The sequence below is a fragment of the Quercus lobata genome, chromosome 3 (assembly GCF_001633185.2).
Source record: "Quercus lobata isolate SW786 chromosome 3, ValleyOak3.0 Primary Assembly, whole genome shotgun sequence".
NCBI lineage: Eukaryota > Viridiplantae > Streptophyta > Magnoliopsida > Fagales > Fagaceae > Quercus > Quercus lobata.
The window spans coordinates 73,718,469-73,783,261 of record NC_044906.1 but is presented as its reverse complement, the minus strand read 5'-3'; the positions used below and the strand labels follow the sequence as shown (position 1 = coordinate 73,783,261).

Sequence of the window (64,793 nt, the reverse complement as noted above, 5' to 3'; positions counted from 1 at the left end):
AAAGTCAGGATTGTCATTAGCAAAGATTTTGAATTTGAGGTAGTACCCTTAATAGACTCAGGCACTGATCTCAATTGCATTCAAGAAGGAATCATTCCCTCTAAGTACTTCAGAAAAACCAAAGAAAGGTTGACTTCTACAAGTGGAGGAAAAATGCAGATTGAATTCAAAATCCCAAAAGGACATGTTTGCCAAGACAATACGTGTTTCAAAACCACATTTGTCCTTGTCAAAAACATGACAGATAGAGTAATCTTACGAAACCCTTTCATGTGTTTGTTATACCCTTTCATCACGGATAGTGAAGGAATCACTACCCATCATTTTGGCCAACTAGTTAAGTTTAAGTTTCTTAGGAGCCCAGAACCTAGAGAGATTAGCAGTCTCTAGGAAGTTTCTGTCTCTAAGACCCTTAACCTCATCAATGCCAAAACCCAACATCTTAAGTACCTTAGCAATGACCTAAGTTACAAAAGAATTGATGAACAACTAGCTTGCAAAAGCTACCAAGCTGAGATCAGAAAATTTGAAGAAAAAATTAAGCAAGAAGTCTGCTCTGATCTTCTGACGGCTTTTTGGCATAGAAAGAGACACGAAGTAGCTCTCCCTTATGTCAAAGATTTCCATGAAAAGAACATCCCTACCAAAGCCTGACCTATCCAGATGAGTCAAGAACTTATGGATACTTGTAAAGTTGAAATAGAGGATCTTCTTAGGAAAGGAATCATCAGAAACTACTAGGTCACCATGGTCCTGTCCAGCCTTTTATGTTCAGAAAAATGCTGAGATTGAGAGAGGTGTCGCTAGACTTGTCATTAACTATAAGCCTCTTAACAAAGTCTTAGAATGGATTAGGTACCCTATTCCCAACAAAAGAGACTCAGTCAATAGGCTTAGCAAAGCAGTGGTTTTCAGCAAGTTTGACATGAAGAGTGGTTTTTGGCAGATACAAAATAGGTACAAAACAGCTTTTACCACACCCTTTGGCCATTACGAATGGAATGTAATGCCCTTTGGACTAAAAAATGCACCTTCTAAATTCCAAAACATCATGAATGAGATTTTCAATCCATTCTCCAGTCATGCTATTGTGTACATAGATGATGTACTCATCTTTTCAGAATCCCTAACACAACATTGGAAACACCTTCGAGCTTTCCTCCATACCATCAAGCTCAGTGGTCTTGTTGTTTCAGCTCCAAAAATCAAACTGTTCCAAACTAGTGTCCGATTCTTAGGTTTTGATATAAGACATGGTGTCATCAAACCCATAAACAGAGTCATTCAGTTTGCAGACAAGTTCCCAGATGAAATCCTAGATAAAACCCAACTTCAGAGATTTCTAGGATCTCTTAATTACATTGCCGATTTCTATCAAAATCTCAGACAAAAGTGCAAATCTCTCTTTGATAGACTTCGAACCAATCCTCCTCCTTGGACCCCTGATCATACCTTTGTTGTCCAAGAAATAAAAAAATATGTCAAGACATTACCTTGTTTAGGAATCCCCTCAGAAAATTCCTTCAAGATTGTCCAGATTAGGCCTGTCCACTGGTCGGTCCGGGTCGGGTTTGTGCTCAACTCGAAACCGACCCGACTAGATCGGTTGGTGAGAAATTCAACCCGTTGCCGACCGGCATGGTTGATCGGATCGGGTGGATTGGACCTTCAACGGACGGCGGTCGGTTCGGTCGGAGTTGGAGATCTGAAAATCGGCCAAAATCTGGCGATTTAATGGCGAAATCAGTGAAATTTCGGTGATATTTTTGCCGGATTTTCTTCAAATTAGTCGAAATCTCATCAGATTCAGCGAGATCTCGCCAAATCCAGTGAAGATTCCATGGATCTAGCTGAGATCTCGCTGGAAATGGCTGAGATCTCGCCAGATGTAAATAACTTCGCCGGGAAATGGTAAGATCTCGGTTCGGTCGAGTTTCTTCGGGTTTTGGAGAGAAAACCCGCCAGCCGACCCGCCGTTTTCGAGTTCTGGAGGCCGAGACCCGCCGCCGACCGCCGGAATAGTCGGGTCGGTCGGTTTCGGATCAGTCGCCGGTCGGATCCTCTGGGTGGGTCGGGTCTCGGATGGGTCTGGACAGGCCTAGTCCAGATAGACACCTCTAACATTGGTTATGGTGGCATTCTCCTTCAGCATGTTAGTCCCACTTCCCCTGAACAGATTGTTTATTTTCATTCCGAAATTTGGACTCCCACTCAACTAAATTATAGTATTATTAAATTTTTTTTTATTATCTATAGTACTATGCATCTCAAAGTTTCAAAGTGATCTTTTAAATCAAAATTTTTTAATAAAGATTGATTGTAAATTTGCAAAACATGTTTTAGAAAAAGATGTTCAAAATATTGCATCAAAACAGATTTTTGCACGATGGCAAGCCATCATTTCAATTTTTGATTTTGACTTAGAATTCATAAAAGGAACTCAAAACAGTATCCCTAACTTCCTAACCCGTGAATTTTTGCAAAATCCAATCCAAGATGTCCAGGAAAAGACCCGTACAACCCCAACCTCCAAAGTTGCCTAAACAGCAAACCACTAGTAATACTAATTAGGCAAAGAACCCTGACCCTTTAGTACCCTTTTCTTCCAATCCAACAAAGGCCTTACCTATGTCACCATCCATTGTTGCCAACCGATATTTGGTGTCTACCATTCCAAAACCAAATTATGAAAGGCCCTATGGTTAACACAGTTATAGCTCTGCCCTAGCTACTCCACCTCCCAAGACAATCACCCCATATACAGTCGAAGAACCTTTTGGCCCGATAGTACCCCAAAAGCCTTCCTCCTTTCCTCCCAGAATAGGAAGATCTCCTTATGTTAGAAAGCCTTTTGTCTAGCATATCTCTTATATTGAGCCACATTTGGTTCATATAACAGATCCTTTAGCATTAGCAATAGAAGTTTTGCCCTTAGAATGGCATTTCCTCCCCAAGCATCCAGAAAAGAACATCAGGTTCTATAAGAGCATTCTCATCCAAGAAAAGTCTGCTCGTATAGAAAATGTCATGAACAGGACAAAGCCTTCAGAAGTCCTTTACCATAAATTCATCATTACAGGTTTTGTAAGTTGCAAAGATTGAGGACGTCCTTCCTCACTCAAGACTCTTACAACACTTAAGGAATCAGAACCCCAATACAATTATTATGATTATATGGACGCCTTTGAAAATGTTCTATTTTATCAAAACAAGAACTTTGACCACTCCTGGTTCTTGATGTTTGACAAGAAATTCTCCAGCCCAATACCTTCATGGTTATATATATATATATATATATATATAAGAGCATACCATCCTCGAACATGATCGATGAGTGTTTTTCTTTTCAACTTGTTCTTCTCAGTCATTCCAACATTGAACTAACCTGTTGGGATTCACCATTGACTCGTTAAACATTCATTATTAAATCCACTCTCTAACAAATCTATTGTTGTGGGCTTGTTGGGCCTCAGTCCATAGCCTTTGGGATTTTGGGTCAATTCTGGTCCTTATAATAATAATAAGTAGTTTTTAGTTAGATCAATTGATAAAATGTCTGATGGTTGAATAAAATGTCATATTTTGTAATAATAAAAATATGGTAAAATTTGTTGTGACCTCTAGAAAAATTTTATAAAGTTTTTAATGGTTGAATAAGAGATCATGTTTTATAATTATAAAAATATGGTAAAATTTGTTGTGAACTTTAGATAAATTTTATATTTTTCCTAAAAATCCCTTATAATTACAGATTAAATTTTATAAGGATGTAGTGTAAAACTCATGTTTTACCCCTTTAATCCTAACATACCACATCATCTTATCATATATCTAATAATAAATACAACCACACCCAGTCAATTTTAATACCCATATATAAATCTAACTAAATTGAGAGTTTACTGAAATGTTATTAGATGTGTTATGATGTATTGAACTTTAAGTAAAATAGTGATGTGACAATTTTTTATTAAATGGTGTAAAATATGAATTTTATACCTCATTTTTACCAAATTCAGACACTTATAGTTATCTATAACTGAAAATTTTATTTATATAAAAAAAAAGAATTGAAAAAGTTATCTAATTTTGTTTTATATGGCAATTCTAACTCAAAAAAAATTATATGCATTTATGGCCTTCATTTTTTTTAGTCTTCTTTTTCAATCTCAGATGTTTTAGTAGAGGATCTAGGATTGAGGGATTTTCTCATCATTATCCGTAAAACAAGAAGTTTTTTATTTATGTAGTCTTTCTTTATAAAATTTTATCCGTTTACTTTGACAAGAGAGAGAGAGTTTTGTTTGTGTGTGTAAACTGTGTGTGTGTGTGTGTGCGCGCATGTGTGTTTTGTCACGATCATTGGATGCACGTGGAAGCCTAGTAGGTAAAAAACCACAGAGAAATAGAATTCTTCTCAAGCATGTTGTTAAGGTTTTTGTTATAATCTCAGAGTTAAATTAATGGGGTAACACAATAATGTTTTTTTTTTTTTTTTTGTATTTGTATTTGTATTTGTATATGTGTGTTTTTATATATAATAAATTTTCTTGTCCAAACCAATCTTCAACCTTTCATCAGCTTCTTTACTTCTCTCTCTCTCTCTCTCTCTCTCTCTCTGCCACCATACTCTTCTCCTTCTCTGTTATTTGTAAGCATTTCTCTCCCTCTTATTACTTGTTCTTATTGATAAATATTGTAACTTTTACTTTTTTGGTGTAATGGGGTTAAGAATTGGGAATGTTTTATGATCTGGGTATGTCTGTATTTGTTGTGAAATTTTTGGGTTGACTTGATTTGGTTTCATTTGGCTTGATCTCTGGAGTATAATTATCGAACCCTTTTGCTGGATTGCCTTATTGTTGTCAATTTTGACTCCATGCATCATTATTTGTTTCAGTCATTTCTAATTGTTGTTTGTATAAATTCATTCGAGTCATGGACTTTGTGGAATTTAAATGATCTAGATTTTTATGTCTCCTTGATATATAATTCAATGCTTATGAGCTGCAAGGAGGGTTGCTATTTCATGCTGTGGTTCACTTTCTTTAAAGCAATTATATAGTTTTGTTTTTGTTTTTCAGTTTTGATTGGATTTATGTCATATTGCTTCTGATTAGTGTTTCTCTTCAAGCCCGGAAACTGAAGGTGATATTGTATTCTAGGAAAACGAACCAATCTGAATTATTGTTGTTGTGCTGTTTCTGTTTCTGGGACTGAGCTGTAAAAACTTGGTGAAAGAATGTCTCTGTCTGGGGCTCATAATGATAGAGGGGAGGTGAAGGTTCGTGATAGTTTGGATGACCTTAGCACTGAGTTGGCAGACTATATTGCGGAATTATCAGAGGCATCAGTGAAGGAGAGGGGTGTCTTTGCCATTGCTTTGTCTGGTGGTTCTCTTGTTAGCTTAATGGGGTATTAGTTTCTTCCTTTTGTTGCCTGCTTTTGTTGGTTTTATGATTTTGGAGCTTTTGTTTAAATGTATGATGGAAAACAGGAAACTCTGTGAAGCTCCTTACAACAAGACTGTAGACTGGTCCAAATGGTATATATTTTGGGCTGATGAGCGTGTTGTGGCGAAAAACCATACTGACAGCAATTATAAGCTTGCTAAGGATGGCCTATTGTCCAAGGTTTGAAGCTGGACTTCATATATTCTTCTGTGTCTTTTCAATGTTAACACTCCATATGTAGGCTGTGTTCGGTTCTCATAAAGAAATTTTTTTAAATTAAAAAAATTGGCATTCACACACTTTCACAGTTGGTTTTGTACTCATAGTCTCACCATCCACCTTGCTCTTATAAGGGGAAGAGGTGTCATTTGAGCTGGAGGTTATTGGCAGTTTGGTTCTCAGAAAGGCTGAAGGAGGAAGAAAGAAAATCCTTTATTTTGTGCTAATTTTCCCTGCTGGATAGGCAGATTCAGGTGTCTGTTGCAGGTTTGGCTGTGCCAGTTCAAATCCATCTCAAAATTGGTCTAGATCCCACCCAATTATGGGAACTTTTACTTTAGAATAGCTTATTTGACAAATTATTCGACACCTAATATCTTCTTAACCCCTGTAGACAGTCATTGCTTTCTTCATGTAGAGTAATTACCAAAATACACAAGATCTAGATTTTCCCTTCCATAAGAAAATATTGAATTCTTCAAAACTTCAACTGTGATCTGGAACTAAAATTTCTGAAGTAATAGGCAATTATCATATTTTTTTAGTCAAGTTGCTACTAACTTGTAGTTTCCTTAATATCTCTAGGCGCTTTTTGCAGCCCCTTTATATTTATTACAGCTTTATTGTGTGGAATTCATGTTTGTTGAATTGGCAGCTAGGAAGTGGTTTCTTATTGAATTTAGTCTCAAATAGAGGGAATTATTATTACCAAATATTATTCTGGTTGTTATGTAGCTGTATGCCATGCTCATCTTCTTTTTAGAACTATGATAACAAACAATTTGGTTAAATTGGTACCCCTTCCCTCTAAAGAAAGGTGTTGCCTAGACATATAGACATAAAACACTTCATTCAACTAAACTCAATGTAGCCTTGAATGTCAACTACATGGGGTTGGCCATATATATCATCTTTCACCTTTCTATTCTATCTAGGACTATGATAAGCAACAATACCCCAAGGGGTTGCACAATAGGCTGGTGGAGGTTACTACTTTGAATCCCCTTTTCCCCCTTCCCTTGTTGCCAGAACTTAATATTAATTATGTAGGTTTAGCAACAAGTCAATGAACTTTAGCTCAAATGGCACTTCTTCTTCCCACAAGAGTGGATGGAAGGTTTTGATGAGATCTGGTGCATAGAAGCGTGGATAGAAGGTGAGGTCAATATCTTCCCTCACCACCTGCATCCATGCATCATTTGGCCTTTCTCATGCTTAACACAACTTCAAATTGAGGAACATAACTATTGCATTGGCGTTCCTCATGTCTTTAATAATAAAGGAGTTTTATTGGATTTCTACATGTTATTTTAGACTTCTAGTAGAACTCTGTGATACAGCTTTTATGGAAAGCTGATTCCTTGCCTTTTCCCACCAAAGAAAGAAAAACATCAAAAGTTAATTAGGAACAAAGACATTTGTTTTTTAGTCTATATTATTTGATAAGCTCATTTTTAAAATGCTATTTGATAAATTATCTTAATTATTATATTTTCATCATTTTTTTTTTCTCTGTTGAATTTGTTGTATAGGCTGGTACTCAAAACTACCAGTTTGAGAAAGTTGTCCTGGAGAGTAGAGATCCTGAAATTCAACGTCATCTCACAGTTATCTTTAGAATGACTAATTAGTTTGTTTGAATGTGCTCAAGCATCTCTTTAGTTACACATTCCCTTGTGATCAGAGAACTGATCCTTATTATAAAATCAAGAAAAGATATTCTGCTGTTACTATCTTTTGGTTCATATGCTAAATGGGGTAGTTATATTTATTTCTTTAGAGAATGCCTAGCAGAAGAATTCCAGTTCAGATCTCTGTCCTATTTTGGGCAGGAATTCTCGTCCTTGTTAACCTAATGTATTTAATATTTTATAAGTTAAACCACAGTCTATTCTTTTGTTGCATCTTGGTGTCCTCAGCAAACTCAGGACACATCGTAGGTGATTTAGATTTGAAGAAGTGTGTCAAGTAGCTTAACTAATGATGCCTCTTGGCATCGAACAAGAGGCCCGGAATAGAAACCTACTTGCAGCAAAGGATTGGAGATGGCTGCCTTCCATTGAGTAGCCTAATGTTCTCATAGCCTTCAATGGATCCCAAAATAAAAAAGATTGAGATTCAAAGACCATTTAGACCATAATAATTATTGTTGGTTGCTAAATTGAATATGCTAGTTTGTTCATATAATTTTAGAGGGTGGTATATGCATGCATGTATGATGTTTGTACTGTGTGTGTAATACATGCATGTATGTTTGAATTATGTATCTACTGTATATTCTTTGGCACTCAACGAGAAAGCCAATATCAGAAAACACGCCTCCTTGGGGGACTGCCAGGGTGCCCGTTTTTTTGGGGGGGGGGGGGGGGTAGGGAATGTGGAAGCAAAGAATTTAATTGAATAATGGTAGGATACAGACTTTGCCCAACCTTTAAAACTAACCAAAGGTTTTGTGCATATAGTGAAGATGGAATTTAATGGATGTTGAATAGGTTCTTGAAGCTTTTCTTTGCAAGATAAGTTACTTGGTAGTATTGCTTTCATATCTTTGAGGTAGTTGGTTGGCCAAATGCTTCAACAATGTCAAATCTACAAAGAAACTCAATAAGGATGATAATTAAGATGTTTGTATGGAAAACTAGAACAACCATGATTACATATGGGTATATTATACATTAGCCTCAGGTTAGTATCATTCCTATTTTCTTATGTAGCAGGCATGTATTTCTTCTACTACCAAATGTATTAGATGCATCTTAACCTTTTAACTATGTATGCGTCCTTTCTTGAGATTGAACAGTCTTCCAAATAGAAAGCAGGAAATCGGAAAATGAACTATGCATTCTCTTGAATATCATAGAAGTCTTAATGATTTTGTTTTAGTGGGTTCCTTAGAAGTTTCAGATGCACTCTTCTGTAGTTGCACTTTCTATGAAATTGTGAAATTGTTGAATTTAGCCATTTTACCTTTTCTGGAAAGCTTTTAGTCAAGAATAGGTGGTTGCTTCATTGCAGATTTTAGCATTGTTTTAACTTTGGTCATTTTATGTTTGCAGGTGCCTATAGTTCCCAGTCACGTGCATTCTATCAACGATTCAGTGTCAGCAGAGGAGGCTGCTGATGAGTACGAGTTTGCCATTCGACAATTAGTGAAAACTCGTGTGGTCAGTGTGTCTGACAATAGTGATTGTCCCAAGTTTGATCTCATCCTCCTTGGAATGGGCCCGGATGGCCATGTTGCCTCATTATTCCCTAACCATTCCGTGCTCAACGAGAAAGATGAATGGGTAACTTTTATTACTGATTCCCCCAAACCCCCACCTGAGAGGATCACATTCACTTTGCCTGTCATCAACTCAGCTTCAAATGTAGCCGTGGTCGTGACTGGTGACAGCAAGGCTGAGGCGGTACACTTGGCAATCGACGATGTTGGACCTGACTGCCCATCACTGCCTGCAAGGATGGTCCAGCCAAATGGGAAGTTGGTGTGGTTTTTGGACAAGCCAGCTGCCTCAAAACTTGACCATCCTCACCAGGGTTGAGCTGTTCTTGCCAATGTGTATGCTTGTATTTAGTGGTCGATCATTTTCTCTTCCATTAGTTCCAGTCTTTTGGTGGGGTTTTTTTTTTTTTCCTTTTCTTTTCTTTATTTCTTTCTTTCTTCTTCTTCTTCTTCTTCTTCTTCTTCTTCTTTTGGCCTTCATGTTAAATTCTCCATTTTGTCTTTTCTTGATCTCTTCTGTAGGAAGGGTTGGAGAAGTGTGATTATCCTTTTTGTAAGAAGCGGGTTAATAAAGTTGGGGTCTTAGTTCTAAAGCTTCTGTTCTGGTTCCTTATAGGTTAAACTTTAGTTTGATGAGTTAAAGCCATTCAGATTTGGAATAGCAGGACAATATGTTCAACTGGATTTTTTTTTTTTTTTTTTTTGGGGTATCTTTTTCCTCCTCCCCTCTCATATTTATAATTTATATATGTTATTCTCATTATATTAGTTTGCTTAGTAGTCTAATGCCTGCAAAATAGAAAAATGATAAATTTAGAATTGAAACAGTAGTTTTATAATTTTAAAAAGAAAAAGAAAATTAGCCACTCTCTCTTTCTGGTTCTCGAGTAAGGATTATGGCGTTTGCAATATCACTAATTATATATCAACTAGATTCGAAGAGTGAACCTACACATGGTAATGAAGTAATTATAAATGGTTTTATAAGTAGGCCTCATAACAAAAGCTGGGGAAAAAGAGTTTTAATTACTAAAATATTCTTGATATTACTTATATTACAAATAGAATAGGTTTTCTATACACTTTACTACTGTTTCATTCACTCTCTCTCATCTTTAACCAAAGTATTACAAAAATCAATATAATTTGAGATAATTGGTGATTGATAAAATTCATCAAAAGTGATTAATTGGTATTCTTGAAGTTTATAATTGGAGATAATTGGTGATCGATAAAATTCTTCAAAAATGATTAATTAGTATTCTTGAAGTTTTATTAGGATTAAATATTGTGGTCTTAGGATATTTATTAATGCTTATGGTTCAATGGTATTTTAGAACTCAACATTGAACAATTTTACGTTTATCTAACTTAAACAAAATAAAATAAAATAAATGGACAGGTTTAGGAGAGATTTAAATTTCACAAATATATAAAGTGGGATGGGTTTCAGAGAAGATAAAAAGTTCTACTTATCAAAAAAGAAAAGAATAAGTTTTACCCGATTTGGCTTTAGGAAGACTTGTGTTATCCCAAACCCCATTAATATTTCTAAAAAAATCTCAGTATTACCATAAAGGCATAAAGTACTTTTGCCCACTTCTAGCAGATAAACAAATGCTAACATAAACAAATAAGTGGGGACCAAAAAAAATGAAAACCCTAATCCAAGGGCACTTGTAGCAAGAACTCTACCAAATTCAGAGATTAGTTTCTTCACCCACCCTCAATTATCCTACATTTTAATATTTTGAAGTAATTGACACTACCCTACAAAGATAGGGACTGTAATAATGCGTGTGGTTTTCAAATTCTACAGGGATAAGATAAGATTGACACCTCTCCTATTGTATTTATTTATTTTATTATGCCTGTCTAATATATCAAAATGATCCCATGGTAGCACAATGTTGCAACTGGGACCTGGTGAATATACTAAATTAGTGCATTGATAGCCATCCAGTGTGGTATTAACCAAGTTAAAGCTATATGTCTATTTCCATTGAAAGCCAATCAAAAGAGGAAGATATTAGGGAGAGAGGGAACATTAATTTAAAAGGAATAGATCTAATAAAATTTGGCTTTAGTTTTGTAGCTATTGTAGGTTTCATGATTTATTTTAATTTTGTTTCGAATACAAGCTGAATTATCAATGAACTAAATCATTTGTTTATAAGTTACTTGATTAATTTATTTTTTTTCCCATATGTAGTAAATACCATGACTTTAATTTATATCACTTCACAAGTCTAGGCTAATAATTAATAAATAAATATAATTGAAATTTTACTCTCTCTTTTTTGAGAAGAAGAAGAAATTTTACTATTTGAGTTACTTAAATAGAATTATTTTCATTTATAAAATTATAAAAAAATTAAATTTACCAACCTTGTATTGTTAAAATTATATATAATTTTAGTATGAAATGGACTATTTATATTCTCAATAAATCACAAATACTAATTTGATATTTTAGAAACTTATTTACAAATTTACACAATTCAATATTAAGTCCATATAGGTATATTTTTATATATGTACACATATAAACATATAATATTATATATTTTTTAAATTGAGCCTCGTACTCACAAGATTGTTCACAAATTATTATATTTGAGCTTGACTTATTTAATAATCAGGCATAAATTTAGGCTTAAGCTTGGCTTGTTTGCTAAAGATACGAGCATAAAAAAACTTTTTCTTTTTTTCTTGAGTTGAGGATGAGTCGTTCATAAATGACTTAGTTCTTTAACTACCTTGGGGGAAGAGAGGAAGAAGGGAAAGGGATCTATTCACCAAGTTAGAGACCGAGGATCTTTGTTTGCTAAAGGGACTTTGAATTTCAATTCTCAAGATTTTATCATAGAAGCTATCCGTACAATACAAAATTGGTGTGATACAAGTAGAGCAATGTCCAGAATCCCCATCACTGGTATAAAGGAAATAGTCAATCAGAGCTCTATAAAGGGGAAGAAAATTTCTTGAACTATCTAAGGCTTGTAACAGAATGAACTACACAAATTAGTACAACCACCTAAATCTAACTTACAGGCTTCATGGTGCGGTATTCGGTTTGTGATATTGACCTAATGCCATTTTGATCAGGGACAACTTCTTCTTCCATATCTTCTTTAGGAGGATGGCCACGCGTTTGCCCAAGCAACCATTGGTCTATGACTCCACATTGAATTGCATACTTGACTGTCTGCTCTAGGTATCCTTTATCAGTAATTAGATGTGGCTGAACCGTCAACCTTCTCATGAGTGCTGAAAAGGTGTCAAAAAAAAAAAAACAGGATTTAAAAGTAAGGTCTAGTTTCAGGAAAATGTCAAAGCTCTTAGCTCCTTATAGATCATAAGTTGAATGTGTGAGAATGAATTGCAAATAATTACATGTATGTGTCACTAACGCCAAAAGATAAAGAAACAAGAGTATCCAAATTCATAATTTTACAATTATCAACCGGTCTCTCAGTGGAAATTACCGTTTTTAGGTTTTGTTTTGTGACAGATGCCTCTTTCCAAACTATTGGATGAATCATATTATTCCACTTCTTGGCATAAGACTATGTCATACTTTTTCAAACTGATTTGACTAGGCTAAAAAGCCATTCTTCAAACATTTACATGCCAAACCAGGTCATATATAATTCAGATTATATTACCACAAGATCATATAGTCATAAATAAGAATCTAATGAAATGCAAAATTGAATTTCAAGATAAAGCTATTTACTAATAAGTGACTACGAAAAGAACTGCGTGATATGGAATTCTTTCAAATGGTGCACCAAAATGATGGCAGGAATCTACAGCTTTCAACACAGAACCTCCCCCCATTTAGAGAATAAGCAAATAGAGCACTAATAGGCCTGTCACTACATTTCCAGTGTAAGCCAGCACTCCACAAAAGAAGGTTCCACCCTTAATTGAAACTATCATTATGATTCTATTAACTGATATAGAATTGCTTAAATATTTTCGGTCACCCTCAAGGTTTAACCCAAAGGCCACTTGATTTCTGCGAAGAGGTACAGATAATAGGTTCCAGTGAATGTTTGTGTGGTGTCTTCCAAGGAAATGCAGGCTAAAGAGGCCTCACATTATTGGTTCAAGCAATAATATCGATAGATATGCATGTTTACAAGATTTTACCTGCAACAATGCCGTCTCCAGATGCTGACATATCACCAGTGAAAGGGGTTATTGGGGCATCCTCCATTCCCTTAATAGCACCATTGTGCTCCTTGGTGTAATAGTGTATCTTCGATGTCCCATTTGTCACAAACAAAACCTTAAGATTTTCATGCCAAAGAGGTGCAATTACTTCTGGTTGATAGTGTACAAACTTTGAGCTGGCATTATTTTTAGTGTCAAATTCCTCAGTGGGCTTGATCCCACATAGAAACTCAAGTTCTTGCTTAGTAACCTCAATAACATCTGCTAGCTTCCACACCTGTTGTATAAACATCTTGGTCTCTTCAAGAGAGTGCCATAGTGGCAATGGAAGGTTTACATCATAGAAAATAACTCCTCCCAGTTTTTTTGAGATCTTGATGGCCTGCAATGTAGTTGATCTCATATTTCGATCAAGCAGGGAATGAGTGCTGAAGTAGAACATCTTTGCCTGCATAATAAACCATTAAAAAGGTCTTTAATCACTTGGAACATTTAGCCAGTCAAATCTGGACAACTTAAAAAAGCAGAATGTGATGCACACATAGTCAAAGTGGGGCAAAATAAGATGAGCTCTATAATTTTACAGCAGTCCATTCTTCTTTGGATGAAATTCATAAATAGGAGAAACTGTAGCACAAAAAATTCACAAAAGAAGTCACAACCTCTTTCATTGTAACTAAAGCATATAATAACATGCCAGCAAAGTCCAATCAGAGAAAATTCTATGCAGCAAGATGTTTAGAGCATCCAATGGTGAAACTCACAATATGCAGCAGGGCGCCTTTCTGATTTACTTAAAATTCAATTATCACCCACAGCATTTTTCATAAGTAAGATAATAGGAAATTTATCAATTATTAAAAAAATAACCCTATAATCTTTCATTAATCTTCCATATACAAAGAAAAATGTCTATTTTTTTTATAAGAAACCAAGTCTATATCTATTAAGCTAAAATTATCATTATAGCACCAATGGAAAGGTATCAGATATAAAAACTCAAAACAAGGACCATAACAATGAGTCAAATTTTCCTTTTGCACAGGACTGAAATCCTGTACCTCCTTTAGCACGTCAATATTGATCTCAGACTTTGATAAAGAATCCTCTGCACAGGGTTTGACACAAGTCATTCTCAAGTTACCCCGTTTACCAATCTTCATCTGTGATACTGCTGTCACCCTTTTACTATCAATGCGGACTGACCGAGTCTGGACGCTGCTCAAATTCAGAAAATATAGCATTGCCCGACCATAAATGTCATCTCCAAGTTTTCCCATGAAAGCAACCTTACCACCCAAGGTTGCAAGAGCAATCGCAACACTGCCTGCAGATCCCCCAGGAGCCCTAACAAATTTTTCAGGGGCCCAATATGCATCCTTCATTCTTTCATGGATTTCGTAATCCAAAAGTCTGTTGGCCGGCCTTCCTGAGGGCACAAAAGCATGCTGTGCAGCTCCAAAGCAACAAACAAGTGGAGGCCAATCATATGTGTAACTAATATCTTCCCCCTCCTCAATTTCCAACTCTGTGTCTTCCTCATTCTCACCCTCAACATTTGCAATAAACGTAGACTCCTCATGGTCACTAAGACTAACTTCTGCTCCATTGCCCTGATCCCCCACATCACTATCATCCTTCTTCTTGGTCTTCCTTCTCCTCACCTTTTTCTCGGTTTTCTCTTCCTCCAAGCTAGTAGAAGTAGATGCAGCTATTAAATAATTAAATTGCGGGTTTAGCATTTGTAAGTAAGATCTAATCAGGAACAACTATAACTTCATAAACCACTTTTCATGGGACAAAATACACACCCATATTACAATTAAGAAAAATACCTTTCCTCCGAGTCCTTGGCCGGGGTTTCTTGGAATCATCAATTGATGCAGAAATGATACTTTCATCACTTGTAGCATCATTCGCTACCACCAATTCAGGGTTCTCATCTGGATTATCGACCATTGCTTTCTTCCTAGTACGTGTACTGGCTCGTTTACTAGTCCTAGTGGTCTTCTTCTTTACAACAGCTCCATTTCCATCTGGTGCCTCTTCAGTACCAGCTTTCTTCCTCGAAACAGAAACAACACCCAACTTCTTCCGCAATCTAAAGTCCTGAACTTGCACGAAGTTCAGCGACGTATAATTCAGCCAATTCGATTGGCTTCTGCACAGTTCAAAGGCCAGATTATATAACCGTTACTAAGTAGTTTTGTTGAAAACATAAGGGTAGTTAAGATATGAAGTGTAACTAACTTAGTTTCCTAGGCTTCTAACAGAAAATTCAGATTCTTTTCAAATATCCCATACTAAGAACATCAAGAAAAGCACAAAACAAAAAACTTTGTCCAACAAAACCCAGTCAAGATTTTATCTTTTATTGTGTTTTATTAAGCTTAATTTGCGTAGCCAGTTAAGTACAACATGGGTTCTGTTTATTTATATTATCCAAACCTTGCAGAACAAAAAAAAGGGTTGTTTTTTACATGTATAATTCATATTTCAAATGAGAGAGAGAGAGAGAGAGAGAGAGAGAACCTGGGAAATGAAAGAAAGTGAGTGAAAGACAGAGAAGCCATTAGACAGAGCTTGAAAAAGCTCTCTCTCCCTTTTGAGCAAGTTGAGATTAGTGGGTGTTTCTCTTAGTAGTCTTAGCCATGGCTACGCCTATTATTTGTATCAGTGTCAGTGGGTTTAAGAGTGAAAGTGGAAAGTGGGTTTTATGGATGAGGCCAGGGCTTAACAGTTTTACACTAGAAACTTGGGATGGGAAGGAATTCTTATCGTCAGGACGGTGCGTTTTATTGCCACTACCATAAAACGACTGGACGTTGAAAGAGATGGTAGTCGTTTTAAATGGAGGGAGAGAAAGGACAACAACTTTAGTTTTAGTTAATACTTTTTTTTTTTCTTTGAAGGAGGAAAATTTATTTTTACTACCATAGCTTTGGTGTGAAATGATTAGATATTGTCCGCTTTGGGGCCCATGTCCCTCACGGTTTTGTTTTCCCTCAAAGCACACAGTAGTGGGGATAAAAGACCTTTACACATTAAAGGAAGACCACTCCTTATAAGTATATCCCCATGTGCTTCTCTAGGCGATGTGAGATTCCATGGATTGTAAAACCCCATTTTGGGTCACTACAATCCACCCCCCTTACGAGCACACATGTTCTTGCGTGTGGGACCCACACTTCTGCTTAGGGCATGACTTTGATACCATCTATAATGGCTCTGCCCCAACTGTGTAGATATTGTCCGCTTTGAGGCCCATATCTCTCACGGTTTTATTTTTCCTCAAAGCACACAGCAGTGGAATGTCACTGCTTATAAGCACATCTCCATTAAAGGAATGTCACTCCTCTGCACATTAAAGGAATGTCACTCCTTATAAGCACATCTCCATGTGCTTCCCTAGGCGATGTGGAATTCCATGGATTGCAAGACCCCATTTTGGGTCATAAACTAGGGTTCTTAGAGCATCTGGTTCATCAATTGCCCAAGTGAGTTGTAATCTTCTTACCCCACAGATAAAGGATAATTCCAGGAGGAATCCTTTAGGGTAGTCTCAATGTGTTGACTAGAATTTTATGTATTTAAAATATGTATCTATGGTTATTTGAATATGAATCATCACATAATGAGTTTAAAATGACTTTGTTGTGTAGGAACCATTTTTTTGGTTAAGAAGAAAACCTAGGTAGGGGTGTGCACAAAACCCACCGACCCGCCAAACCCGACCCAACCCAACCCGACCCGCCGGGTTGGGTCGGTTTTTAAGGCTTGGTGGGTTGGGTTGGGTTACAAAAAATTTTTTTATGGCGGGTCGGATTGGGTTTGGGTCATAAAATTACAAACCCGCCAAACCCGACCCGACCCACCCATATTTAATATATATTTAAAATATATTTTATATTTAATAATTTTTTTTAAATCAATTGTAGGGCACTTATATATATATATATATATTAATATATATATTATATTTAATAATTAAAAAAAAACAGCTGTAGAGCAGCATTTCCTCAATTCCTCCTACTAATACTAATTTAATATATATAAAAAATATATTATATAATTAATAAATTTTTTCAAATAGCCAGTTCTTCCTATCTTATATAAAAGTCAATTAGTTCACACAAATCCTAATAAATTACTATTGTTGTTTTGTTATTAGTATTGTTTGCCTTTAAAGAGTTACATTGATACTAATATTTAGGTTTTTTTAATATATTAATATATTTTTTTTTTCTACTCAATTTAATAATAATACTAAAAAAATTTGTCAAACCCATGGGTTCAACCCGACCCAACCCGACCCATGTGGGTTGGGTTGGGTTGGGTTGAACTTATATGATGGGTTGGGTCGGGTTGAATTTTTTTTGACCCACCATGGTGGGTTGGGTCAAAAAATCCCCTCAACCCGACCCAACCCGACCCATGCACACCCCTAAACCTAGGTATTATATCTTATATGTTGTTTTTTAGGTTCTCATCTTAAAATTCAGCAATGTGGCTATTTTCTTATGGATGAAAGTGTATTTTTAGTTAAGTACAACTACAAGGTTGAATTTTGAGAAGCGAATCTGAGAAACAGCAACTAAGCAATGTACTTAAGTTTTATCCTTTGGTTAAACATTTGTTAATGATACTAGTTCTCTATAGCTTAAACAAGTATTTCAGATTATCATTAAGAATATTGAATGATTTTGTGCTTGTCATATTGATTATGTATATCCTTTACTCTTCTGTAGTTTGGGTAGATGTGGACACATAGTTCAAAGGATTTAGATTAGGGGGAATTGTGAATCAAAGGTTGAGATTGAAAGTTTCCAAAGTCATTTTTAATCTTAGCCTTTGAATAAAAAATCTCTTAACCTTTAGTTTTTTACCATTTTACTTTTACACTGATCTCAATCCTAGTTCAAAAGGCAACAACAAGAAAAGGAATTGCAACGAATCTAGGAAGAGAATTGGGTTGCAATGGAGGTTGCAGATGAGTTGCATCAAAAGATAGAAGATAGAAACTTGGATATCTCTAAACACCAAGATTCATAAAGCTTCAATCTTGTGTGTCAACCATTTATGAGTTGAAACTTCAATGTAACTTTCATCCCCTACCTGCCACTTTGAGCCTTCTTTGATAACATCTCTAGCTGCCAAAAGACGTCTCCAAACATATTTTATGTTTTATATCTTTACTTTAGGTTGATGAATTTGTGCTCTTTAGAACTCTACTGTAGGTTGATGCATACTCCTACAAAAAATAAATAGGATTAAATTGTATTTCACGCTCCAGCTTTTTGATTTTGTGTTTTTATATTTCTTTTCTTTTCTTTGATTGTTAAATACTATCATATTGCATTAAAGATAGTATATAAGAATAAAATATTATTCAATTACATAACATGATTTGGATAATTTGGTATGGCTATATCTTTTATTTTGATTTCTTTTCATCTTATTTTCTATAAATTTATCTAATTCAAGTCTCTCCCGAAAAAAGGTGATTATTCTCTTTCTTGATTATTTATTCTTTCTTGCAACTTAACTTTGGGTTGATGAATCATTGTATTTTTTTTATAACACTATTTGGGGTTAATATATAATTTTGTGTGTGTTTTTGAGTTCTTCATCACAAGCCTTTTCTTTCCATCTTATAGCTTTTGTTTGATTTTTATTTGACATAATACTTAGTTATTTTGAAAGTGAAAATTAGAATTTATATCAAAATACAATCTTGCTATGTATTTGAATGTGTTTCTCAACTATTTAAGTAATATCAAGTATAATTTTGTGATGAGTTTTGATTATTACGATATCTCATTTAAGAAATGAGAAATTTGAATAATATATTTGAAACTTAAAGAGTTTAGTTGTAAGAAAAAAAGGAAAACATAACGTACCATAATATAATTTAGAAAAATATGGACTACCTCAAAAAGAAATAATTTCAATCAAACACACCAAATATAAAAATAATATATATATAAAGATGGATAGATGAAAAATCATTTTAGAAATTTTTTTGATTTTTAGAGAGAACAAATTATACATCATACCACAATTACAAAGTAATTATATATTCTCACGCAATGTGTGGGTTTGCGATTAGTTTAAATTTATAAAAAAAAAAGAAAAAGAAAAAAGAATATAAGCCAAGACCCGATCACTCATGGACTTGGAAAAACATTGTTGTGCCACACTTGCCTTTACTACATCAAGGTCGTTTGCTGATTGGAAGTGGACATCAAATTCCTCTCACACAGCTAGATTGGTTTCAATATTCAAACCTTTCCTTATTAGAGAGCAATCTCCTTGATGGCACTATTGCAGAACTCATTGACCAGAGATCAAAATCCTGGAGAAATGATTTGGTTAAGAAGTTATACCAATTTCCTGCTTATGAGGAAATCTTGCAACTACCTTACCTAGGACTTCTGGCATTGAAGACAGACTTTTGTGGAAACACTCAACTTCTGGAGAATATAAAGTGAACAAAGCATACCATATGCTCTATCAAAATCACTACTCTTCTTATGTGCAAGATCAGAGGCCCTATGTTGTTTCTCACATCGCGTGGGTTGATCTGGAAAGTGAAACTTCCATTGAAGATTCTTACTTTTATTTGGAAACTCCTGCATGATAGCCTTCCTGTCTTTGACGTTCTAAACAATAGGGGTATTACAGTTTCTAGCAAATGTCTCATGCATATGCAATGAAGATGAGGAATCCATAAACCACTTATTCATGCATTGTCCATTTGCAAGAGCTATTTGGCATGGATCCAATTTGGAAATTAGAACCTCTGAGTTACATCACAGTTCAGTCAAACAATGGGTGGAAGCTTGTATTCTACAAAATGAACCCAGGGAGAATAACATAATGTGCTTCTTGTAGTCCATCTTCACCATTCTTTGGTCCATATGGAACCATAGAAGCATGATTCTTCACTAAGGAAAATCGCCTAACCCTATGGAGGTTGTTCTAACATTACAGTCTCTCATTTGCAGGTACCAAGAAGCATTCCAAGCTAATCGGGAACAAAAGCCTATATCCAGACATCAACCTCAATAGCTACTCACCAACCAGGATTGGCAGATTATTCTTTAAGTGGCAGCGCATAAAAACAGAAGATCCAAGACAAGTGGCTATGCTTTTAAGGAAAAAACACTGGAAGGAAATGTTCTATTCGCAGGAGGAGCTAGCAGTGGAAGGAAACCTCATCACCTTGCAATCCAGGATGTCGTGGGTGAAGCAATTTTCAAGGCTATGGAGCTGGGCTACAACAGAATATTAATTCTCAGTAATAGCAAGGGACTTGTGCAGGTGCGCAATCAAGCAAAAAACCCATCTTGGCTAGAACAGACCCTCCTCTCAGATTTAAATCAATTTCAGCAACAAGGACTAGCTACACACTACCTTTTTGTGCCCAAGGAAGTTATCTCACATGTAATAGATTTAGCTTTTATTACTACTTGTTTCCATGTACACCACTGCAGGCTAAATCCAAACTTTGTATAAGCCAGGTGGTTTTCCTTTGTACTGTCTCCTTTTGATCAATGCATGTTTATCTGGTATTAAAAAAAAAAAAAAAAATAGATGGACTTTTTTTTTTTTTTACGTGTACTACTTTTTTTTTTTTTTTTAAAGATTTTTTTTTTATCAACTTATATCATAAAGATTAGATGAAGAATTTGGATTGTAATTAAATTAAGATTTTTATCAACTTATAAATTATAGGAGAAGAAAAATTATATATATATATATATATATTTAAAATCCAAACAAAAAATTGCAATTTGACAAAGCCATTTGGCACAATTATAGATGTAGGGTCGCAATTCAGGGCCCATGCCCAACAGGTATAGGGTCCCGGCCCAAGGAGCCCGAAATAATGAATTTATAGAGAATGGGCTACAGAACTAGGCCTTAACAAAGTGGGTACTAGCTAAAATTAGGCCATGCAATGATCGAGAGTAAGAAAATTCCCTTCATGTCCATTAGATGTTCAATCCGAGGAGACGTGGAGGACGTATATCAGTCCCTGCTCAAAGGCTATGGTCCCAACACTGTTCTTCTGTTCTAAGTTCCTTCTTTTTTTCATCCCCCTCTTCATGGGGACTCCCCTCTCTTATATAGCCCCCTTGAAGTCATCAGGACCTTACATTTGTTGATCATCTGGACCTTCACTTGATTGCCCGTCCCATCAGACATCTCCCCCATCTTTTTGTGAGTTATAGTAGCCAAGGCAATACTGTTCGCAGGTCCTCTTCACATTAATGTGGTCAGAAAAGTAGCTGCCATGCATTTAATGTGGCAACTGTAGCCTCTCCCTTAGCATCCTACACTTTCTTCCCTCTTACGGGCTTGTGGGATTCATTCTTGTTACTAATGCTCATAGGAGTAGATCCTTCTAGCAGGCGGAGTGCATGTTTGAGCCATATTTGGTACGTCCGAGAAGACATTTCTCCTCGGACCGCCTTTTAAATATTTTTGGGCCCATAAGAATCGGGCTGGGAGCCCTTTTGGCACCCACACCTTCTCCTCGGACGTGGTCGAACTTTCATATGGGACCCAAAGCCCATTGTATGATCTTGGGCCTTTGCCCCTACAATAACTTCTAAACCCAACTTTTATATAATATATAATATAATATGGTATGATGATATGATATAATATGATAGAAAAAATAAAAAATAAAATTTTTTTTCAAGAAAATGGAATGTGTTTGAAGAAACTTTGAACACAAAGGCTATCATGGTAATATAATTATTTCACACTAGAACAAAGAGAAAATATTGTTGTTTTGCATTTGGTTATGATCACAATTCTAATGACTACAAGGTGGTTAGAACTATCACTTATATGACATCTATTGAACTTTCAATCATAGACGACAAATACAATTCGTTCTTATTTACACCTTGACTCCTTGAGTACCGATTCTTGGAGGCAAATCGACACCACTTTTGCTTTTCATTTGTCCTTAGGAATAATTTTCCACAAAAAAAATTTTGTGTGTGATTTAGAGAATGATGATTGTAAACATCAAAATTTTTATAATGTATCCACAACCTTTCTATTGATCATGATCGACTATCTTTGATCAATTGGACGGTTGTGGATACTTCATATAAATTTTGATGTTTATAATGATATTGCAACATATATTGATGATGTGTTTATTAATTAGATTTCAATTCATTCTCTATTTCTTTTTGGATTTTCAAGAAATAGAGAATAAGAAGTCAAGTAGGAGTAGAATTCTTTTGATTAGTTTATTATAATTATGTTTGTATAAGAAGTTAAATAGGAGTAGATGTCTTTTACAGACGTTCATAATGTTTATATATGCATAGAGAAGACATGATTAGGGTTTTACAAATATCAACGATCGATTGTGAGAGAGATGGAGAGGTCCAGGTTTAATTTACCGCAAGACTTGTTGGAAGAGATTTTGTCAAGGCTTCCAGTGAAATCTTTGATACGTTTCAAGTGTGTAAAAAAATCATGGTCTAATCTTCTTCAAAACCGAAATTTCATTGCAAAACAGCACTACAACCGTTGTTCTCAAACGCATCCAAGTCTTCTCGCTGAGAGCTTGGACTATACTATCTGGGGATCACCTATCACCCCAAGGTATTTCTTATCATTGCACACTCATCCCGATGATGATGAAGAGAGGACGACCATGGTTGCTATGACCACCCGCTTACCCCGCATGTGTGTTTGCATCAACGGCATAATTTGTCTCGCTGGTTCTTTCGTTGGCTTCAATGGCTTTGTGTTATGGAATCCAGCAATTAGACAATATAAGCTCGTTTCCTATCCCAATTTTCCTTTTCCAGCTGCCAATTGTTTTGATTGTTTTGCATTTGGTTATGATCACATATCTGACGACTATAAGGCGGTTAGTATTTGCGCCCGTTACTGGAATACGGGCAATTCATTCATATATATGGACTCGTGTGTTCATGTGTACACCCTAAGTACTGATTCTTGGAGGCAAATCAACCCTGCTTTTGATCATTCAGACGTTCGTTTGCATTCTTATCAGAATGGAATATACTTGAATGGAGTTCATCATTGGCTCGGATTACTCATGGACAAGTTTGGACAGTGTGAATGTGAGATAGTTGTATCCTTTGACATGGGCAATGAGGTGTTTCAAATAACAAAGTTGCCAGAGTTGGACAATGTTCTTCGTGAGAAGTATAAATTTTTTGCTGCGTTCAATGGATGCCTTGCTTTGATTTTTGTTGATAAGATAGAAGAGACCTTGGAGAACGTTTTTGATATATGGGTGATGTGTGAATTTGGGGTCAAGGGATCTTGGACCAAACAACTTGTAGTTATCACACCTCAATTAGAAATTGCGAGACCACTGGGATTTGCCAAAAATGAAGAACTTTTTCTGCTATCTAAAGATAAACACGCAGTATTCTTGTATAATATTGGTTCTCAAGAAATCAAGAATCTTCCATTTAGAGGGCTTCTAAACTCGAACCGCAAAGGGCATGTTAGAGTTTACGTGGAGAGCCTGGTTTCATTCACGGGTGGATATGTATTTCAATATAATCAAGCTCCTAATGATTTGTATAACATATTGCATCTTATTGTACCCTAGTATTAATGCTTGTTAAACTTCGATTCTTTATTCCTATTCAATCTTTGTAATTTTTAGTTTTAGATGGATTAGTAAATTGTTACTTTATTATACATTGGAGTTTGATAGAATTTTGGGGAGATAATTATGTTGAACATTTTGGTTATTTTTATTGGAAAAAAAAAAAAAACTGTTTTAGTAATGATTCTAGGTAAAGTTAGAGTGAGAGTTATAAGAGCACGTTTGTTTAGGTGAGTGAGTGTTATAAGAGCCTGTTTGTTTAGGTGTTTAGATTGCACAGAACAACACTTTCATGAATTGCAATTTTGGGATTGCATTTTCAATTCTACAGATTTTCGCAATTTCGAAAATGAAATTTTCTAGTGCTTGTTTAGCATTGCACGGTTGGAAGATTGGGTTGCCGCTAATTGTTTCGGCTAAAAACCCAAATTAGCCTTAACTTCAATATATTATTTACCAAAATCCCCACCTATCCCTTCCCCATATATATATATATATATATATATATCATCAGTCTTAGTTCTCTCCTCATCAATTTCACGACATTAACTTCTTTCTTCTCTGTTATTACTTAGGTGCTCTCTCTGATTATCGTCATTGTTTTGCATCACGATTTCCAACATTCTCCATTACCATCTTTGAAATAATTATATTGATTTGGGCTTTTGCATGTTAGTTTAGATGACTAATTAAACTCTGTTGGGTTAAAATGAATTGACCCATTGTAAACTAATTAATTACCCAAGTTAATAAATTAGTCAAATTACATGCAATAGTGTGGTAGTACAAACAAATCACCAACTAAACTAAATGCAGCGGAAAATAAATTTGATATTGGTGATTTGTTTACGAATGGAGAAAACCACCGAGGCAAAACCCCACCGAGTCATTTTAAGATCACCACTTCCAAGAATCCACTATTATCAATCACAAGGGGTTACAAGTATAATGAATCTTACCAAAGCCTTTGGCCTATCCTGAAATACCAACCTACAGTTGAACCCTTACTCCAATACCCAATTGGACTTGTATTGTAGCGGCAATCTTTCCATTCAATGCATGAATCCCAGTACGTTACTAACCAATGATGCACGGATCCCAGAATGTGACTAAGTGTGTGTTTGGATTCCACTGAAGTTGCGTTGCGTTTGTGCAGCTGCGTTTTTGTTCTTTTTTTTTCTTTTTTTTTTTTGTTTTCATGCGTTTTGGTGTAATGCGGTTACTGTTCATGCACTGTTCATTGAATAGTAACCGCAAATGTTGACTATCCACAATGAACAGTGTATATGTGCATTGTTCACGGACCCACAAATTACACTTTTCAGCAACTTTTTCATTAAAAATGGGCCCTACATTACTATTCACACATTTAAAAATTATTTTGCTACAGTGTTTTCAGTTTTCAGTTTTAACAAAATAAGTTCTATTCAAATAGACCCTAACTCTAGTAACTTGAAGAAGATTGTTGGTTGCAAAGTTCTTTAGTTCATCAACAATGAAGATCAGGAAGCTCCTTGATTACACCATTGGCGTAAAGGCGTAGTAGCTTCTTTAGAGAGAATAATGAACTAAGGCATTTTCTGCATTCGGTCACTCAATGCATGCCCGACGGCCTTTAAAATAATCTTTATATATGTTTAGGGCTGCGAGAAAAGAAACCTTACATACATACATAGGAATATGCGTGTAATCAGATCTGAAAAGTCTGATTTCGTAATTCTCGACAGATACAACTTGTGTCAAGAATTTATCGAGCTTCGACACTAGTTCTCAATAGAAAGGATTCTATCGAGACTTCTGTCAAGTTTTAAAGAATAACACTTTCTTCACTTGTTTCTTGATCAGATTTGCATGGTTTCAATACTTAACTTGAACACTTGTTTCTTAAAGTACTAAATCCATCATAGATCGCTTCATTTGGGACCAAATTGACCTTTCAGATCCAACTTGGGCATTCTCAAAGGATGCTCAGCAATATGCTTCCATTAGAGATGAATTTCGCCTCTATGAATTCTTGATGTCACTTCACAAGGACTTTGAGCCCATTCGAGGTCAGATTTTGAATCGCAGTCCTGCTCCCTCTCTTGATACTGTTATGAACGAGTTGGTTAGAGAAGAAACTCGTCTTGCAACCCTTCAAGCCCAGAATAAGCTCAATGTTTTGGCTATTACTCCTTCTGCTCCACTCATAGAGCAACCTTAGCAATCAGGTGATTCCTCTAGCTCTAGCAATCATTGCAAGCAGACCAACAAAAAGTTCTGCAACTATTGCAAGCGTCCGGGCCACACCATTGAGACTTGTTACCGTCGCAACAAATCTACTGCTGCTGTTACTAATACTGAGCCTAATCCGCCAATGGCTTCCATCTCAACTGAGTCCCAGTCTTTTGGATCCACTATCAACCTCTCCCCTATTGAACTACAGGAGATCGTAGCTCAAACTGTTTGTATAGCTAGTAATGCATCTCTTTCCACTGCCCTATCTGTTCTACTCGGTAAGTCTCAAACTTGGCTTTTTGATTCAGCCTGCTACAATCACATGACACCTCACTCATCCTTATTCTCCAAACTTGACCCTACATCACATCCTTTAAATATTCATATAGCTGATGGTTCCACCATGCATGAGAATAGTCTAGGTTTTGTTTCAACCTCCAACCTCTCTGTTCCTAGAGTCTTCCATGTACCTGACCTATCCTATAATTTGTGCTCTGTGGGACAATTAGTTGAATTAGGTTATCGCCTTATTTTTTACTATTCTGGGTGTATTATGCAAGATCCGAGGACGGGGCAGGAGCTTGGGACCGGTCCTAGAGTTGGGCGTATGTTTCCCGTGGAAAATCTTCATCTTCCACCTGTTGCTCTTGTTTCTGTTGTTGCTGTAGTTGCTGCAATTTCTTCCTTACCTTCTCTTGCACTTTGGCATTTTCGTCCTGGTCATGCACCATCTTCTCAGGTACAATAGTTAGCGTGTAAAGGTCTGTTGGGTTCTATGTCCAAAGACAATTTCGATTGTACTTCATGTCAGTTAGGAAAACAGCCAGCTTTGCCTTTTAATAACAGTGAATCCATTTCTAATAGTATTTTTGAGTTAATTCATTTTGATGTTTGGGGACCTTCTCCTGTTGCTAGGACGTATTGGTGGATCTCGATATTTCAATTATAAATAAAGTGCATTTTGTCAAAGGATTAGCTAATTTACATAGAATATGTCCCTAACAAACTCAAAATATTAGAACTTACATTGACTGAGGGATTTGTTGTTGTTACTGCTGTCTCTTTATTGGTTGTGAAGTTTTTAAAACAATTTCAGATAGATGGGGTTGATCAAAACCATTTGGATTGGATGGGATTAGTATTTTCTTGTTGAATAGTATATGGGTTTGAAGAAAATTTTAGGTTGTTGTTGCTGCTGTTGATTCTTTACTCGTTGTGAAGTTTAAAAAAAAAAATTCAGATAAATGGGGTTGATCGAAAATTTCAGAAATTTTCTAAAATTTTCATGTTGTTGTTTTGATGTGCTTTTGCAGTTAAAGAGTGTTTTGCAGTGCTTTTACTTTTTGTTTTGCAGTTAAGAGTGTATTACTTAAAACATTTGAAGATGTGCTTTTGTTGTTACTAGTTTTGCTTTTTACTAATTCTAAACTAAAATGTATTGCTAGTTGGTGTGTGATCACAGACAACCAAACATAAAATCTATATTCCTAAAAATATAAGTAGTTGTGTGAGTAAAGATCATTCCCCCGGAGAGTATCTAGCCTAATTTTATGCTACGTGGACAAGGATTTTGGGGGGGGGGGGGTTGAGTATAACAAAAACAATTTTAAGAAAAACAACTAAGGAACAATTCAAATTAGAGTATCAAAATCAATCAAGAGAACAAACCTTGGTCTAAGTCAACATCCACCATCGGAATATTATAACTGATCATCAATGCAAGCATATATCAATTTACACTTTGAATATTCACCGTTGGAACTATTTTCCTATTTCTTCTTAGTCGTAGTTAATTAGAAAACAAGTGATCTAATTAATCCTAACTACTAAATAACCCAAGACAAGCGCTAAATGTTTAATCTAGTAGCAGCTTTAAGAATTAGAGGGATCGATGAAGCTAAACAACACAAGCACAAGCAGTTGCATTTAATTTAGTTGAGCGTTCTTCCTAAGATCTAATAATTTATGACCCAACAAATCATTAAATCTTGGTTGCTTCACAAATTAGAGAGATCAAACAATTATGGATTTGATATGTAACCTAGCAATAGATTGCAATGAATAATAAACTAGTAGGCCTCCTAGTAATTAAACAAGACAATCATGAAAATAGGCACAGAAGAACATCCGATATTCAAAGCATAAATTGAACAATAAAAACAAATTAGATCTCATAGTTTTATTGATTCCGAGACTTCCATTTCCTTTGACCAAGTATAAAAGTTTAGCCAAGCAGGACCATGATGAAAACTCAAAGGAGAAGTTAGAGAAGAGGGGAGAGAGAGAGGCGTGTCTCTTCAATCTGATTTCTCCTCCCCTCTTTTACACGTTAATTCCCCTTTTCCCAAGCCTACAAAATCTCCTAAAAATATTCTAAATAATAATATCCAAATCTGACTAATTAAGGAAAATATTAAAAATAAAACAAAGTCTTAATATAACTAGGAAAGTGGTGTTTTTTCAGCTGAATTTTTGTGCACTAGATCTGAAAGCTTCTGAAAATAAACCGCATTAGGTATTAGAATTTCAAGCAAAGGAACATTCTAGAACGTCAGTAGTGTAGGTGCAGCAACTTCAAGCCTAATTTCAACCTTGATGCAGCCAGTATATCTCAAAACTCGAAACATGAAACTTGTAGAGCTTTTTCTTGGCGTTCCATAGCATCTTCAATTATCTCAATCAGAGTTCAGATGAGAGAGTTATGCCCAGATTACGAAACAATGTTGAAATTGTCCGAAATCGCCCAATTAGCTACATTTTGCACTTAATGCCCCCATTTGCATCCTAAATCAAAATATAAGAATAATGAGTACATTTAGGCACCAAATAAGTATAAAAGACTAAACATTAAGGGAGAAAAATATGACATTTTGCATTCTCATCACTAGTTTATTACATGTGAAATTGTATGATCTATAACAGAGTATTGTTTGTAAGAGCATTGGAATTTTTACATATTTAGTTATATATAAATAGAGAAGCTTATCTGAAAGAAATGTGTATTTTTTAATTGATTGTTGGATTGAAAAACTGAATGAGTTGAACCTAAGCTTAGTGCTCTATGAAATCCTTCAACTAATTAGGCTTTGTTGTATTACTTAGACTTTAGCCTCTGTAACAACAGAGTTATTGGAGCTTTAGAAGTGTACCAAGTTCTTTTCCAAGAATTAATGCAACTCTTTGAAAGTGGATTTAATCATATTTTCTATAAGGGTACACTAGAGCCTATGAATAAAAGGTTTTTGACTGTACTAAGAAGTTTGAGTTGATCATGCATATAATGGAGTTACCAGATTTGTTTTGTCTGATTTGGGCATTAGCCTTTCAAATTGTAAAAGTCAATTTGAGATGAACTTTGTGCATTCTTTTGTTGGAAAGTGTTTAAGGATTTTGGACACTGTCTGAGGCAAAGATGCTTGGTAGCTTTTCAGTTGACTTGGAGCTGAGCGCTTAGATTTTTGGATGTGTAGGTTCGCTTGAGTATATTGGGCAGCGATTGAAAAGGCTTGGAAAAGTTGTGCCAATCTTAAAAAACCATATTTTCTTGGAATTCCTTGAAATAGAATGGTATAACCCTAAAGAATCTCGTGAATTTAAAAAGTCAGGAACCTTTTTTATTTGAAACTTTTGAAGGTCATCATCCTTCCTTTCAATTTCATTTGATTTTGAGATTCTTGGAAAGTTTGAGGTTTTGGAAATTTATTCAAAATCTTGAAAATCTTGTTCAATGCATGCATAAGAAAGATTACGTTACTCAAACGAATGTAAAAGTTTCCTTCTCTTAAGGTAATATATACATATATAAGCCTGAAATTGTGGCTAGTCATGGCCACTAAATAGTGTAATACAGATCCCTATCTTGGATTAAACTATTGTATTTAGAATACAAATTGACCATAGCAGTGATTGCTACCATATTAAGGTGAACTCCCATTCAAATTATGAAACCATAAACTCTTTCCTTGACCCCAAATACTTTTAAGTTAGTACAACATGACCTAATTCTTTTGAATCTGTTTTCCCCCACTATCTAATCATGTTAAAATCCCATTGGCTAAAGTTATCAAATTAGGCATAAGGTTTTCTTACACCATTTAAGGAAGTTGAAGATGATGAGTAATCATTACATACCAAGAACCAATTGCCGATTGAGATCTATTGCACTATATAATTATCGAAAAAAAAAAAAAAATGTCTCGGACGTATGAGACTCATGTTTCACTAACATGTGAATCCCACTTGTGTGATGAGTCTCATATGTCTATCTGACACAGGAGATACTCTCTCGCAATTATCACATCGATTAATAATAAGGTGAAAAAGTAAAAAGTTCAAAAGTTACAAAAGAAAAATACCATTTAACTTTAACATGAAAAATTGTTCATTTACCCCCTAAACTTAAGCTAATGGACATAACACTCGTTATACTTTTATTTCTACCAATTTATTCCATAAACTTTATCATCGTTAAATCAACACCTCCATTAATATCCGTTAAAATCACAAACGAAAAATGCTCACATGCATCTCACGTGAACTTCAAAAATACCAAATTAGTAAGGGGCTGAACCAGTTGAGAGGAGAGAGAAACCAAGGGTTGCTTCAGTTGAGACTTAAGAAGAGAGATGATATAACAAGAAGAATCATCATCGCCGACCGCCTCGCCGTCAAAAAGACACCGTTGTTATCGTCGTTGTATAGCCGCTGGTATGCCTTTTTATTTTTCGCACTCTATTTTCCAATCCTCCATGATCTGCTAGAAAGGGAGACAACGCAAGTGCATTTATTCTGGTTTTGGTGGCGATTTACTATAATTTTCCCCAATGGGTGGTTTGTTCACATTTTTTTGTTGGGATTTGGTTGATTTCGGACCTGGTGGTTGACTTCTCTTGCTAGCTATATACTGGGTTTTTGTTAAAGATCTTGTGCTTACCATATGTTCGTCAATATTGCTCTGCAAAATAGTGAAAGAACGCGCCGCCACCACCGACGGTGGTTGCGGAGATTGACAGATAAAGAACAAACAACCAACCAATCGTGTGAGTGAGAGAGAGAGAGAGAGAGAGCAAATCAACAGCTCCAAATTTTCCCAGGTAATCCATCTTTTTCTTCTCTTAAAGCTCAATGAGCTTTTCTTTGCTCTGTTATTGCTGTCAAACTTTATGGAGCTTCTTTTTCATCTTCTTTATATATCTTCACTTTTGCTTTATGAATTTTAATTCTGGGTTTGTAATCTTCCTTCATAAAAGACCCAACTTTTGTTTCTTTGTTAGCATTGAATAAGAGCAAGCAAAAAAAAAAATTGAACTTTCTACGTAGAAAAAAGTGTATCTTTTGGGGGGCTATGAGTTGTGTAGCCTTCAATGTCTAAATTCATCTGTTTAAAGCAATGCTACGGTATCATGATCATCATCCATTATATTCTTAACGCAATGACAACCATTCATGACTTTTTCAATCAAATAATTGTTGGAATGTGAAAATTTTAATTCTGAAATGAAACATGAATGTAACAAATATGTTTTTTGTGGCTAAAGTAATTGTTGTTCAAGATGTCAGATTAGCCTATGTTGATTTATCCGAGCTATAGGTGCATTTTGAATGAGTTTCTTCAGATTTTTATTTGATTCTACTACTGATGTGCACAAATATACATTAGATGATATGTTAGTATATATGTTTGATGGTTGAAGCCTAGGGAGTTCTATATGGTCTCTTCACTGGGTAACTTTAGTATGGTCTTTCATGATAATTGTAGAGGTCATTTACATTTCTTCTGGTATAATTTGGGCGAGGACCATTTTCTTATGCTAATTACTAATTATATGATTATATCCGTATTTGAAGTGAGTTCCTTATGGGAGTGAGATTAACAAGATGTTTACCTTACCATGTTGTGAGCTCCTTAAATGGTTGGTTTATTGTTCCAGAACATGATATGATCTTGATCTCAAAACAAAAGGGAAAATGTAAAATTTTAAGATTAATATAATTTATAATATGAACCTGTTGTAATATTTTGTGTAAATTGGAAAATATTTAGTTACTTCTCTAACTTAAGAACATGATTGTTCTTTTTATATTCTTGATTGTGTGTTAAATTGAAAAAATTCACTTCTATTCTTTTTGTCTTTAAAAAGTATAGGGACACAATTTTTTTTTTTGCAATTTTTGTCACAATTGTCAATGTGGATTGTTGTGATTGGTGCACGATAAAAGTGGTGTTGGAACTCATCTCTTCTTCTGATAGGGCCTCGGGTCAACAGATTCATGTAGGAAAAACAGAGCTATTTTTAGCAAAAATACTAATTGTGAGATCCAAGGCCAAATACAAAACATGGTGGGGGTACAAGCTATTAGGAAACACCAGAAGTACTTGGATCTCCCCTCACTCATTGGGAGGGCTAAACTTCAAACTTTTGAAGGTATAAAGGAGAGAGGGTGGAGGAAGATTCAAGGGTGGAAGGAGAAATAGTCGTCTAAGGCAGGAAAGGTTATTAATAAAAGTTGTTTCCCAAGCATTTCCCACATAAGCAATGAGTGTGGTTAAACTTCCAACAACGTTTTGTAAGGAGCTTAGGATAATGTTGAACCGGTTTTGTTGGGGCACAAATGGAGGAGGAAAATTTGATGGAAGAAGTGGGAAAAGTTGTGTAAAAACAAATAAGGAGGGTTTGGTTTTCGGGATCTTGAAGCTTGTACCATGGCATTGCTTGCAAAACACGGGTGGAGGCTAATGCATGAGTAAGATTCTTTGGCTTTTGTTCTTCTCAAAGCAAAATACTGTCCTCTTTGCTCCTTTATGGAAGCTATGTGGAAGTCCAATGCATCATTCACATGGAAGAGTATATTAGAGGCGCAGAGTGTGATAGAGAAAGGAAGTAGATGGTGTATAGGCTGTGGGGAAAATGTTAAGGTTTGGGGTGGTAGATGGCTTCCCACACCTAGTACTTTAAAAGTATTGAGACCAATGCCTTTGAGGATGGAAGATTTACAGGTAAGCTAATTTTATAAAACAGTGATAATAGGTGTTGGAATCATGATAGATTGGATAACTTGCTTGGGGAGAGGGATAAGGTGGTCATTCTTAAAATTCCTTTTAGTTCAAACTCACAAGGGATAGAAGAATTTCAATTTGGGCAGTTACAAGCAGTGGGTAAAGATACAGTTGAACAGTTCATTATGTGCCCTGGATGATATGCAAGTCAAGGAAGAGTTGGGTGTTCGAACAAATAAGTAAGCCTCTGAGTTCTATAACCTGTGAAGCAATTATGCACACCTGCAAGAATATAAAGAGAGTGTGTTTAAGAGGTGTGACCTGAACCTTCACAATGGAACACAATTGATCAGAGTTGGAAGCTGCCAAGAGCACCGTTGTATAAAGTTAACTTTGATGGTGCAGTTTTTAGAGAGCAAGAGTATCTGGAGTTGGTGTACTGGTGCAGGATGAAAAAGGGATGCTCATAGCTGCTTTAAGCCATAAGGGTCCAGCAATTACAGAGGATCTAGAAGCAGAAATTACAGCAGCAGTGCAGGCAATAAAATTTGCCCATGAGATTGGGCCACGCAACATTATTCTAGAACGAGCCTCTCTGAGTGTGGTTGAAAAGCTTCTGGCTCATGAGGAAGACAGTTCATGGTGGGGAAATTTAGTACAAGAGGCGAAGATGGGGCTAATGCAGTTCCGAACCTGGGAGGTAAGCCACACCAGAAATGAGGCCAACAATGCAGCTCATATTCTTGCTAGACATGCACAGGGAATCGATAATTGTGAAGCTTGGTTAGAGGATGTACCTTATTTCCTTTCTAAACAACTGCAATGTGGTGTAATGCAGATGAATATTTAATTTGATATTGAAGATTCAGTTTTCATAATAATTAAAAAAAAAATGGTGCTAGTAGTGAGTCCATGTGAAAGTGGCGTTGCTCCAATCACAACCTGTCACCTTAGCAAGTCGTAAATAATATATATTTTTTTTTTTTGATAAGTAGCAAGTCATAAATAATGTTGTGAAAATAGTTGTCCTTAGCATTGCTCATTTAGTTAAGCATTTTTTTTTCTTCTAATTCATAGGAAATTGAATGCTGGGAAGAATATATAACTCTTTAAATTTTTTTTCCCCTGATAATCAGCTGTTTAGACTTTAGATTATAGCAAACCTGAGACAATACTCAGTTCTTAGTTGGAAAAGGTTAATTCTGATATTTGCTTTTTTAGTCTTCTTTCTTAGCTTATAGGTTCTGTCCATGGATTTTCATGTTTGGTTTTTTGCCTGCTAGGTTTTTTGCCTGCTAGGTTTTTCAATGTACTTTGTCAATGGATTTCTCCTACTGCTATTTTGTATTACTCATTTTTATCACCTTTACTGAGAAAAGGGAACACTTTCTGATTTTTAAGTTTACAAGAAATGACTTGTATTTTCATTTATTATGAAACTTTGCAGACTGAAAGGAATTACTATAATATTTACTTCAACTTATACTTTGTTGAGCAGCCATTCCTGATATGAATATTTTGAAGCAGCTTGTGCCCACCAAACATCACTTCAGTGGTTTAACCAAGCATTGTAGAGGTAATGTAAATCCAATTTATGAGTTCAGATACCCTTTTAAATTCATTGATTTTTTTTTTTTAAATTTTAAAAATGGCATCTAAATGAAATAAGTGTTTTGTTCACTTGAATGCCACTTAAAACTGCTAAATTGTGATAACCAAAAGCAGATCTCAGGGCTAACTGTGGTATATAAGACATAAGAACTAGTATATGTGATGTTTTGAGTACAGAAAACCTAAGCCTTTTTGGGTAAAGTTATCTAAAGCCAGTTTCTGTGAACTTGTTTTCATCTTCTCTTCAGCACTGCGTTCTTCCTACCTCCATTCATCCACAGATGCCTCAGTTGAAGTTCATTCTCCAGAGCAGGAGGTAGTGATTGCTTTGGGAAGCAATGTGGGAGACAGACTAGATAATTTTAATAACGCCTTGGAGATGATGAACAAATCAGGCATAAATATTACAAGACATGCTTGTTTGTATGAAACAGCTCCAGCATATGTGACTGATCAGCCTAACTTTCTCAATTCTGCGGTCAGAGCCGTTACTAAACTCGGCCCACATGAATTACTGGGAGTGCTCAAGCAAATTGAAAAAGACATGGGTCGTTCCGGTGGTATAAGGTATGGTCCAAGGCCAATTGACTTGGATATATTGTTTTATGGAAAGTTCAAGATCCACTCTGATATTCTTACCATACCCCATGAAAGAATTTGGGAGAGACCATTTGTAATGGCCCCTCTAATGGATTTATTGGGTTCATCTGCTGATTGTGATACAGTTACTTGTTGGCATTCCTTTTCACTGCTATCTGGTGGACTTCTAGAGTTTTGGGAGAAAATGGGTGGTGAATCCCTTATTGGAAAGGAAGGCATGAAAAGGGTTTTACCCATTAAAAGTGGTTTATGGGACTGGTCAGAGAGAACCTCTGTCATGGGTATCCTTAATGTGACCCCAGATAGTTTTAGTGATGGAGGAAAGTTTGTCTTTGTGGAGGCTGCAGTTACTCAGGCCCGCTTGATGATTTCTGAAGGGGCTGATATGATCGATATTGGTGCTCAATCTACACGGCCAATGGCCTCTAGGATATCTGCTGAAGAAGAATTAGATAGACTAATGCCTGTTTTAGAAGCTGTTGCAGGGATGCCGGAGGCAGAGGGAAAGCTCATATCAGTGGATACTTTCTATTCAGAAGTTGCTTCTGAAGCAGTTAGCAAAGGGGCTCATCTTGTAAACGATATATCTGCTGGGCAATTAGATTCTAACATGCTCAGGGTGGTCGCTGGCCTTAGGGTTCCATATATTGCAATGCACATGAGAGGGGAACCACATACAATGCAAAATAGCGAAAACTTGCAGTATGATGATGTTTGTAAGCAGATAGCGTCTGAAATATACTCAAGGGTTAAGGATGCAGAATTATCAGGTATCCCAGCTTGGAGGGTAATTATTGACCCTGGAATTGGATTCTCAAAGAAAACTGAACATAATTTGGACATCCTAGTGGGATTACCAAACATCCGTGCCGAGATTGCAAGGAAAAGTTTTGGTGTCTCTCATGCTCCCATGCTGATTGGACCCTCCAGAAAGAAATTTTTAGGTCACATTTGCTCTCGAATTGCTGCAGATGAGAGAGATCCTGCCACTATTGCTTGTGTCACTGCCGGTGTTTTGGGTGGAGCAAATATTGTACGAGTACATAATGTAAGAGACAATGCAGACTCTGTGAAGGTTTGTGATGCAATGCTGAAACAGAGGAGCACCAAAAATCTCTCTTGATGTTTGCTTTGTAACGTGACGTTTATTTAGTTAACGCAGTGTTGTCAGCTTACAAAAGTGCATGGCAATAACCATATTCTTTGTTTTTTTTTTTTTTTTTTTTTTTTTTTTTCACCAACCATGTACTCAGAAATTTTGTTGTATTAATATTTTTCCTTCAATAACCTATTGGATTTAGCTATCTTCTCATTGGTTTGTCAATCAGCTCCAACTTGAAGGCACTATGAATGTACAAACGGCATGGTATATGGCTGTTTTTATTTCTGTTTAAAGCCAGAAAGAGAAAGAACATAAATTAGGGCATGAGATGAAAGATGAGCATCAATAGAATCGAATGAAGAAAGAAGTTTGCCTAGCTAGCTCTTCAAGTATGGGAAATAGAACTTGATACTCCATTGATGTGTATGAACATCTCAGAAGAGAGCATATTTTGATGTTCCATAATCACATGGTTTCCTATTAAGCCAAGCAACTTACATCCTTCTGCCAATTCTTACAAGTAAATTACAGGAGGCTAACAAACTTGGTCCAATCTGATTGTCAATCAGCATTTAAGAGATTAGCACCGTTATTCAGTTCTCAGTTTTTGATTGTCAATCAGCATTTAAGAGATTAGCACCGTTATTCAGTTCTCAGTTTTCTGCGCCAATGACAGTGAAAGCTAGCCATATAAAGATTGAATGTAAAACCGAAAATAAGAATGCATATAGCCAACGTGTGAACATAAAATCAAGATCATGGACAACTGCCACTAGCCATGAAGCAGGAAGTGGTTATGAAATCAAAGCAATCAAACCATTCCACAAGTCTTATCAGAGAGGCAAATGCTCATACAAAAATAAAAACTATTCATTTCCAATGCAAAGTTCTACACTGAGAGTTGTGACAGGTTACAGAGATTTGATTAGAAAAACAATTAGGATTTTAAGAGAAATGATAATGAAAGCATTTCCCTTTCCCTCATCAAGTGCTCACTTTGGTTAGCTTAGAAGAACTAATCTTTCTGTTTCAAAACCTCAGCTTCAGCCCTTGCCATGGGATCATCCTTCATCTCTTCATCATCCTTTTCCCCTTCTCGATCTTGGGCCATTTTCTTTCGATGCAACTCCTCTGCAGCCTCCATTGCAGCCCGATTCTCTGCCTGAATTCGCTGCATTTCCTCTTCTTGCTGCTGCCTTTCGAACCATGTGTCGGCATCCGCCCAAACTACAAAAGATTGAAGCAAATACAGAAAAGATTATAGCAAAAACAGAATTAATATGACAAGTTTCCTTATTTTGAATGAGAAATTTGAACTATTTGTTTAAGCTATACAGAAATAAGGAGCAACAAATATTAGCCAAAAGGTGGTTCCCGCACAACCTCCAACCCATTATATGTGACAATTTAGATAACTACCCATGTGTATTTTAATAGGTATAGTTCTGTAAATGTTTACTTTATGTTATGAATTAATTTCAACCATGTTGCCTTACAGTGGTGTATATCCAAAAGCGTTTAACTCTTGGATACACAACACAGGTTTTAAACCTCTTTAACTCACACTCATTTTTTAATGTGAGATTAACCTCTCCCCATGTGTTAAAAAATACTTAGTATTCTCAAAAAAAAAAATATTTAACCATGTTGCCTTGGAAGCTGTAATGTAAGCCACATGGTTGTGCACTTGTGCTGCATTGACAAATAAGCCAAGATGGTAGAATTTTAATTAGCAAACCTAAAACATAAAACCTAAGTCACGCAGTTGAATTTAATTAGAGAACCTAATTCATAACACTACAGTTTTGTACCCAGATTTTGCACTTTTAATTGCAAACTTATTTTTCAGGGTAAATTTAACTAGGGGAATCTAAGATACACAACTGGGACCAAAATATAACAAACCTAAGAAATCATATATAAATTTTGCACAACTTTTAATTACATAAACTAAAATAGCTCACATGATTAAAAACATTCATTCATGGACATTTGAAATTTCTTACCCCAATATAGGCACTAAATCCTAGGTATTGTACCTTCATTTCCTTCAACCCACTCAGATAATCCACATGTATGTCATAGGTATAAGACCTCAAGTTCCCTAATTAAATCCAACCATGTGACCTTAGAAGTTGTAACCATACATACACAAGGAAGTGCATTGGTCAATAATCCACATGGTTGTGTTGCATTGACCATCAAGTCACTCCATTAAACTTAATTTGGAGGACATGGGACAAACCCTGAACCTCAGACATGGCACAGCACATAGAATGACTTTACCATTGGACTATCACTTAAATTGAACCCCAGCTAAAAAAAAAAAACTACTATTAAAGAGCTAATGTGATTAGAAGCATTCAGTGATAGATATTTAAAATCACAGGTAGGATCAGATTCTTAGAAGTGTAACTTAGATTCTCCAATTAAAATCAATTTTAGAAATTGTAACTATACACAAAGAGATGCATTTGCCAATCTGCCAACAAGTCTCACAGTCGCTTGTAACTCAACCGGCACCTCCTTATACCTCCAACAGATACGTTCACAGTTCGAATCCCCCCTCGCCCATTGTAACTATCCAATTCATCAACAACAAAAACACCCAAGTAACTGTAACTAAGTTTTGCACTTGCTTCGAATCACAAACATGATTTGGAGGAAAATTCTTACCCCAACAAATATAGGCACTAAATCCTAGAAACCCAGAACCCCAAAACTTGAAAAGATCATAACTTTGTAACAAGACTAGCATATCAACAAATTAAAAACCACAAATAAACAATGCCCAATTCACAAAACGAGACAATAACAATAAATAAATAAAAAGTAGTAAAATATAGAGAGAAGCAATAATTCAAAAGTGGGCAAAAGGGTAAAGAAACATACTGGGCTGTGCGGCCCAACCCTGCTCGCCACCCTTGATGCGTTCAGGGAGGGCGTAGTTGACAGTGAGGACACGGCCATAGAGCTCAGCACCATCCATGTTGTCCATGGCGGAGGTGGCGTCTTCTTTCTCTAAGAAAGTGACGAATCCGAAGGAGCGGTGCTTCTGAGTGGCTTGGTCCAGAGGGGTCTTCACGTCTTTTATGTCTCCGAATGGTATGAACGCAGCGTGAAGTATTGACTCGTTTACTTCCTCTGCTAGTCCTCCCACGTATAGCGTTGTCTTCTGTACTGGTTGTGTTGCTTGTACTTGTTGCGCCATTGTTTTTTTTTTTTTACCTCTGAACTCTGAATTCTAAGCTGAAGTACCTTCTTTTCCTTTGGTTGTCTTTTTCACAAACAGGTGGTGGGTTGTGCGTATTTATACTTATGTTACTGCCACATTATACATAATGGGCTTTTGGAGGGCATGTCTTTTGGAGGGCATGTTGTTGTTGTTGTTTTGGTGTTGGGTCTTAGATGGATGGGTGGCCCATGCTGTGTTAAAAGTTAAAACCCTTTCTTTCTTTTTTCTTTTGGTCCCGATCGGATAATTATAAACTTACAACAATAGGAAATGAGTGATATGAATACTGAAAGTTTCCGTTGGTTTTTTTTTTTTTTTGGGTAAACTAAAAGTTTCCGTTGTTAATATTAGGAGGTGTTAATTGAATTATGAGGCTTTCAACAGCCTATATTGTGTTAAACATTTGAGATCTCTCTCTTAAATTAGATTTTAAATCATATTGTGTTAAAATTCTTTCTTTCTTTCTTTCTTTCTTGGTTCCCGATCAGATAGTTACAACTTACAATAATAGGAAATGAATGATATAAATGTTGAACGTTTTCATTGTTGACATTAGGAGGTGTTAGTTGAGTTAAAAAGTTCTTGATGGCCTATATTGTGTGAAACATTTGAGATCTCTCTCTCTCTCAAATTAGATTTTAAATCATATATTTTAGGAGAAATTTAGATTTACAATTTTTAAAAATTGCAAATTATACTTTCAAGTTTATGACTGGTACAAATATAAATCTAATAGTTTCATTAGTTTCATATTTAACCCTATATTTTTAAAATCATTTTTTTTATAGATCCAGTAAGATGTAAAATCTTTGACGTCGGCTATATAATGATTGTTTTTTTTTTTTTACTATCAAGTCAAGATAACTTTTTTTTTTTTTTTTTTGGTGTATGTGGGATTTGAACCCAATATCTTATTCAACAACAAAAAACTTTACCAATTAAATTAACTAGAATCCACAAATTAGTATCAATTTAAACCTTCGACTTTTTGAATTTGATTTTAAGGTTTGATTGCATGCTTTTAAATTCATATGATTTTAAAAGCATATTGTTTGATTTGAACTAACAAAACAATTTTGATTTGAAAATTTTCAAAATTAATTTAAGAACGTCCATAAAGTATAGAATTTGTAATATAGTCTGCCTTTTTTTTTAATAATTAATTATGAATATTAAGAAATAGATTAATTGCCTTATAAGTATGAGTTCCAAACTGATCTGAAAAAATATTTGACAAACACAAACTGAAAACTATAGAGAAAGCTATAGAAATATGGAGTTCTATTATTTGTTGAGAGATACAAATGGTATGCACTCTTTATATAGAAAACAAAGATACATGGATAGAAAAGAATAAGAATATCCTAGAAACTAACATGACCATGAGGGTCTAATATAACAAAATGGGCATCTACAAATTTTACGACTTATAGACAAATGTTTAACCAAAAACCTTTTTTTTTTGACTATGTGAAAGTTACAAACAAAGTTCTAGCACTAGTCTGACTACAATATTCTCTAGGATGTGTCTACAGTAGATATTTACAAAGTCAGTTATCACACACAACTCTCCCTTTACTGTTTGTAAAGAAGGTCCACAACTCTTCTCATAGGACGAAATGGATAATTAACCATAATTTCCCAACCATTTAGTCAATAGTTCTAGTTCCCAAACTAAATTATTTACTAGTATCTCGAGTCTTTTAGACTCGATTTTGGCCTATAAATCGAGTATCAAAGACTCGATTTCTATGCTCTAATTACTTCCGATGTGGCATATTTTTCCACGTGGCGACTAAATGGAATCGAGTCTCTAAGACTCGACTTATAACCCTTATAAATAAGAACAAATCAAAGAGGAACACCAGAACATCAGAAGAACCCAGAGGAAAAAAAAAAACAAAAAAAAAAAAAAAACAAAAAAAAAAAAAAAAAAAAAAACAGAAAGAGAGAGAAGATCGGGATTGGAGTGGGAGGTTTCAGACCACCGTGTGCGACCCAAGTAGACCCAGGCCACGCGAGCCCCAGAACAACCTCCTCGGCGATCTAGAACGAGGCCTCGACCTTCTTGTACATCTCCCAGATCTCCAGGTACTGAATCAGGAACATGCAGAACTGGTCCGGGTTCGGAGGTAGCAATGGCTCTTCAGGAATCGAAGGCATATTGGTATTTGAAATTTGAAAGAAATTTGGGTTTTGTTTATGTGATTTTGGGTTGCTGAGAATTGTCAGTATTTGGGTGGAATTATTTAAGTGATATAAATCGAGTCTTAGAGACTCGATTTCCATGTAGATGCCACGTGGAAAAAGTGTCACATCAGATGTGAACAACCCATCAAAATCAAGTCCCAAAAACTTGATTTATAGACCCCAAATCGAGTCTCTTAGACTCGAGATGCTAGTAAAAAATATAGTTTGAAAACTTAAACTACTAATTATAATGTTTGAAATTTAATGTTAATTTCCATTTTTCTCCCTTCTCATATGTTTATCTTTCAACTTTCATGAAAAGAATACATTGTTATCACACGGGCATGCTTTTATGCGTAGGTGTCATGATGAAGTGCCAAAATTATCTAAAGAAGAAACCTTAGAATCAGGTATTCCATATAGTTAGTGAGTAGTTAATTGAATTCTGGTAATGGCTCCATGCTCCCATGGTCTTACTAACAATCGGCAGCAAATTAATTTGTTCCTTTTCAGCCCCCACCCCCCAAAATATAATGATCTTTGTGTTGGTTTGATTTTTAAAAAGGTGGGGGCTTGTTTGTGGCCAGATTTGAATGTCAGCCCTCAAAATAATGATGGGCCAGCGAGTTGGCTGCTGTTCTGTCATGTATAGCTCCAAACAAAGAGGACTTGATTTATGAACAATTTCTGGTTGTTGATAAGTCCTTTTTGTAGGAAGAACCGGACCCTTGTCCCAATTTCAGATTAAACCCAACTGTGAATTAGTCACAGTGACATAAGAGCTTCATATCAATTTAAATTGGACTCAAGTGAACTGAGAATGAGACCTTTTGTGCTCTAAATTGCAAGCTTGAAAAGGTTTGGGTCACCAAATATATTATCACATTTAAAATGGTGGCTATCTCAGGTGCAATTGAAATGATGAACACATTCTTTTTTTTTTTTGATAAGAAAATGATGAACACATTCTGCATGTTTGATCATAACATTATGCCAGTTCTTTAATTGATATCAATCTAATTATTCAAATTTTGTGCTATAATATAAAAGGATCGGCATGCTATGTCTTCAATCGTCCATATGCCAATCTAACAATCGCATTCCGCATGCTTCCCTATTAATATGTGAAGTTTTATAACTATGACAATTTCAGAGAAACTTGTGCGGAACAAATACCCAATTCCCGAAATTGATATCCTCAAAATTATTTCAAAATTTGTGACAACTCCTTACAGCAGCTAACCAGTGAAAATTTGAATTGCATTACTTCTTACGCAAGTACAAGAAGCCGAGTACCACAGAGACACTGACGGCTGCTACAGGAACAACCCAGTATTGCTTTGTCAAATCCATTAGCTTCTGAGCATAGTCTGTTTGCTTCTTGGACGAAATTTCAAGTTGTGGGATGAAAGTTGTGTCAAGCTCACCAATGCAAAAGGTCTCCATGAGCTCCTTTGCACTTTTGCTGTGTCCAGCATCCTCAAATTCCTCTGTGGCATCTTTCCCTTTAATGGAATTAAAGCAAAACACATCAATAATTCCATCCATAACATTGGTAGTTAATTTATTAACTTGAATATATCATGATTCAGTCCAACTTTATCAGAAATCATCCATTAGGAAGTATAAGAAAAATACCTGTAGCAGCAAGGACTACATCGTCCCCACCAGGGTGCTCATCTAAATAAGTTGTCACATCATATACCTGGGCATGACAAAAAACACTTGACATAAATATCAAGAGAGAGTCATTTGAAGCAAGACACTAATATATATGCATCAATGACCATTCAAAACTTTCAGATATGGGACACCATTTACCTAGGTGCCCCAAACTCAAGCAGCCCTGAAGTGGAGACAAACTATTACCCCACAGCTGATTTATATGCTATTGAGAGCAGAGGAAATATGATAAAACAGTGCAGCCCCCAGAGGGAAGCTGCAAAAGACCAAATATAAAATGTAAAGAACAAAACAACAGCAGAGAAGAATAATCATGCCAATCAACCACAACTATGTATATAATGTGTAGTTAATTAGGTATCACCACTTCATCCTATGGAATTGTCATTTTTTTCATGGGTAAATTGCATCAAAAACCACTGTTTCAATAAAATGAACCCCTGAATTCCAATGACAATTGACAAACGAAGGGGGGGGGGGGTGTTGAAGAGAAAGGGAAAAGAATATACAAGCACAATACTAAGGTAATCCTTCAATAAAAAGAGAGCTTTAGTACTGTCATAGTCAGATTTAGCACACCTTCAGAATTAATGTTCCAATATTGTTATTTACATGGGCTACTTGAGACCATAAAACTTATACTTTACAAAGGCAGCATAAACTGGCACACAATCCTAGCAATGGCAAAAAGCCATCCAATGAAACTGAAAAGAAGTTGTCTATATTACTATGTAAGAAATTCTGATTGATTTATTTTTCTGTAGATTAAATAACATTATGATGCATGACACGGAGAAATGTCAATGCAAAAGAAACAATATGCATAGGTTGATCAAGACGTCTATCCCCATCTACAAGTAGAGTTTATAGTTCTAGGTCCTTTTTCTAGGAGGAAAACGTAGATTAGACATTACAATGATGACAGCATAACCAAGCTGGAGGAGAGAGTACAGCAACCACAGTGCAAGAGAAAGAGAGTGCACATGTGTGTTCTCGATATGTGGGGTTCTGAAGGACCGTGCATATTGGCCTAAGTAAGATTATGCATGCAGTACGCAAATTTGGCATGAAACGGAGCCTAGAACTATCAGTTTCATAACTTCCACCAAGAAAGATCTTCAAGGGGTTTTAAGAATTTCTTGCAAGTGGAAACATATCAGAAGTTCCAAAGAAAACAAAGCAACTTCTCTGTCCAAAGATAGAGGGGGGAAGTCAATAGAAAGCTTACTACACCCAGAAAACTGAGACACTCAGCTCATCCAGAAACCACTTGCTGCACAAGTATGCATATAATGCCAACAAAATAACCAAGCTCATATAGATTTGAGTCCTCACTCGTTACTCAAGGCAGGGTGTAAAGTGACAAGGTGCAAGATTTCTGAATATGCAGAACAAGAATCAGCAACATCAGAGGTACAAGGTTCCTTTAGTCAATATAAAATTGTATAGGTAACTTTGACATAATGTAACAAACATTGTTTCTGCGAGTGAGTTGCATCATACTATAAGTTAGATATACATCTCAATAACATACAAAACCCTAACTTCCAACTGTCACATCAATTTATCCAGGAGAAAAACAGGGAAAATGTAATTTTCATTTACTATATACATACTGTGGCAAGGGCCTAAACCAAACATGTGACGAATAAACAACATAATGACCTATCAAAACAACACAATGAGAGGTTTGTGCTTTCTGCTCCCTTTATTAGATGATAAATTGCATTTATAAAGCGCATGGGGCACAACTGGTTTGCACAGGATGTATATAAGACAAACACCGAAAACCAATTTCCACCACTACATTGTCTAGAAATAAGCCTTCAAGTCTTCAAACAAGCCAATAGTTCAACCACCGTCCTTGGCATAACCCACCTAATCCCAAACAAACATAACAACAAATCTACATCTCCAGATTAAGTTTTTTTGATCCCTTCTTAGAATACTTATCAAGTAAGCCTAACAATTTTTTAAACGATAGTTGAACAAACATATCTACATGCATTTGCGAGTAGTATAAATATAGTTTCAGAAATTTATTTGTAGGATAAAAGAAAAAAAAAAAAAGAAAAGATAAAAAAGATGCAATAGAAAATTTATCATCAAATTCTTCAAGCTATTGTATCAGTTTTATGGGAAATTACAAAGCAGGAAATGTCCTAAAAAGACACCTCCAGAAAAAAAAACATCAAATCAATCCACATTAGTCTCATGCAATCCTACCACACCTATATTGACATCCCTCAACTGAATTTATGTCCCATTAAATGCATATATCCCACATTAAAATATACATACATGTACCATTGATCAACAAATAACAATTCATAAGGATAGTGAGGTCAAAGATGAAGCAAATCATTGGATAAGAGCATGATGGATGATATGAGGAAGTGTATCAAGAGTATTGTGTGATAGTAGAATGCCTATTAAGTTAAAATTTAAAGTTTTACAAGATTACAATAAGAACAGCCAATGCTATAAAGTACTAAATATAGAGCCACTAAGAAAAAACATGTTTTTAAAACTTAGTGTAGCTGATATGAGAATGTTAACATGGACAAAGTGAAAAATACAATTAAAGAGAAGTTACAACATAAAGAAATTCAATTAAAGCGATTAATAAATAACATATTCATTGATGGAAAGAGTTATTTGAGATGGATTTGCCAAGTGCACATCTTGTAATGAAATGAAGTTTATAGGCTATTGGGCTTTATAAACAACAAAACCCACAAGAAATTTGAGCTCCAAACATAAGATTCAGAAACTTATACATACTATAGAGCAACTTGTACTCAAGGACTAAAACTTAAACAACAAAACAGATCTCATGACAAAGTTAAGCATAAACCCACAAAGCAAAGATTTTGAAAAGCGAAAAAAGGACCCAAATAGCTTTATAAAGATAATCTAGTAGCTTCAAAGACAAAAAAACCCACTAGCTCATACAAATCAAAAAAAGTGAAAAAAGAGAAAAAAGATGTGTACTTTGCCATCGATGACGACCCAGCAGTCATCTTTGGTGTTGTGTTCAGAGGCTTCTTGCATTGAATAGAGCTTCGAGAGAGTCGGCATCGTTGATGGGTTGTTGGGTTTTTTGTTTTTCTGGTCAGGTCAACTTCTAAGCCTATTTCTTCTGCGTGTGTGTCTCTCTCACAGACTCACACCCTGCTCTGTTCTATTAGGCTGCGTTTGGTAGTGTTAAAAAAAACGTGTTTTATAGGAACAGATGTGTGACTGGATTTGGAGAGGTTACTGTTTTATTGGGCTGGACCTTAATGGCCTAAATACTCATTTAATTGGAGCTATCAATTTGTTTGAGAATGAAATTGGAGCTTTTTTTTTTTTTTTTTTTTTTTAGAGTTTCAATCTATGGCATCCGTTCCAACATAGTTTCAAAAGGAAAAAAAATATTGAAACTATCTAAACATGGTTTCGAAAGGGAAAAAAGTATCTTGTGAGACAGGTTTATATATGTGGGGGGAGTGTTCTATAAGTTGAGTTGATATTTTTATGTTATTGAACGTGTAGTGAAATACTTACAAGTCACAACAAGTGGTTTTCATGGCAGAAACATAAGATTATTTTTCTCATAAATCAATCTCATAAGTAAAAAAAAAAATTCCGAAAAAGCAAGTGAGATGAAATAATAGGATAAAAAAAAAAAGAAAAAAAAAAGGAGGAAGCTTGATCCTCCATTTTGGGATATTTGAATGGTGGGTTCAATAGACTTTAAAAAATGTATTATTTTCTATAAGTTTCTTATTATTCTCTCTCTCCCTCTTCATTTTTTTATTCTTTTTTGCAATTTTACTTTATATTGATGAATCATTGTAATTTTTAAAACTCTATTTTGGGTTCATATATTTTGGTATTGTATTTTTTAGTTCACGAAATGAAATAAGGCATTTCTAGCTCTAGTTTCGGATGAGCTTCTCCCAATTATGTTTGGTAATAGAATGGGGCGGCTTGCTCTGACCAAGTACTCTCTCTCTCTCTCTCTCTCTCTCTCTCTCTCTCTCTCTCTCTCTCTCTCTCTCTCTCTCTCTCTCTCTCTCTCTCTCTCTCTCTCTCTCTCTCTCTCTCTCTCTCTCTCTCTCTCTCTCTCAGTTTTGGTTTGATTTTTGTTTAAGTTAATACTTGATTATTTTGGAAATAAGAATTGAATTTATATCGAACACAATCTTGGCTATGTTAATAACAGATTGACATTCAATCCATTTTGGTCCACTCATCAATTTGATTCGGTTCAGTCTACTTCAGTCCACTTCGATCAATTTTGGTCCAATTCAGTCTACTTCAGCCCAGTTTAATTCAATTAGGTTCATTCGGTCTACTTCAGTCAATTCAGTCCAATTCGGCCCATTCGGTCTACTTTGGTCATTTCGGTCATGTTCAGTATATTTTGTCCAATTTTATCTACTTCAGTCCAATTTGAACCATTTGGTCCATTCAGTCCACTTCGATCTATTCCGTCCAATTTAGTCCATACGGTCCACTTAGGTCTATTCGATCCAATTTGGTCCATTCTTTCCAGTTAGGTCTATTTGGTCCAATTTAGTCTATATGGTCCACTTAGCTCTATTCAGTCCAACTTAGTCCATTCTTTCCAGTTTGGTCTATTCAGTCCAATTTCGTCCATATGGTCCACTTAGCTCTATGTGGTCCATGCGGTCAGCTTAGCTCTATACAGTCCACTTTGGTCCATACGGTCTATTCATTCGATTTGGTCCATTTTAGATCACTTTGGTCCAATTTTGGTGTACCTACTTAAGCATGGCAAAATACAAGTTTGGGTTAAGAATACTATCAATTATTTAAGTAATATCAATTGTAATTATATAATAAATTTTGATTATCATAATAATCTCCTTAAGAGAATGAGAATTTGAATAATAACTTTGAAATTTGAAAATTTTAATTGTACCAAAATAAATTAGAAAAATAAATGCATAATAAAAATAGTTAGAAAAATATGAACCATTTCAAAGAAATGAATCCTATTAATTAATTTATTATTTTATGGTGCGAGTAGTTGTGTGACCCATGTTTGGGGTATTTAATATTTTTCCTATCAGAGTTTTGGACATGTATTACTTAAGGACAAAGTTTAACAACAAAATTGATTGTAATTTAAGGCTAAAAAATCACTCAATAAAATAAATATTACTACATATTTTGAAATTTTAATATTTGAATTGTATGTTCATTATGCTCTTAATACACATGTCAAATTTTGTGTCAATCAGATTTTATTTACTATATGATCTATAAGCTTATATTTTATGCACAATTTTCAATTACAAAAACTTGCAATTTAAAAATTTTATTGATGACATAGCTATTGATATTTAATTTTCTTGAAATTTTGTAAGTATGGAGGATATAAAAAGAAGATGTAATCTGATGGTGGATTTAGGTTACAACCAATCTTGTAGCTAAACTTTGTCCATTACTTAATAACAATATTCATTTTTACTTTCCCTTTTTTCACTTTTTTTTCTTTTTTTTTTGAGAAGATATTTACTCAATTTGGTTAACAATTTTGATAGAAATGGCTAGTGGACATTAATACCTTTTTGATAATAAAGTAGACATTAATATGTAACCATTTACAGAGTTTCCTTTTACCAAAAAAAAAAATATACAGAGTTTCCAATGTTCCACCAATTTATGGTAGGACAGGTTATTTATTTTTTTGATAAACTTCGATCTTTATTGAAAGAGGAAAAGACTAACAAAGATAGCCATCTGCCACACAAACCTCCAAGATAGTTTGAGGCAGGCTGTGGTAGGACAGATTATTTGACCATAGATCATCATATATAGAGTTTCCAATGTTCCACTACTTTATGGTAGAACAGATTATTAGACCATAGATAAGAATCTAATAAATCATCTTTTCCATGGACCATGGTGGCTACAAATTATCATTAATCCAATAACTTTAATTACCTTTGAGAATCCAATTATAAATTGAATATTTTTTCCGGAAAAAAAAAAAAAGATTTCCATATTGGCATTGTGATGTTAAGATTTCTATGTTTTTTTTTGGTCATGTTACTATTTTTGCGTCTGACAGTCTGACTTAGCAACTTTTTAGCCACCCAAGTGTAATTTCAAACTTATCAAAAAAAAAAAGTGTAATTTCAAACTCTTCATTGAATATCGGCCATTTTTTACCTAACATGGAATATTGGACACAATCAATTATAAAATGTCGGTAAATCAGTTACATAATATTCTTTCAATATTTTGCTGTTGCTTAGTTGGACTTATCTTTAATACTTTTTTTAAAGGAATTTCCTTTTGTTTTAATGAGAAATTATCACATTATCCACTAACTAAATAAAATGTGAGGATTAAAACTCATTACCACTTTTCATTGTATATTTAAAACAAAGGGACATGTCCAGTTAAAAAGGTACGGGAGGTAAGCCAGACCCGCTCCAAAATGGGTCCCTTGGGAAACATTCCCTTGGTTATAATTTCAGTTCTTCTCAGTGTTACTGCCATTATTGATGCTTGTTCCAATGGAGGATGCAAGGTCTTAACTCTTTATTCCATGATATATAGTATCATTGCACAAAAAGTGACATAAATTTATGCATAATTCAGCTAATGTTGTTGTATTTTTCTGTTATAGCAGCTCCTAGAGGAATGCTCATCAACTGCAGATTGTGCGGCTGGCCTATTGTGTGGCGCTTGTCCTACGAGATTTGATAATGAAAGATGTATAAGATCAACCTTTACAGACCAATTCAAGCTGCTGGTACTCTCTCTCCTTCTTAAAGTAAAAATTTGTCAAGCGTCTTGTAGCTCAGTGAAATTGTTCGGTTATCCAATAGAAGAGAACCTAAATTCAAATCTCCTTACTCCCCACACGTTGTAAGCCAAAAAAAAAAAATCAGTAGAAAATTTTGAAATATATAACATTCTCTGTGAATAAATCTCAATCCCAAAAACAACTAAAAATCAGCTACTTTATTTTATTCTCTATAAATGTAAAGTATTTCAAAATGGTTATATCAGCTATCTTTCAAACCATACTCATTTTGATTACAAGGTTTTCAATAACTTTCCTCTCACAAAAAAAGGCTGTCAATAACTAATTTTGAATCTCATTCTATATGAAGATTTTGTAGACTTTTTTATGTTGTTGATCTCTCTTTGTGATTGCAAACTATTGGAAATCCAAATCCATGTTATTGGTTCTATGTATTTGATTCACTAATTGTTGTCTTTTGAACAACACTACATTGATCATCGAAAACTTTGAAGAGAAAGCAAAATGAAGAGGAAAACCTTAGCAATTGATTAAAAGATCAATGATTAGTCTATGTGTATTTGGCAACCAAATAAAATTTGCTTTTTGCTTAAATTATCTACTATTTGTCCTACGCTACTTTTAATCTCAATTTTATTCAAATAATCTAACTTTCAGTTTTTTAGAAATAAGCTCATTTTTAGCTTTTTGTTTCACATTATGCAAATAAGGTGTACTATAAATAAGCAATTCTTACTAATTGTTGAATTTTGAATTGGGATGAACATAGATGTATCTTATTCAATAGGCCGGTAAAGAAATACTAGTCACTACTTGAAATTTAGGATGGTGGCTTTTCATGAAGTTCAAACTTTATTTCCAGTCATACTATTCGCACTTTAAAATAAAACACACTAACCAGCTTAATTTGCAACAGAACAATTCTTTAGCTTTCAACAAATATGCATATTTGACAACCCACAATTCTTTTGCCTTTGATGGAGAACCATCCCATACCGGGATTCCTCGACTTGCATTGCCAAATCAAGAAGACAGTATCACACAACAACTAAATGTGAGTCCATACATTCATAGATTGTTTTGATAAAGAGTAAAACTTGGGTATAATTCCTCAAGCATTGTGCCTAAGGTTCTCCAATTAAATTTAAACATATGGCTGCATTGACTTTAATTTTCCTTCGGAAAGGTAATGTTGTTTGTGCCATATCGGTCAATGCAATTATGTGTTTAAATTTAATTGAAGCACTTAAGAAACTGTACCTAAGTTCTACCCTTTGATAACTTACTTGTACTTCATATATAACTGACAATTGTCTTTTTCCAGGATGGAGTTCGAGCCTTAATGTTGGACACATATGACTTCGAGGATGACATTTGGTTGTGCCATTCATTTGAAGGGGAATGTAATGACTTTACTGCCTTTGTAAGCAATTCATAAACCCTACTTACAAGCACAATATAATTTAAATTATGCTCTACAGAAGAAAATTTGGTGATATGGTTACAAATTTACATAGAGAGTTGATAGCTTGTACTAAGTATAAAAGAGTAAAATGGTTTATAATGTTTCAATGAACTAATTTATGGTAACAATAATGCTGGATTCGATGCTTTGCTTTTCACAGAGCCCTGCTATAGACACTTTGAAGGAAGTAGAAGCCTTCTTAGCAGCAAATCCATCAGAAATTGTGACCCTAATTTTGGAAGACTATGTAGAATCCCCAAATGGATTAACAAAGGTTTTTAATGCTTCTGGTTTGATGAAGTACTGGTTTCCAGTGTCAAACATGCCTCAAAATGGTCAAGATTGGCCTCTTGTCAAAGACATGGTAGCTAATAATCAAAGGCTTATTGTCTTCACCACAGAGAGAAAAAAGCAAGAAAGCGAAGGAATAGCTTATCAATGGAACTATATGGTCGAAAATATGTGTAAGTCCCCTGTTTTATGTCAAGAACAGAAACAACATGATGTTCCATTAAACACATTTTATGTCAGATTTAAATTGCACTCTTTAAAATTTTTTATTTTCATCCCCCATGTCTGTTTTCAACATAAAGGATAAAAATGAAAAAAATTAAATAATAAAAAAATGGGTAAAACTGTAAAAGTACAGTTACACCAAAAATAAAAAATAAAGCTTTAAAAGAATAAGTACATAAGCTGAATAAAAAGCTTAATTTCATCCTACTGGCTACTGCTCATCCAAAATGAAAACTCCCCAAACATAAGGATCAAAATTGGAATTCAGTCTACATGAAGAACATAACAATTGGATGATGCTCCTTAATATATGTACAGTGAAGCATTCTTTCTATTTAATATTGATAGTGCTATGAATTTTGAGTTTCTTTTGTTTTAAGATTTGCAGATGGGGATGATGGAATGAATTCAGGAAGCTGTCCTAACCGTGCGGAGTCAGCAGCACTCAATGACAAAACTAAGTCTTTGGTTCTGGTAAATTACTATAAGTCAGTTCCAATTATGAAAAGCTCGTGTGAAGATAATTCACCAGAGCTCCTTAATATGCTTCAAACATGTTATGGAGCAGCTGGTAACCGATGGGCTAACTTTATTGCTGTTGACTTCTACAAGGTAAAGCTATTATTTTTCCATCATGGGGGTTTCTCCTATAGGAACATGAAGTTTGGTTTGGGATTATTGTTATAGTTATTGTATATTGATGCAGAGGAGTGATGGTAGAGGAGCATTTCAAGCTGTAGACAGATTGAATGGGAAGCTATTGTGTGGCTGCGATGATGTGAATGAATGCGCGGTAAGATGTCTTTTACTCAACTTGATTGCAGTATGCAATACATACATAATAGATACTAGCATGGTTCATATGTCTAGGAGTAAGGAGAGACACTTATTTTCAATTTTTCTTGCAGCCTGGATCGTTGACAACGTGCAATCCAAAGGAACCAATACAGAATTTTAAAATGGCGATTTGAGCTTTGAAGTAATTTTGACCCTATAATAATGAGAATCCTTGTGTAACTACATGGTGGGGTGGCATGTACGTTAGGAGGTCTGGTGAGAGGGCATGATGGGTAGTATTTATGTTGGAATAATAAATTGGTTACCTCACCTTGTTCAATTATGGTTGGCTATGTTCCCGTGTAAATTAAGCTGCATGATGGGTAGTATTTATGTTGGAATAATAAATTGCTTATTTCACCTTGTTCAGTTATGGTTGGCTATGTTCCCATATAAATTAAGCTCAGACAGACCAAATTCAAGGATTTGGAATTAAAAGAATTCGATTAGTTTGCTTGAGTGAAGTTCTATAAAGACATAATTTGAGAGAAATAAAGAAAGGAGGAAAAAAGCAGAGGCTCTCTTGCTCAAACTAGATGAATAATAAATTTCAAATAACATCTTGAAACCTTTGTTGGGGGGTAACTTAGAACTCATTTGACTTGAATAACCAATACATAAGAGCGAGTTTGGGTTGCATCTGAGTGTTCCAATGCTTTGGATCCAACTTGGAAATTATAGGTGTTCAAAAATGGTCACATGTTACTTTCGTGTCCCATCCAGTACACTGAAGTACTAAATAAAAGCCTTACTCCAATTTTTGGCTGCCTTTATTCAAAACAAGATTTTCAAACTCTTACCCCAAAATTTTCAACCCTGAACATATTTTGTATCAAAATCATAGAATATATAATCTTGGATGGTCAAACCAAATTCACACACAATTTCATGTGCTAAGTTTAGCACAAATAACTTGTGAAGTGTATGCAAGTAGTAACAACATGAGATACATGTGAGGTGATATGTAGATAGTAATCAATTACAGTTTCTACATTATTCATTATATAAATTTGAAAGTGACCATCACCTAAAAAGTTACATCATATAACTCCCACATTTCCTACAAAATAAGCTTGCAATCATGCATTTTTTTTTTTAGCCTTATTGTATACAGACTTTTAAAAAAAAAAAAATTTTATTTTGAGGCTACACCTTTTTTTTTCTTTTTGTGCGTGTACTACACTTTCTCGAGTGCAAAATCTTATAATATACACTAAGATATTCATGATTGACTAGTAAATAGTGGTGAGGTGGTTATTTATGTATTTCTCTTAGGATTTTTTAGTCTTTACAATCAAAAGCATGTGACTTCAAAATCAAGAGCATATGATCAAAAAATATAAACACTCATACAAACATGCATTACATAGCTAATACTAGCAAAGTGAAGAAAAATAAGCTCATCTAAGCTAAACAAGGTACACAAGCATGCTATGCAAAGATAATATGGCCAATCTTAACTACACATCCATGATGTGTAATACAAAACACATCCTTCCACTTTCCTCTTTCCTTCCCTTTTTTATTTATTTATTTTATGAAAACAAAAACTACCTAATATGAAATGCATGAATGTAATGTAATGCAAATCCTAGAAACAAAAAAAAAAAAAAAAAGCAAAAAAAAAAAAAAAGGAAAAAATGGTCACAAAAGATTTAGAGATAAAGTGCAAGGACCATGTCAGAAAGACTCAATTAGATTAAGTTTTTTGCATCCATAACCTCTTAGATGCAACTTTGGTTCTAGAGTTATTATTCAGATTAGAATGATGAGAAACTTCAGCATTAGTATAAAGATTCAAAATCTTTACCAATTCACCAATAAGTACCATAGGATCTTGTGCTTGAGGCACATATATTTTTTGCTTAGTTGCTCGCTTGGCAGCTTACAACTTGAAACAATTTGGGCATGTATGCCTAACCTTTCCACAAAAATGAAAAACCTACAAAGGTCTATCATGCTTTTTACCCTTAGGGAAGTTAGGACTCTTAGGCTTAGACTCTTTAAGATCTACCTAATCTTCCTAGGAGCATGAACTTCTTTTTTTGGCTTTACAACTTCTATCTTAGATGGTTCAGAAGAAGGAACAAAGTTTGTGGAATGAGTTTTAGACTCAGTGATGCTATGAACAAAACCTAAATCTGATTTTTCTAAGGGAGAATTCTGAATACTCAACATCTGATTTGTCAGCCTTCACCTTATTTACCAGTTCATTAGCATCAAACAAATTTAGCAACAAGTTTTTCTTTTCTTGTTCAAGAATGGCTATCTTCTTTAGCCATAAATCCACACTCATTGCATCCTTTGCAACAACCTTGCATAGCTTATTATAAGCTTCTTGCAAGTCAACACTCTCAGAGAGTTCCCCATCAGAAGGGTTCTCTTCAACCAAATCACTTTCATTAACTACAGCAGTAGTTGTGAAAGTAAAGAAATTTCCATCTTCATCACTTCTAGACTCATGATCAAAAACTTTACCATCACTAAGGGTTACAACTATAGCTTTACCCTTTGTTTTCAAGAATGTTGGATATTCTAATTTCACATGACCTATAGAATTACTAGAAGATTGACCAACTTTTTCTTTTGATTTTTCAGTATTATTGATTTTAGTTGGTTCATTTTTCTTAGAGTTCTTAGGTTCAGCATTGTTTTTACCTCTTGCCCTTCTATTGTTATTCCTGAGAGAGTTTCTAAAGTTCTTGGCAAGATATGCAATCTCTGTAGAAAAGAGTTCATCATCAAATCCATTATCATCAACTGACTTGAGAGCCATTGATTTGGATATGTTAGTTTTCGGTAGGTCTAACTCATAGGATTGTAGAGATGCTACAAGCTCATCAATAGGGATGGAGTCCACATCCTTGCTTTTAGTAATGACAGTTACTTTGGATCTAAAGTCCTCAGTTAAGGATCTAAGAATCTTTCTAACTATCTTAGGTTGATCATAAATTTCACCCAAATTATATGCAAAATTAACAATATCATTTAGTTTAGCATAGAATTTATCAAAACTTTCATCCTTAGGCATTCTAATGCTTTCAAACCTAGTTGTCAATTGCTGCAACTTGTTTATTTTAACTACCTTTGTGCCTTCATGCACAGTTTGGAGAATTTTCCAAGCAGTGTGAGCAACCTCAACATTTAAGATTCTCCTAGACTCATCCATATAAATAGCATTAAAAATAGCATTCATAGCTTTGCTATTAAAAGTGGCTGCTTCTTTTTGGGACGTTGACCACTCACTAATAGGAGTAGCCAGTTTCTCCCATTCATATTCAACGGAGTTCCACATTCTCTCATCTATAGATTTCAAGAAGGCTTTCATTCTAACCTTCCAATAGGCATAGTTATTCCCATCAAAGTGTGGATGGATCACAAGAGAGTGACTGTGTTCCATGACAACAGGGGTCAAGGATTAATTCTTAGATCAAGAAATCTAACATAAAAGCTAACCTGCTTTGATACCACTTGTTAAATTTTAGATTCCTATAAACTAGATTGTTTAACCTGATTAATTAACCAAGTGAATACTTAGGTTTATTATTCCAATCTAGGTTAAAAAAATAAAGTCATACCATGTAAAGCAGCAGAAAATAAAGAATACAATGATATGATGACCTAGGAAAACCAAATAGGTAAAAAATATGAGGATTTAATCTAGCTATCCTCAAAGTAAAAACAAATCCACTATAGAAAGAATTGAAATTTACAAAAGGACTTAGACCACTAACATCCTAATGCTACTACACGTAGAACTTACTGACACGACTATGTGCAAGCTCCGAATCCACGGACTACTGCTTTCTTGTGACTTTGAGACTCCTCTCAAAGGTTTTGTTGTTCTTTGAATGTCTTTTATGCAGCAACTAAAACAACCATCAAGTTCTTGACGTGAATCTTGATCTTGATAGCTCTATATGTGTGTTTAAAGGTACAAACCTCTCAGATCTCACAAAAGACTCAACACGCAACTCAACAAGGACTTCTAAAACGTAGTTAGGATTTTTCCTTTTGTACTAGGAGTGGAACACTTAATCCTACAAGTCATATGGGCTTGGGCTGCATTTGAAACTTTTGCAGAATTTTCCAGGCTGCAATTCTCGATCGATCGAGTGTTGCAGTTTTACACAGTATATTCTAGCAAAACACTCGATTCAAACTTACACTTAAACAAACTTTGAGCAAGCCTAAACCTAAACCTAGACCTATTTGGCTATTTCCATACCTAGGTTTCGATTCACTTTTGGATGGTAAAGATGGATAAAGGCCCACTTATTCTAATAGAGAACATTGCTTGAGATGTTACTCTCTCTCTCTCTCTCTCTCTCTCTCTCTCTCTCTCTATCTATATATATATATATATATATATATACAGCCAAAGCTTAGAGAAAATCCAATTAGATTTTAATTGGATTTTCAATTTTACGCCATGTGTCCCATTTAATTTTTAATTTAGTATCAAGTGAATTATTGAGTTTTAAAATCAAAGAGTCTAAATCTGATTAGATTCTAAATTAGATTTCAATTGAAGTCCAATTTTTCGCCACATGTCCATCTAAGTTTTTTTAATTTTATGCAAGTGAATTATTGGGTGCAAAAACTTAAGAGCCTAAAACCAATTAAACTCTAAATCATATACATATTTTAGAAATATATGGTTTAAAAAATATGTAAGCAAATTCCATGTATAGTTTGAACCTCTTTTAAAAAAAAGTTTAATTTGAATCATATAATTGTGAATTTTTTTTTAATTGTACCTGTGCATATGCACGGGGTTACATACTAATCTATATATATATAGCCAAAGCTTAGAGAAAATTCAATTGGATTCTCAATTTTGTGCCACATGTCTTATCTAATTTTAAATTTTTGTGCCAAGTGAATTATTTACTGTAAAAATCGAATAGTTCATATCCAATTAGATTCCAAATTGAATTTCAATTAGAGTCCAATTTTGCACTACATCTCTATCAAATTTTTTAATTTTTGTAACAAGTGAATTATTGGGCGCAAAAATCAAAGAGCCTAAATTCAATTAAATTCTAAATCATATATATATATATATATATATATAATGAGAAATCATTACATATTTTAGAAATATATGGTTTAAACAAGGTGTAAGATAATATCATGTGTAATTTGAACATCTTTCTTAAAAAAATGTATGATTTGAACTATGTAATTGTTATTGTTTTAAATTGTATTCGTACATAAGCATAGGGTTACACACTAGTCTATATATATATAGCCAAAACTGAGAGAAAATTTGATTAAATTCTATAATTGAAGTCCAATTTTGCCCCGTGTCCTAAATTAATTATTTTTTGAGGGGGTTTTATTTTTTATTTTTTAATTTTAGAGACAAATGTGGGACCACATCATAAATATTCATCTAAGTGAGTTATTAAATACAAAAACCAAAGAATCTAAAAGTAATGAACGGTAAAAAAGAAGAAAAAAAGTGCTTCATAATAACAAAAATTAAGAAGTAATAAAAAATTAAAATAATATTCTTACAAGACTTTTTAAAACATTAAAATAATAAACAAATACAGAAATTTTACATTTTATACCTAATAATATTCTTACAATACTTTTTAAAAAATTAAAAAAATATATAAGAATGACTATCAATAGTATTTAAATTATATATGTAGAAATTATACTATGCATCTTAATGTATATCATCTTAATGTATATCTTAAGTATATCCATATATATGCATAGGGTTACAAGTTAATATAAATAAAACATCACAAACCCAATAAAAAAAGTAAACTCATGTGTATATTCATAAAAAGAAGAAGTAAAACTTATGTATATATCTATGGCTTAAAAAATATGTAACTCTTACACTAGATATAATTTGAACTTATATATATATATATATATATATATATGTAATTATGATTTTTTTTTTTTATAAATTGTACTGTGCATATGCACAAGTTATACACTAGTCTATATATCTATATAATTTATATATCTATATCTATATAATAACTAATAGTCGAAACATTTGACTTTTTGTTGACTCATTCTCATTGCGCCACGTGGCTACATAAATTAATGCCACGTCTATGATTAAAAACCAAGGAAATCAATTTCGTACTGTACCAGTCGGAACGGCCGGTATATACCGTACTGTCCTACAATCCGGTACAGAATACCCCTATGTTTCGTACCGGAAAAAATACCAGTCGTACTGACGAAATCCAACCGTTCCAGCAGGTAAATGGATACCAAGCCGAAACTTGAAAAACTTTTATTTGTTGTTTGTTAATTTTGACATTTTTCAAGGGCAGGATGGTGAAAAACTGAGTAAGCTAAGAAAACCCAGCAGAAAGAAAGAGAAAAATGAAAGAAAAATGCACAATAGCTTTGCAAAATGAAGTTAGAATCACCTCATGCACTCACCGTCTCTTTTTTCACTGAAGCCAACGGCCTCTCACTAAATCTTGAGTGGTGATGGACGGTGACACAAGCAGCAATATGAACGAGAGAAACGAGACAAAACTGAAAGCTCAAAAGACAAAGCTAAGAAGAGAGAGCTAAAATCGTTTGAAATTTGAAAGTGGAGAAGAAATTGTAAGTGGAGAAGAAAAGAGTGAAAAGATGAGAGGAACGTGTGGAGAAACGTGTGACTGAGATAGAGAGAGACGTGTATTTATTGTTTTCTTATTGAAAGATGTCAAAAGACTCAGCAATAGTTTTCTTATTGAAAGATGTGAATGTCAGTGACTGAGAGAGAGGGAAATGTGTGGAGAGGAAAAAAGTAAAAAATGCAGCAGTATCTATGAGTGAAAAGATAAGAAAACATTTATTGTTTCTTGATTCTTTCATTTGAAGCCATAATTTTTATATTATTTAATTTTTTTCACCTTTGACAACTAACAACTTCCCTACCTAGACACGTCAGTGACATCACCATAACTTCATTTTGTATTTTTTTTTCTTATCAACTACTTATAACTTATAAGCTTAATTAGTATATTAGTAATTACAAAAAAAATATACTAGTAAAAAAATTATTAAAAGGATACTAAATTTATTTATTTTAAATGTTATGAATATATATATATAAATATATATATATATATATTATTTTGCGGTAAATCAGAAACGGTATACCAGTATTGATCGGTATCCGAAACATATCGTACCGCTGGCCAAACCGGTACAACTTCCAGTACGATATTGACTCCCTTATTAAAAACACAACAATTGTATCTTTTCAGTTAAATGTTCACCTTAAAAAAAATTGCATATTATTATAAATTAGAGACACAACTCTTAGGGCAATAGTTATAAATAAAACATCACTTCTTTTTTATATTTTTCTCATTGAACGTTCTACTTTCCCTTCTCTCTCCCTCTATCTGAAATTTAGTATTTGCAATAGGACTTCTCTTTTTGATAACACCAGCTAGCAAAGTTCCAAAACAAGGATAAAGGTTAAATAGCTCTCCTCAAATATATGGTAAATAAAAAGTGGGTTAACATAGCACAATATATATATTTTTTTAGTAAACAGTAATACTTATTAGAACACATACGAAAATAATAATACTAGTGTTTTAAACTGGGTTTATAATATATTACATAACCAAAGTACAACTACAAAAGAGCTTAACCTTTGTAGTTGTAGATTGGGGTTATAAGCAGTGGACATTTGTAGCACAGTATTTGTATTATAAACTCAAAAGGATTTGCGTGAGTTCTAAGTAAATGTTATTGTGCGATTTATATTCATCTTTATGTTAATATTACTTTCAGTGGTGATATTGATTTTGATGTTGAATTACATAGTAACATAATTGGTTTATTCTCTTCTAATATTATTCCTTTTTCAAACAACTTTAGACAATCTCATAGTGCAACAATAAAACGAATACAGTAAATAGAGTTTGTATGATAGACAAATTGGCGAAAGTTGTTATATATTGTTGCTATTAGTCTTTGATATAGAGAAGTATATATGAAAATATCAAATTGGTTTTGAGTTACTACTTGGTGGATTCTTTGGGCAACTTATATGTGTAACACCCCAACCTAATTGCATAATTAATTTTATGGGTTTATATGCATGTTATTATCTTAATTACTTTTAAGTGCATGAAGCTTTGATTTTGTGATATTATAAAACATATATGCACTTTTAATGTTATGAATATAACTTTATAAAGGTAAGGATATATATATATATATATATGCAAAATAATATTATTCTTTGTGCCTTCTAGAAATATAAACTTATAAGCGGTGAAAAGTATATATGCCAAAAGTTGAAAATGTGGGTCATGATTTTTCTCTCCTTAGCATTACACGTATTCCACCCCAAGTCTACTCTCCTTATCTTCTTTTGCTGCCCCAATAGTCTTCTCCCTTATCTTTCTCTTGGCTGTACCAGAAAGTCCAGACCCTCTTTCTCTACTCCTTTTTCCTTGTTCTTATTCCTTCTTCTCTCTTTGCTCTTACATGGCAAGACCTTTCCCTTACTCCCTCATTGAAAATCATAGACATCTCTCTAAGAAGAAATTAAGAGCCTAACACTAAGGTTTCATCTTCAAAGTGTGTGGGTAAATAAATTAAACCTCATCTGATTTTGAGTGTTTTGATAGTATAATTGTTTTGTTTATTTTCCTTCTTTATTCTTTAATCTGATTTTAAAAACTGAACTTGTGATTCTGTTTTAGTAACTTGAAAGAGTGATGATGTGGTCTATTGAATGCTTATTAACATATTTTAATATGTATAGTATGGGTATAAAAATACCCAAATGAAATGAAGGCATATTGCTATTAGTTGATAATTTTGTAAGAATATGTGCTGAAGCTGTCACTGTGACAGATTTGATGTTCACAACAAGAAAATTCTGTATTAAATCATATTTTGTGAATTAGGATTCTAGAAGTAGTTTTTATGAATTCTAAGACACATATGGTTGTTATGGAAGTGGTTTCACAGTATTTAGATGAACATAAAAATAATGGTTTAATTTTTAAATTACAAAGAAATTCTGTCAGGACAGATTTGAGTATGCTGTCTTGCGTGATTTTTAGTAAATCATGGTTTTATTCTTTGACTCCAAAATTTTTATGGTATATATTAGACATACAGGGGAGTGGATTTGTAAAATTTCATGACATTTGGATGTGTGTGGACAGCCCATTTGTATTTTACAAATGGGGCATATGCTGCTGAAATGAGCAATGAACAACATATGCTACACCTGACTTTGTGGATTTAATTCTTAAGTTAGGGTGAGTGTTTTGAGCTATAATTTAATATGTCTATCCTTTGGTATGTTTGGATCATACATAAATTTTATGCCTTGATTTCTCTATGGTTTGAGTACATAATGTGTTTGATGATTGTATCATGTGATTTGAGGAATCTTGTGTGATGAGAATTAAGATTTTCTTGAGTTTGAGAGTTAGGTTGTGATTGAGGTATAAGTTTATATATTAGAAAGAGTTTGTCCGTAATAAGTCTTGGTTTTTCATTTAGGTAGCGAGAACGAGAATATGGACACTTGAGCTCCTCTTGTACAATCTCTCGCGTCTTCTGTTTTTAGGTAAGGGATTTGTAATATGTATGTTTGATAAGTATAAAAATTGTTTAGAAAACTATTATGCATTAAAATTTTTTTAATTAGAGATATTACATATAAGCATGATTTAAGCAAAATTTATGTTCGTGAGTTGTTCAATCTTATATACATAATAATTTTAGCATATTGATGCTATTATTTATATCACGAACATAATATTTAAGAATGAAGTGAATATGCTACTGTTGTGAAACATTTATGTAAAAGAAAAGTTATTAGAAAAATATAGTTTTTAGTTATTTCATTGTTATAATCTGAACTCAGCTAGTAGAGGTTATAGTACTGGTATTTCCATGGAGATTCTGATTAGCAATTAAAAGTGCGACTGGCTCTGTTATACCCACTCTTGTTGGTAACAGCCAACTTATGGAGGATGTCAATCTATCCTCATGATTAAAAGTATGTATTATGATATGATTCCGGAATTACCTAGCATTGTTGGGAATACTGGATGCCTGACACTCTGTGCTGGAAGCCTCCCAAAATTGTGACAGACTTACATTTGGATTAACTAATATGTATTATAAATGAACTATTAAGCTATTTGGAAATTATAAGAAAAGTATGATGATAAGAAAGGTATATTGAATGTGTTATAAGTCTGATGAGGAGTTATGATAAAGTATTTGATAATCTGTTCAAAGATAAGATTACTGAATTATGTTTAAATTCCTTATTATGTCCTTTTATTATTATATGAAAGGAAAATGAAGTATTTTCATCTAAAAGTTCGTAAGTTATTTTAAGAACAATATGAACAGTATGAAGGCCATCTTATCAAAGCTGGTATATCCATAAAATATTTTATTTACATGCATTTTTATTAAAGGCCCATGGAGCTTAAAACCTTACTAGGCTTCGCAGCTCACCCTATTATATTTCAATGCACAGGTTCTTCCTGGAAGCAGCGAGAGTATTAGAGGTGGCAAGGATTCTGTGATTCTCATTTGTTAGAATGTAGAGTATTGTTGTATAGCAGTTTAGCTCTTTTGTTGTATAGGAGGAATCAAGATGTACTTGATCCTTGAGCACAGATGTAATTTAGTATCTTAGTTTGTTTGGAACCCCAGTTGTATGTCTTTGGGGTTAGGTTTGTAATAAGAGTTTTGCTAAACGTTTAGCTATGTAATATTTACACGGATACCTTAAGTTTAAACCAGGTGGTAATTTTCCAAGTTCAAAAGAAATGAAATTTCAAGGTTTCCATCATTTTTGTATATTATGGTTTTTATGCAAGAAAATAAGCAGGAATTCAAGAAATAATTTTTGATAAGTACCTTCAGTTTAGGTTGGTTCGTGTTAGTATTGAGGCAAACTTGATTTAAACATGCCGATCATGCTCTAAACTTTGAAGTATAGGTTTGGGTCGTGACAATATGTATTTATTTATTGCGTGAAACTGCCTGATTGATTTATTGGCTATATGTATTTGATGAGAATACATGTGTGATGCCCCAATTTGATTGATTGTGTGGATGTGTGGTGAGTCCCACATAGGGTATTTACTAGGTAGATCTGAGTTTTATTAACAACTACAAGGAGCCTCAATTGTGACTTGTCCTTTTAAGGTAAAACACAGAGATAGCTAGCGCTTTTCCCTGGGTTGTTACATATAGTATCAGAGCCGGCCTGGTAACCCAGTATGGGCTCAGAAACACTACCTATAAAGTGGGTACTAATAAGGACGTTAGAGATTTAAGTGGGGGAGATTGTGATGCCCCAATTTGATTGATTGTACCACAGGTCCGAGGATAAAAACCTGACTTTGATACTATATGTAACGACCAAAGGAAAAGCGCTAGCCATATCTACGCTATACCTCAAAAGGACTAATCACAATTGAGGCTTTTTGTAATTGTTAATAAAGCTCAAATCTACCCAGTAAATACCTGATGTGGGACTCATCACACATCCACACAATCAATTAAATTGGGGCATCATAATCTCTCTCACTTAAATCCCTAACGTCCTCGTTAGGGCCCACTTTATAGGTAGTGTCTCTGAGCCCACACAAGGTTACCAGGCCAGATCTGATACCATATGTAACGACCCAAGGGAAAGCGCTAGCCTCATCTGAGCTATACCTCAAAAGGATTAGTCACAATTAAGGCTCTTTGTAGTTGTTAATAAAGCCCAGATCTACCCAGTAAATACCCGATATAGGACTCATCACACATCCACACACATTACACAATCAATCAAATTGGAGCATCACAACATGTTTAAG

At 34.5% G+C, this 64,793-nt stretch overlaps 6 protein-coding genes and 1 long non-coding RNA gene across 13 annotated transcripts; 4 read left to right on the top strand and 3 right to left on the bottom strand.

The window, feature by feature from the left end:
• The first annotated feature begins 4,410 nt into the window (after positions 1-4,410).
• Positions 4,411-9,589, top strand: LOC115979056 (probable 6-phosphogluconolactonase 1). Of its 5 annotated transcripts, none has more exons than XM_031101013.1 (4): positions 4,411-4,468; positions 5,166-5,415; positions 5,498-5,633; positions 8,729-9,589. In XM_031101013.1, the coding sequence occupies exons 2-4, from the start codon at positions 5,243-5,245 to the stop codon at positions 9,212-9,214; spliced, it is 795 nt and encodes a 264-aa protein (XP_030956873.1). In that variant the 5' UTR covers positions 4,411-4,468; positions 5,166-5,242; the 3' UTR covers positions 9,215-9,589. The 5 variants fall into 5 exon arrangements, with proteins under 5 accessions (XP_030956873.1, XP_030956869.1, XP_030956871.1 ...); XM_031101009.1 differs by lacking the exon at positions 4,411-4,468 and adding an exon at positions 4,546-4,651; XM_031101011.1 differs by lacking the exon at positions 4,411-4,468 and adding an exon at positions 4,546-4,651 and having other exon boundaries at positions 5,135-5,415.
• A 2,220-nt stretch (positions 9,590-11,809) lies between these two features.
• Positions 11,810-15,804, bottom strand: LOC115979055 (fructokinase-like 2, chloroplastic). The gene is made up of 5 exons (XM_031101008.1): positions 15,610-15,804; positions 14,913-15,238; positions 14,139-14,788; positions 13,054-13,525; positions 11,810-12,165 (listed from the first exon to the last, which is right to left on the bottom strand). Exons 1-5 carry the CDS (start codon positions 15,648-15,650, stop codon positions 11,939-11,941), a joined length of 1,716 nt encoding a protein of 571 aa, XP_030956868.1. The 5' UTR covers positions 15,651-15,804; the 3' UTR covers positions 11,810-11,938.
• A 14,676-nt stretch (positions 15,805-30,480) lies between these two features.
• On the top strand, positions 30,481-36,509 carry LOC115979054 (folate synthesis bifunctional protein, mitochondrial-like). 2 transcript variants are annotated; one of them, XM_031101006.1, is made up of 5 exons: positions 30,481-30,625; positions 30,884-31,011; positions 32,169-33,615; positions 34,414-34,491; positions 34,775-36,509. In XM_031101006.1, the coding sequence occupies exons 3-5, from the start codon at positions 33,555-33,557 to the stop codon at positions 36,247-36,249; spliced, it is 1,614 nt and encodes a 537-aa protein (XP_030956866.1). In that variant the 5' UTR covers positions 30,481-30,625; positions 30,884-31,011; positions 32,169-33,554; the 3' UTR covers positions 36,250-36,509. The 2 variants fall into 2 exon arrangements, with proteins under 2 accessions (XP_030956866.1, XP_030956867.1); XM_031101007.1 differs by lacking the exon at positions 32,169-33,615 and having other exon boundaries at positions 30,482-31,011.
• Positions 36,510-36,973: 464 nt separating this feature from the next.
• On the bottom strand, positions 36,974-39,632 carry LOC115979165 (peptidyl-prolyl cis-trans isomerase E). Its single transcript, XM_031101134.1, has 2 exons — positions 39,121-39,632; positions 36,974-37,455 (listed from the first exon to the last, which is right to left on the bottom strand). The coding sequence occupies exons 1-2, from the start codon at positions 39,437-39,439 to the stop codon at positions 37,244-37,246; spliced, it is 531 nt and encodes a 176-aa protein (XP_030956994.1). The 5' UTR covers positions 39,440-39,632; the 3' UTR covers positions 36,974-37,243.
• Positions 39,633-42,628: 2,996 nt separating this feature from the next.
• LOC115979053 (cytochrome b5) lies at positions 42,629-46,549 on the bottom strand. Its single transcript, XM_031101005.1, has 3 exons — positions 46,331-46,549; positions 43,292-43,358; positions 42,629-43,158 (listed from the first exon to the last, which is right to left on the bottom strand). Exons 1-3 carry the CDS (start codon positions 46,415-46,417, stop codon positions 42,917-42,919), a joined length of 396 nt encoding a protein of 131 aa, XP_030956865.1. The 5' UTR covers positions 46,418-46,549; the 3' UTR covers positions 42,629-42,916.
• Positions 46,550-49,758: 3,209 nt separating this feature from the next.
• Positions 49,759-53,321, top strand: LOC115982488 (PI-PLC X domain-containing protein At5g67130). 2 transcript variants are annotated; one of them, XM_031105099.1, is made up of 8 exons: positions 49,759-49,889; positions 49,992-50,114; positions 51,046-51,183; positions 51,454-51,552; positions 51,755-52,058; positions 52,499-52,722; positions 52,817-52,903; positions 53,019-53,321. In XM_031105099.1, exons 1-8 carry the CDS (start codon positions 49,797-49,799, stop codon positions 53,079-53,081), a joined length of 1,131 nt encoding a protein of 376 aa, XP_030960959.1. In that variant the 5' UTR covers positions 49,759-49,796; the 3' UTR covers positions 53,082-53,321. The 2 variants fall into 2 exon arrangements, with proteins under 2 accessions (XP_030960959.1, XP_030960958.1); XM_031105098.1 differs by having other exon boundaries at positions 49,989-50,114.
• A 7,947-nt stretch (positions 53,322-61,268) lies between these two features.
• Positions 61,269-63,783, top strand: LOC115979175. The gene is made up of 3 exons (XR_004088961.1): positions 61,269-61,532; positions 62,464-62,530; positions 63,458-63,783. It is a non-coding gene; the product is annotated as an uncharacterized LOC115979175 (long non-coding RNA).
• Positions 63,784-64,793: the final 1,010 nt, after the last annotated feature.

Coding starts and splice junctions, on each gene's coding strand:
- LOC115979056 (XM_031101013.1), top strand. CDS start 5,243: ATGTCTCTGTCTGGGGCTCATAATGATAGAGGGGAGGTGAAGGTTCGT. Junction 5,416..5,497: donor TCTCTTGTTAGCTTAATGGG/GTATTAGTTTCT, acceptor GATGGAAAACAG/GAAACTCTGTGAAGCTCCTT. Junction 5,634..8,728: donor AGGATGGCCTATTGTCCAAG/GTTTGAAGCTGG, acceptor TTATGTTTGCAG/GTGCCTATAGTTCCCAGTCA.
- LOC115979055 (XM_031101008.1), bottom strand. CDS start 15,650: ATGGCTTCTCTGTCTTTCACTCACTTTCTTTCATTTCCCAG. Junction 14,789..14,912: donor GCCAAGGACTCGGAGGAAAG/GTATTTTTCTTA, acceptor ATTATTTAATAG/CTGCATCTACTTCTACTAGC. Junction 13,526..14,138: donor ATATTGACGTGCTAAAGGAG/GTACAGGATTTC, acceptor TTTATTATGCAG/GCAAAGATGTTCTACTTCAG.
- LOC115979054 (XM_031101006.1), top strand. CDS start 33,555: ATGGTGGGGAAATTTAGTACAAGAGGCGAAGATGGGGCTAATGCAGTT. Junction 33,616..34,413: donor TGCAGTTCCGAACCTGGGAG/GTAAGCCACACC, acceptor TTTGTTGAGCAG/CCATTCCTGATATGAATATT. Junction 34,492..34,774: donor TTTAACCAAGCATTGTAGAG/GTAATGTAAATC, acceptor TCTTCTCTTCAG/CACTGCGTTCTTCCTACCTC.
- LOC115979165 (XM_031101134.1), bottom strand. CDS start 39,439: ATGGCGCAACAAGTACAAGCAACACAACCAGTACAGAAGACAACGCTA. Junction 37,456..39,120: donor GGGTTGGGCCGCACAGCCCA/GTATGTTTCTTT, acceptor AATCTTTTGTAG/TTTGGGCGGATGCCGACACA.
- LOC115979053 (XM_031101005.1), bottom strand. CDS start 46,417: ATGCCGACTCTCTCGAAGCTCTATTCAATGCAAGAAGCCTCTGAACAC. Junction 43,359..46,330: donor GGGTCGTCATCGATGGCAAA/GTACACATCTTT, acceptor TGTCATGCCCAG/GTATATGATGTGACAACTTA. Junction 43,159..43,291: donor TGTAGTCCTTGCTGCTACAG/GTATTTTTCTTA, acceptor ATTCCATTAAAG/GGAAAGATGCCACAGAGGAA.
- LOC115982488 (XM_031105098.1), top strand. CDS start 49,797: ATGGGTCCCTTGGGAAACATTCCCTTGGTTATAATTTCAGTTCTTCTC. Junction 49,890..49,988: donor GTTCCAATGGAGGATGCAAG/GTCTTAACTCTT, acceptor TTTCTGTTATAG/CAGCTCCTAGAGGAATGCTC. Junction 51,184..51,453: donor GTATCACACAACAACTAAAT/GTGAGTCCATAC, acceptor GTCTTTTTCCAG/GATGGAGTTCGAGCCTTAAT.